Source organism: Crassostrea angulata, chromosome 10 (assembly GCF_025612915.1).
Source record: "Crassostrea angulata isolate pt1a10 chromosome 10, ASM2561291v2, whole genome shotgun sequence".
Lineage (NCBI taxonomy): Eukaryota > Metazoa > Mollusca > Bivalvia > Ostreida > Ostreidae > Magallana > Magallana angulata.
Genome location: NC_069120.1, coordinates 25,046,993 through 25,119,081, shown reverse-complemented (window position 1 = coordinate 25,119,081; position 72,089 = coordinate 25,046,993). Strand labels below are relative to the sequence as shown.

At 33.8% G+C, this 72,089-nt stretch overlaps 1 protein-coding gene, 1 long non-coding RNA gene and 1 pseudogene across 2 annotated transcripts; 1 reads left to right on the top strand and 2 right to left on the bottom strand.

Moving 5' to 3' along the window:
* Window positions 1-16,434: 16,434 nt before the first annotated feature.
* Window positions 16,435-47,066, bottom strand: LOC128165084 (CUB and sushi domain-containing protein 1-like). Its single transcript, XM_052829296.1, has 14 exons — window positions 46,985-47,066; window positions 45,991-46,212; window positions 45,386-45,615; window positions 44,137-44,347; window positions 41,235-41,398; window positions 40,118-40,358; window positions 39,514-39,695; window positions 38,918-39,095; window positions 36,399-36,614; window positions 36,056-36,226; window positions 35,546-35,719; window positions 35,131-35,301; window positions 20,623-20,817; window positions 16,435-16,655 (listed from the first exon to the last, which is right to left on the bottom strand). The coding sequence occupies exons 1-14, from the start codon at window positions 47,064-47,066 to the stop codon at window positions 16,435-16,437; spliced, it is 2,658 nt and encodes an 885-aa protein (XP_052685256.1).
* A 474-nt stretch (window positions 47,067-47,540) lies between these two features.
* On the bottom strand, window positions 47,541-54,599 carry LOC128164735 (uncharacterized). The gene is made up of 3 exons (XR_008240984.1): window positions 54,348-54,599; window positions 53,046-53,076; window positions 47,541-47,614 (listed from the first exon to the last, which is right to left on the bottom strand). It is a non-coding gene; the product is annotated as an uncharacterized LOC128164735 (long non-coding RNA).
* Window positions 54,600-59,098: 4,499 nt separating this feature from the next.
* Window positions 59,099-64,120, top strand: LOC128165081 (sphingomyelin synthase-related protein 1-like; annotated as a pseudogene).
* The last annotated feature ends 7,969 nt before the right edge of the window (window positions 64,121-72,089 follow it).

Below are 72,089 nucleotides of genomic sequence, written 5' to 3'. Positions count from 1 at the left end.
GTTTTCGCGCCCAGGCGAGCTCAAAGTAATGGCACAATTGGCGTAAAAGAACATAATAGTGCATAACTCCAAACTATAGTTAGGCTTTCCTGAAAATTTCGTATTCATATCGGATAGTTTCTGAGATCAGCTCTGCACAAAATAGGTCGTAAAAATAGAAAATCGACTCTTACTCGGTTCCGGAAGTGACGATGAGTCTCTCTCTCATTCCACGGAATATGGGCGATTCGGGTGATGAAATGAATATAGACGTAGATAAATTACCAAAAGACAGCACAGGAGAAACTTCTTCACTGGAAATTTCGGACATCGTCAAACTTCACGGGAGTAATACAGTCTCAATTCAAGACGTTCTCGGGACAATTGAAAGCGGAGCAGTCAGAATCTATTTCGAAGAAACTCAAAGAAAACTCTCTACATAAGATTAAGTCTGTAGGTAACCGAGTTCAGTTTGAGTTTAACGCCGATTTGTTAGAAGGTTTAGAGAAATTAGAGTCGAGAGCGTTCGACTTGAAGGATTCCGAGTCATTGAGCAGTATTTCCGAGTTAAGTAAAAAATTGAAAACTCGTCAGAAACACATACGCATAGCCGACTCGTCACCCGCCGGATGGAAAACCGTCAACGAATATCTTAGACACCAAAAACAGAATAAGAGATTTCAGCCATACGGGACACGCAAAACACATCCAGCGGCGGCAGCGGGATCCCCAGCTAAACTGGCTTTTCCTGGTGTTTCTAATTCTTTTCAGCCCTTTCCTGCGTTTTAACAGCAGCAACAACAGCCATTTCTCTACGGCCAGGGCAGAACCAAACAGTCAAGGAGGCAGCCTATGCCGTATGACGTCTGTTTCAACTGCTTCGCAACAGGGCACTGGAAGTCCAACTGTCCAAAGGGAAAGGCCACACAAAGTCAATGATAAGTATACAGGTTGTTTAAATTGTGTTGAGGGAAAAAGTAAAATGGAATGTAGTATAAAACATAGTTTAAAAAGACATTTAAAAAAATGGGAAGACATTGGGGCTTTTCAATATATATTGAAAGTAATTTATTCTGGTTATGAAATTCCTTTTGTCTCTATTCCATCGCCGATGCTGGTTCGAAACAATAAATCTGCAACAAACAACGCTGACTTCGTCACATCAGAAATATCTGAATTAAGTCAGACAGGTTGTGTTGTAGAAGTTACATATAGACCATATATTGTAAGTCCTCTCAGCGTAGCAGAGAACAGGTCGAAAAAGAGGTTGATACTAGACTTGAGTCGACTTAATAATTATGTGAAATATGAAAAAATTAAGTTTGAAGATTTGAAAACAGCTATGGATTATTTTGAAAAAGATTGTTATTGCCTAAAATTCGATCTCAAATCTGGCTATCATCATATAGATATTTCCGAAAGTTTTCAGAAGTACCTCGGGTTTTCATGGAATGATAAGTATTATTGTTATACTGTCCTGCCATTCGGCTTGTCATCTGCTCCATTCATTTTTACGAAATGTCTTAGACCTCTTGTCAAATTTTGGAGAAAGAGGGGTATAAAAATAGTACTTTACCTAGATGATGGTTTTGTATTTGCTCCATCAAAACAGGAATGTTTGTCAGTTTCTGAATTTATACAAAACAGCTTATCAGAATTCGGACTACTCATCAATTTTGACAAATCGATATTTTACCCAACACAGAATCTAGAATGGTTAGGAATTTTGTGGGATTCAAAGTCTTTTTCTATTTCAGTGCCCACAAGACGGATTGATGACACAGTTTGTTTATTACAGAAACTAGTAAAGAGTTTTCCTAGAGTGACGGCCAGAGAGTTAGCAAGAGCGGTGGGAAAAATTATCTCAATGTCACCGATTATGGGTAACATATGTAGCATAATGACAAGATTCTCTTCAATTGAGATAGCATCTAGAAAGTCATGGGATGATATTATTGTAATCACTCACAAAAATGAGGTTCTGAACGAATGTAATTTTTGGCTACAATGCATATATTCTGAAAAAAACACGGTATTTAAAAACACCGACTAAGAAAAGTGTCATAGTTTACTAAGATGCGAGTAGGTTAGCTTCAGGAGCTTACACTGTTGAAGTTGATTCAAAATGTTTTCATTTAATGTGGAAAGAGTCTGAAAAGAGTATGAGCTCTACTTGGAAAGAGCTGCGAGCCATCGAACTAGCGTTAGCTTCTTTTAAAGATAGTTTGGTGAACAAAGACGTAAAATGGTTCTGAAAAATCACTGATAACCAGAGTTGCGTAAAAATTGTACAGTCGGGTAGTATGAAACATCACTTACAATCTCTTGCCTATAATATTTTTAAGATGTGTGTAGAACAAAAAATTTCAATCGACATTCAGTGGATACCCAGACTAGAAAATGAGAAAGCCGATTTTCTGAGTAATATCATTGATCATGATGATTGGGGTGTTACCGTAAAATTTTTTGAATTTATTAACAACTTGTTCGGAAATTTTACTGTTGACAGATTTGCAAATAATAATTGTAAGTTGGGACGGTATAACTCAAAATTTTGGAACCTTGGCTCGGAAGCTATTGATTGTTTTACACAAAACTGGGAAAATGAAAATAATTGGCTAGTACCCCCTGTTAACCTAGTAGTTCGCGCCATTAGACATCTAATAGCATGTAAAGCTTTTGGTGTTTTGATTGTTCCAAACGGGCCCTCTGCTGTTTTTTGGCCATTTATTTTCGATAAAGAGATGATTTACAGGTGGTACATTAAAGATGTTTTATTATTCCATGAATGTACTGACATACTTATCCAGGGTAATAACAAAACATGTTTGTTTGGTACAAAAGATTTTACTTCTGGTATACTGGCAGTAAAGCTGGATGCAAGATCTTAAATAAAACGTTTGAGGTTTGTTGATAAACCCTTGATGAGTTCAGCACGTCAATGTAGACATTGTGGTGTATTGCAGATGAGCTCGGTCCTGGTATACTATGGTATATAGTTAATAAATGTTAGATGTATTGCAGATGATATAAGATCCTGATACATCTATGAATTCAGGGTGCATTGCAGTTGATGAAGGATCCTGATGCACCATGAGCCGAATTTTGTGTTTTTTTCAAAAAATTAATTGTCGTATTCCGTTGATTACATTTTTCAGATATATTCAAAACGGGAAGATGGTCTGATAGCGCACGGATTGAAGATCAGCGGTTACAACGATTAAGGGATATGTTACCAACTTTCTGTCTTAAATCAAGAGCAGAGAACACGTTAACTCAATACAGGTACGCATTCAACGCTTTCTGTCGATGGTGCGGCGCTTTTATACCTTCTATTTCAGCGTTACCCGCAGCAGACGAACAAGTGGCTCTATATATAATCTCGATCGCTAAAGATTACAAGTCATCAAGTAAAATTCAATTAGCAATCCATTCTATAAGTTGGGCTCATCAGTTAGCAGGATTAAAAGACCCATGTGAATCAGCTTTAGTGAAACTAACAAAAGAGGGCGCAATAGGAGAGACTTCCAAGCCTGTTGTTAAAAAGGAACCAATTACACCAGATCATTTGAAGTTACTGGTTCAGAGATACAAATCGAACAATTTGTATAATATGCGTACTTTATGTATGTGTCTATTGGGTTTTGCAGGTTTCCTCAGATTTTCGGAACTTGCAAATATTAGACTTATGGATGTTTCATTTAATGATGTTTGTATGAAAATTAATATTGTCAAAAGCAAGACAGATGTTTTTAAGGAAGGTCATGAATTGTGCATTGCTAGAACTCACGGTGACACTTGTCCTGTACATACGTTGGAAGAATATATATTATTGTTGGGTGTTGAAGTTAATTCTTCAGATTATCTTTTCAGATCTCTGACATTCTGTAAAAATGCTAATGTTTATAAAGTTAGAAGAGATAATCGCCCTTTGTCTTATACCAGGGCACGCAAAATTGTCTTACATGCTTTTGGAGAAATAGGGTTAGATAAAAGTAAATTTGGTCTTCATAGCCTAAGATCAGGCGGGGCCACTGCAGCTGCAGCGGTTGGTATTAACGACAGATTGTTTAAAAAGCACGGGCGGTGGAGGTCAGAGAAAGCTAAAGATGGTTACGTCAGAGAAAGCATTCAGGATAAATTATTTGTAACTCAAAACTTGGGTATTTAAATTTTCACATGCAAGTCATTTTATCACTCTTCTTTGTCTTTCGAAATAAGTAAACTGCACTTCAGAGCGCTTCACATCCTAATATACGTGTTTGTGTTTTATTTTATAAATTATTTATGTTCGTTTAAGTGGAACGAATAAGAATATAAATGTATTTATTAAAGGTTCAAATAACACGTGTTCGTGTTTATTTACACCTGTAATCTATTGGTTAGTTGTTGGTCACCTTGTCAGGTGACATTTAAATATTCATTGCACGGGTTTTAACTGACCGATGTTAGCGCGGAAAGTTATATAGCCATTCAAAGGCTCTTTTCAGTGCAGATAACTTAATTCCCACCCACCCGCCCTTGCTTTTGATGTTTATTGGAATATTATGTTAAAATATTGTTTTATTTTGTAGAAATGAAGATAAAGAAGAAAACTATGTATTTAGATTTGTGTAATTTCATGAATAAGTAAACTGCACTTCAGAGCGCTTCACATTCTAATATACGTGTTTGTGTTTTATTAAGGTCTTCCGTTTCCAACGGAAGACCTTTCTATTATTGTGCGGGAAAGATTATTTTTCTTTTTTTTTTTTTTCTTCCTAGACGCGAACTTTGAGGCTTCATATCTTGCTTATTATTGAACGGTTTTTGCTCAAATTTTCAGGGCTAATGTACTTTACAAAACACTATCTTAAGCAATTCATAAAATTTAGAATTCCCTTTCCGTTAAAGAGTTATTTCCCTTTTAAAAATTTTTAGGGCCTTTTGTTTCCAGACAAAGGCTCCGAGACTATGATAGCAGGGAATGGGAATATAACGAATTTGAATAACAGAGACATTGTAGTTGTGCACATCTGTTTTTGTTTTTCGATTACGTTTTTTATTTAGGAAAAGGTAGGGGGTCAAAAAACAGGATTCAAAAAAGTGCGAAAATTTAGACATATTTTCCTTTATATCTTTTAAACGAAAAATATTTTGTTAAGACATGTAGAATAAAAGTTGTGCAAAATATAGAGGGCTTTCATTTGACACCAATAAAAAAGGGCTGGCCCCTTAAATTAAGGGCCAATGGCCCCTAAAAAAGTTTGCTTAATAACTCAAAAACGGTTAGGATTTTGATATGGCTGTCGCTGGAAAAGTTGTTTGTTGGGATCTCATAAAGGTCGCTACAATGTTATTTTGTATGTGATTTGTGTAGTATGAGTGTAAAAAGCTTTACATGTTAACATGTACCTGTTTTCATTTGACAAGTTAACGAAAGTCTTTGCGCGTACAACTGGCATAAAGTCACCGCAGAAAGTATGCTGGTTTATACAAACGGCATTAATTCATAAGAATTGTTTTTTTTAGAATATACGTGCTTTTGTTTAGGAGTTTAAGTCATTGTTGTTAAGTTCTTATAATGCTCAACCCTTAAAAACGGGATTTGGAAAACAAATCATTGTTTTTCTTTTCTAGTAAACCACAAAATATGGAATTAAAAAAAATCTATGCATTACATTTTAGTTATTAACTCCATACATTTAAAATCTACCTTGAATCAGATCTGGTGTGTACCATTACGTAAGCTCTCCCTCGCCCGCGGCCGAGAAAATCGGTCACCATGGTCGCGGCTGGACTACCTAGCGGTCAGGGGTTATCTAATACACGAGAGTTGCGTCTCTCATATACGATTTTATTTATCCGCAAACCCAAGAATTGTTTTCGTTTTGATTACACATGTTTTTTTTATGGATTAAACGATTGGGTGTCAATTAAGAAATCGTTCAGTTAATTAATAAAAGCAATGTACATGTCATTCTCAATCTAAAGCAATAATAGATATAGATAAATTGTGGGTTTTAAGTTTAAAATAAATAACTTCTATTTGATAGAGTAAGGTCATTATACTGCAATTTTCAAGGCTTACTGGGTTCTGAGCTGTGTGGGTCTGTGCGTTGTACATTTACGTAATCTATCGTTCGCCCACGGCCGAGGATCTCAGCCACGGCTGCACTACATAGCGGTTATTTATACACAAGATTCGCACACCGAGACTCACACTTCCATGCATATGAACGTGTTTGAGTTAATATAGTCGTAAATACAAGAACTGTTTTAATTTTATGTTATAAAAGTTTGTCCATTTTGTATTTATTTAATTAAATTTGAGTGTAAATGAATATTAATGAACGATATTAACCCAAATCGGAAACATCGTCAGACATAAATTAATGGTTGGTTTGTTTATATAAAATATTTTATAAACTGTACAAATAATGTTTTAAATCAACAACAACAACCCCCCTAAATATTAAACATTTAAATGATGATCATCCATAGCCCATGGCTGAGGAGATCCGGCACGATTGGACAAGTGATCCGCGGTCGGTTCGTGATCTTGTACCTTATCACGCGTTCATGTTTCATATTTTGGCATTTTGCACGGACACAACTATGTTTTATTATGTTTTCAACTATTATTTTGGTTTAAGATGAAAAGATAAATTTATTTTACTTGTACAGTTGATTAAGCATTGGTGTATACGATAGCGTACAAGGTAGTTTAAAAATCAAATCAAATTATAATCAAAGTTCCATGTTACATGTTTGCGGTAGGTGCTAGCACGATAAAAGAATGTCCTGAGTTGAGGCATTCGATGATTATTTAAAAGAATATTCACATGAGTTTTAAACAACTTTAGATTAGATTCTGTCGGTCACATATTAATCACTTCTGTAGTTTTTCTACATGTTCGTTTCATTATGGAAGCGAACTCATTGCTGCCCCCCCCCCCCCTCCTCCCGCCCCGCTGACAGGAGCTCGCGCTGTATTTTTTTTGGGGGGGGGGGGCGAAACGATATCAAGATCTGTCGAAAATCATTTTTGGTGGCTTCTTCTTATGTGTAACATTTTGTTTCACTTTCCCAACTGTTTGTTATTTCGGTCAGTCTGTGTTAATTCAATCGCCACGTGCGACCGAGAATCTTGTGTCGCTTCAGCGCACACAGCTCAGAACATATATAGCCCCGGGTCTTCAATTGTTATGTAATTGAGTAACAGTTGGAATGGTGCTTTTACTACATAAAATATAAATAAAAAAATCATCCAGAAAAAATGTTACCGTAACTCAAAAGTCAATACCAAAAATAAAAATCCGTATGATTACAAACTGAAATCGGTTTTTCAGTATTCGGCGGGATTTTATTTTTTCTTCTAACATTAGTATTTTTATTGGTTTCAGAGAATACGATGTAAAAATACAAACAGGAAATAAATCTGATATTATTTACATTGATAATGTTGAAAATATTTAAAATTAAATTAGTCACATTCGTTAGAAAACAATGTTATACAAACATCCGATAATTTTTTTCCTATGTCGTATCATTCGCGTAAATAAATATGTTCTGTACATATCCATGTACCTCAGAAAAAATTCAAATGAATAAACAAAAAAGAAAGTTGTAATAACCATTTCGGATTTTTTTCAAAGTAATTTAACATTGTATTGAAAAGAACAAGAAATAAAAATGATTTAAATTTTTGACTCAATCTTCGTATATATTACCGGCGCTCCTTACATGTATAACGGCGTTCAGTGTATATAGATTATCATGATCTATTTGAATTAAGTTCCATTCGTAAAGATTCCCTTAATAATTTATTGCATGACTGTGTACATTGTAGGCAAATCCCTGTGCGTTAATTACGTCTTGTTTTCCGTTAACATTGGTTTAAGTAATTAAAATAATTACTTGTAAAAATATCTATAATCGGGATTCCAAAGAACTTACTTCCCGCAATTCATAGAAATGATCAGTTTGTTTTCTTTCTATGTTTACATTTAATTTTGTTCAAATAATTAATAAATTTTCTATCATTTAAATTGTGTGCTTCATCAGATACTGATTCCAATTACCTTGAAGTGATTAATTTTTCCATTGGCTATTGACAAAAAAAGAGACGCTTGACCATCCAATGAAAACAAATACACAGAGTTTGATTGACAGGTTCAGCCAGGTGCAGGTCTCACCCGATGTCCGAGGTAATGTGTGCCGCGAGTGGTCTCAATAAGAGTTATCGATGTAAATAAATTAAAAAAAGATACATGCTTATCAAAACATGCTCGTGTAAGTTAAAGTTGATTAAGGCTTGTTCCAACAGAAATCATGCTTTGCTAACTGTACTTAATATTTTTTATGTATAGCGAATTTTAATATTGTACAGTCATTTTACCGGTAACGAATCAGTATGCGGTTTCTCGTGCATGCAACTATTATTATCAAAATTCCAAATGTTTTTATTTTTTGTTTAAATCGCGTTTCTTTGTCCTTCTAAACTGTATCAAACTTCCGAAAATATAAAGGATGAATTACGGAGACAGTAATTTCAACACCCCCTCCAGTTTCCTAGTTTCGAATTCGTTTCCCAGTATCGAATTAAGCGCCCTTTATCACTTCTGACCGAATATTTTGAGGCGAATTAATTTCAAAAATATTCTAGAGGTACATGTTAATGGACTTATAAATGAACAAGGAAAAACGATTGTGGGAATATGTCATTTAAACAAATTATATGATCGTTATTTTTATCATACCGTTTTCCGGTCAAATTGAAACTGGACTTGAACAGTTTTCATTTCCGTTACTTTATAATATTGAATTTTCATAAAAACACTTTATAATAGTAATTGATGATAAGTAGTTGCCATTTTCCTTTGTTTTTCCCGTATATCTATCAATTTTTGCAGCCAAATAATACTGCTGTCGCAATGAACCGTAACTAGGAAAACTACACGTGGTTCTATTTGAAGTCGTAATTTCATTCAAAGCTCCATTATTTGATATGATGTATTATCTTTTTAAATGAATTATATTTACTAATTATTCACTAAATAGGGATCAATAACAAACTTATTTTCATAGTTAGGCTTAATTGTTTTCACACTTTCGTTTTTTCTGCTTTGAACATCCGGTAGCTCATATCTGGGGCACATTTTTAATTTGTAAACAATTCGGTAAATAATCGTGCAAATGGCAAACAACTTCACGTACTGATATAATATTTATTTCTGTGTTATAATCACCTAGCTAGAATTTTTTAAAACCTCAACTTTGTCTTCCACCAATAATTTTTCTAAAAATTATTCGATACTGGCAAATATTCGTTACCGGTAAAACTGTACCAGTACTGAAACATCGTATAAAAACGTTATATATATACATGTACTCTGTAACTAGTCGTCTTTTAATACATATACCTTTCTTTTGTTTGTTAAAAATAAATTCAATTTTGTTAAAAGATAAGTATATCATTTCTTCTAGATGTTTTTTTTTTCATGAAAATACCTACAAGAGAGTTTTGCCAATCACAAACAGTTTAAAGTACATGTAATGTAAAACACGGGCTCCATTTTGAAACAAATTGTCAGAGAGTTCCGAATGAAATCTGATTAACGTTTCACATGGTTTTCGCACGCTTTGCTCGAAATGATTTAAACGCATTGTCCGAAATTCTGCACGCTTTGTCCGAAACGCTAAACGGTTTACACGAAACGCTTCACGATTCACACGAAACGCTAAACGGTTATTACGAAACGTTTTTCGCACGTAAGTCGCACGCTTTTTTGTTGTTGTATAGTAGTACGTTTCAGGGTCTGTAAATTTTGTCAGCACGCAACAATTCTAAATTGCACATTGTCTTCAAAAATTTACAAATATTTAAATAAAGAAGTTATCTTAGAGAAAAGGTTACGTGTTTTGTAAATGGGTTCGGTTTAAAAAAAACAAAACACAATTCCTGACATGACACATGAGTACATACTGTTTATTACAATGCTTGCTACCCTCTGAAAATTTAACTCGCCATTAAATATCTCATTTTTAAAGCGCTAAGCATAGCTCAGCGCTTTATTGTCGTTAGACTTCTACTTCCGATGCAACGAATAACCGCCCCCTATGAGCAGACGTTTACATCATTTAAACTGATTAGGGAACCAGTTTCAGGAGCTTGTGCACATAACTGCACGGGCTAGTACGGGCTAATGTGAATTTATTGTACGGGGCTTACATACATCATTGCAGGGACTACCACGCAGTGATGAGGAAATATATTGCGTATACAGAAGCTGAAATGTTATATACATATATATTTTATACTTGTATACAAACAGAAGCTGTGTTAGCGCTTTTCAGTACTATCAGTACTTTGATTTAAATAATGTTTGTTACGATTACATAAACTGTGTGCGACAAATAGTTTTCCTAAAACATTTTCTTATTTTCTTTTTCAAAACACGTTTTATATGCAGACTTTCAATCACAACACGTTTTTATAACAAAAGCAGAACTGAAAGTTTAGTAATTATAATCGTTTGACACCATATCACATATGTTTTCAACTCGCAGCAACAACGGAAGACCTACTCGTGGCTTTGCCACGAGCTCTGCTCTAGTTTTATAAATTATTTATGTTCGTTTGAGTGGAACGAATAAGAACATAAACATCATTTGCATGTACATTTTAGCAAAAATGAGTGAAAAATAACTTCGGCACTCGGGACTAGAATCCGGGTCGCCTAGGCAAATGTCCACGATTCTAACGACTGAGCTATTCAGACTTTTGATTCAGAACTTTGATCCTTATAACATTTCGAGAATGCGTTGATTGATTTTAAAACAAATTACATATTCTAAATAAGTGAAAGGGTCACTATCAACTATACAAAAAAATATATATATATAAAAATAAAGTTGAAAAATTCGATTGACAACCGAAAGTAACGACGGGCGTTATTATGACCATGTTGCAACAAGACAACGGGATGTTTATCATCACTGAAAATTTCAGTCCTCTATCTTTACTCGTTTTTAAGATCTCTAGCCGACAAAATTGACTTTTATAGATCGTAAACGGGCAATTACTTCCGAACGGAAGTGACTATCGCAAATGGAAACAGCGGTACAAACTTCAAATGCCGACACATTAACCCTAAAAATTTGAAGAAAATCTAACAAGCCATCTCCGAGAAATCGCCGGCCAAAAATTTGTATCACAAAAAAAATTAAAATAACTAGATACGATCTCGTTACAAATAACGAGTTTATCTTCCTTTCAATTTTTTAAACGATACGATTAAAATATCAATGAAATTTCAGAATTCCACCTCAGCCCCTCCCTTTCAGATAATGTATACGATTGTCAATATCCTTTAAAATGCTTAACAAAGTGTTTTGCTTTTTTCACATACAGCACATTAAAGATTTAAAACCTGAAGACGGAAGACCCTAATAAGAAAATTGAATAAGAAACAATAGATAAATAGAAATAATAACAACTAGATCTCGTTAAGAGTAACGAGTAGGTCTTCTGTCCGATTTTGTTATATGTGATACAATGAAATATCGATACTCTCTGTCAAATCTGAGATCCTGGTGAAACTAGATTTTTTTATCTCGAGACCGGAAACGGACGAACGGAAGTGATTAATGAAAATAAGCTAGTAGTTCTTGTACATTTACCTATTGAACATCATTGTTTATCATGCTAGATGAAACACCTAAAAAAATCTGTTAAACTTGTTAAAAATAGGAATTGTTTGAACTTTTGAGCACCGGAAGTGACAGTTGACAAAATAAAACCCGTTAAACACATCTTCAATTAATTGTCTATCATTCATAAAAGTTTCATGTCTCAATCACTTACAGTGACTAAAATCTCGTGGGTATCAAATTTGTAAAAAGAATAGTTACCTAGGATATTTGATATAACTCACCGGAAGTAGAATATGTTTGCTAATTTAAAATTGTGTAGTTAACATATATAAGATGCATTGATATATTAATTGCATGTAAAATATACAAAATAAGGAAAAAATAAAATTTAAGTGCTTCCGGTGACGACCGGAAGGGACGACGAATCAAACAAAATAATGTAAACATAGATTCATACTTAAGGCTATTATCCAACAAAGTTTAGTTGTTCAAGTCGTCACCGTTTTTGAGATCTCGTGAAATCATTGTGTTTTGTCTCTTGGCAGGAAATGTACAAACGAAAATGCTCAGTGAAAATAAAAGTTAGTATTTCATGAACATTAACAACAACAACTGTACTTTATTGTTTATCAATTTTACTAAAATTTTCAAAGAAAAACTGTTAAACTTTCAAACAGCTTGCTTTGTTTAAACTGACGTTTAAACGAAGTGACGGTTGACATAATGAAAGTGGTTTAACACATTTTCTATCAAATGTCTATCATTTATCTAAGTTTCGTGTATTGATCGCTTGACTTTCTAAGATCTTGTAGGTAAAACATTTATATATAAATGGCTATCTGAGATATTTGAGAAATCTCACTGGAAATAGAATTTTTTGTTTTTATTTAACATCGGATACATGACATGTGTAGGGATTAATACTTATACTTCAATTCTATATGAAATAAATTTAATGCAAAAAAAGAATAATAATAGTTTTTGAAGTGCTACAGGTGACGAATGGAAGTTATTACGAAGAAAACAAATAGTTTAAAGACATCTACAACTAAAGATCTATAATCCTACAAAGTCTGAATGCTCTAGTACTTATCATTACTGAGATCTCAATTTTACAAGCTTTTTGTTGCGGGACAGGAAACGGACGACAGGAAATAAACTTTGGAAAAAAATGAACAAAATGGCTGATAAATCGGTACCGGAAGTGACGACAAAATTTTTATCAAAAATGTATTAAGTTCATATCAAGTCTAAACATCTGTGAAAAAACTGTGGAAATAGAACAGTTTTCGAGAAATTGCGTGCACAAAAGTTGTGGAAAAAATAATAAGAAAAAGAAGACACAGTACGAAAACTATCAGGTCTTCCGTTGGAAACGGAAGACCTTAATAAGAATAGTGAAAAAGAAACAATAGATTAATAGAAGGGTCTTCCGCGGAAGACCCTAACTCAATGCTTGTTGCGAGCAACAAAAGATCTCCCGTTTAAGTGCACCATAAAGTAAACTATAGGGTGATTTATTCTCTTCAATCAGTTTTTAACACGTCATCAAATTCTATTTAACCTCTATCTATACTACTATATCAAAATAATAGACTCGAAGTTTTGGGCTTTAATACCGATAAATCGGAAGAGTGCTGTCTTTTGTTTTATATAATTCAAACATCATTGGTAATTGAAGATTACCAATTCGTTTTTATTCTTTTTCAATCAGGCTTCGTTAATTAATAATCAACGAAATTAACTCAAAAAATTCCGGTAATTGTCTGAATTTTTGGGATTTTACAATCTAGCGGATGTGCATTACATTCACGCTAAATCACGAGGAGCTCTTTATTTTATGATTCCAAAATATCACATTTGCATGGATATACTTGGAAACGATAAAACAAATGCGTGTTATTTTTTATTGGAATTTTTTTTTCTGTTTATCAAAGAAAATACGGGAGATAACTCTAACACAGTGCATTAATTATAAAAAAAATCCCGAGAGTTTCCGAATGTCAACCTGGTGTGTAAAAAACCTTGTTAAAATATGTTCAATTCTGCAATTCTAGATTTAAAGTAAATCCACCCTCCTGTGACGTCATACATTTTACATAAACCATGAATTCATTAAAATTCTTGCAAGTAGATTTGTAATTTCTATGTTATCATAGGTGCACATCAAAAACTCAAATCATTGTTTACTTGGAGATATTTAATAAGCGTTTTTCATCCTTATATTCGACATAGTTCAATAATGACAAAGGGAAATAACTCTTTTCTACTTTTCTCTAAGTGATATATCTAAATGCTATAATTTCTCTAATGTAAACAATTTTTTCTTTTTTTTTAAATTAATTTTAGTTTTCTGGCATAGTAAGCAAAAAAATTTAAATAGACAAACAAGTATTCATCCACTTATATTTAATTTTTGAACAAAAAAAGTGAGATTTTCAGATGATAATTTCAGCCTTTGGTTTTTATTACCTTACATCTTAAATAGTATGGATACATATATATTTTATTTATATTTTGACGAAATTCAAGTCCAATAAGTTAAAAAAAAGTTAAGTTTTTAACTTTGAACCCATGATTTTATAGGTACGGAGTTACCTTAAAATTTTCGAGAAAGGTATTTACAGCTTCAAAATGGTTTGTTATTCACAATTTGACTGTTATTTTTAATGCAGCTTTATTACTTTTCTCCAAAAACGTTTTGGAGTGATTCTGCAATTTTCTGCTTCATAACAGCTTTATGGGAGACATTTTAACTGTGGTGAAGGCCTTTCCCGAGACACAGATTACTGTGGAATCATTAGAATTCGAGGTGGCTCAATTTTCGTGGTATTGGTGGGTAGCCCTCACCCACGAATTTACATCCTCCACGAAAACTAATTATTAAAGATTTAGTTTACCTACTGAAACCGAAAACCGACGCATCCACGAAATTACATCCCCATGAATAAGCAAAAATCCCGCAATCCACGAAAATTGGCCCCCACGAAATTAAATGATTCCACAGTATTCCAACTCAACAGAGTGTAGTGAAATTAATAGCATTACTTTAGGCTTGAAATTTGGTTATGCAAATGTCAACAATATACGGTGGTTCGTTGTATCTATTTTGCAAATGTCCGACATCATATATAATGTCAACCCGTGCGTGCACAATTAAAGAAAAAATATTCGGCACTCGGGGACTATAACCGGGTCGCCTGGACCAAGTCCACCACTCTAATAACTGAGCTACGCAGACTCTCGCTTCATGTCTTTGGAGCTCAAAATCTCGTGAAAGCGTGGAACGATTTCAAAACGAATTTCATTAGTTTTGAAGTTTTTAGAGCGTCTCTATCTAATAAAAACATAAAGAAATTCAAGCAAAGAAAATTGAAAAATTAAGGTTTTTCATTTCCTTCCGGTTACAACCAAAAGTGACGGCCGATGTTCGAATACGCAAGAGAAACTGCGGCTAAAGACTCTCTACAATCCCTGAAAATTTGAAATTTTTCTATCTTTAACACTTTTGGAGAAAAATCGTGAAAAAGCAAAAACATAAAATCAAAAATATCTCAGGCAGGAAGACACGACCAAAAAATAGACCAATAAATTTCATACAAATTGTGTGCTTAATAAGATCTGAAAGTTTCATTTAAATCGGCTAAAGCATCTTTGAGAAAACGTTAAAGATAAAAAATAATCATAATAGGGGAGAAGAAACAATGCAGTAACAATAAGGGCTTCCGTTGGAAACGAAAGACCTAAATAATACCGAAAAAGAAAAAGAGCAGTAACAATAAGCTCTTAAGTTGGAAACGGAAGACCTTAAAAGATTAAAAAGAAACAATAGAATAATAGAAGGGTCTTCCACTGAAGACGAAGGACCCTAATAAGAAACAGTACGAAAACAATAAGGTCTTCCGTTTCCAACTGAAGGCCTTAATTAACAATCTGATGGAAGATGAAATAACAAAGTTTGTGCTTTTAACCTACATGTAGAATATGAAAGATTCTTAGGAAAACATGGAAAGGAAGAGATTAAAGAAAACGGTCTGGTTTTTGTGTATTTTTTGTGTGCAGAAACCAACCTAGTCACACGAGGTACAATCTTCCCTGGCATAAGAATATTTATAAAACCACCTGGGTATCTCCTGACCATCGTACGCTGAACCTATTAAAGCACGTATGTATGAGTGGAAAACTTAAAAGATCACTGTAACATATGTAAAAACAATGCAGGAAGCCGATGCTGCACTTGAGCGCAGCCCTCGAGCAAAACGATACATGATTTAAAAAATATTCTTAAAAAGAGAAAAGACTTAAACATAATTACATTTTGCTCGAGGCCTGTGCTGATAGTTAATTTTTTTTGTTTCATGACGAGTTTTAGTGTTTTTGGGTTGTAGCGGATAGTGCAATAATTCTCGCAATGTAATACATGTAATTCATCGAACATGAAATTCCCTAAGAAAAATTTATCTTGACGTACTTTATAAAAAATTTCAATTCACTTTTATCATTATAATGAATATATATGTGATAATTTTATTTTCAATTTAGGTCCACCGTAAACTCTTTTTAGTCCACCGTATACTGCTGATTTATTTTTTCATTACTTTTTTTTCGAACTTGTATGTTTTATATAAAGGATTTACATTCAGACTACATAGTTTTTGCTTTTGGAAACGATTTTTTAAATATTTGGTTCTAGGTGATATTAACAACATCATACTGTTGTTTTGATTTCGTTCATAGTATTGGCCCTCAGATGGTATCGGCCCGCCCCAATCATTCGAGCTAATACCAAGGACGAGATGAAAGGAACAGTGTGATATTCTATATAAATGTTACCTTGAATGATAATGTTGTGGAGCTGAAACTCCTAATGGCAAACATTCCTGGGCGTATATCCCTACATTTGTCATCTATTGCTTTTGCTATCGTTGTATTATGTGTAACCAGCATATTTTCAAAACCACCTTTACAATTAGATGCCAGATGGTCTTCAGTCACATATTGAACTTCAAGCTTTGCCTTGTAGGATGGAACCTCGTACACTGAAAAAAATCCAGCAAACTGTTGTCTTTAGATTAAAATTCTTTTCTGCAAGATCCTTGGAATAATCTTCCAGTAACAAAAAACATGAGTGTCTACAATGTGTAAACTATGAAGCATTAAACAATTTCTTTCTCGAAACACTGTATTTTGTACAAGAAAAAAACTCGATAGTTATCTTCTAATTTTTGGCAAGAGCATAGAAAAAATATCGATAATATGGCATTTAAATACATGTTTTTTTTAAAAACACAGTTATGTCTTAACTTTGCAGAATTACATTTCAATAGTGTTCTCCCCAAAAAAATATGATGGCCGTCAAGTTCTAGAATGGGGGAAATTTTTCTTAAACGAGCCTAAAGTTGGAGAATATTTAAATTTCTAAAGTTATTGCGTTCCATATATAAATAGTTGATTTTTAAGTATTTAGTCTACACTTTGAAATGCAATAATTTTGATATTGTCTCGTAAAATAATTGAATTCAAGTAGCAATTATTAAGGTCTTCCATCTTCAGCGGAAGACCTTACCGTTATTCTAAGTTTGTTTACCTTTCTTCTATTATTTTTTTTGGTAGTCATCCCTCAGCTATTTCTCAACCGAGTTTGGTAAATTTTCCGAGAAAGATGTATTTTGTTAATGGAACTTTGCATCCGATTTCACATCCAAAAAATTCACTTCCGTTTGTAAGTTATTCTCTTTTTCATGCATTTTCGAACATTTATGTACATTGATTTGTCCGCGCATTTTCTCAAAAAGTGTCGGATACTTTAAATTTGTATGAAATATAGAGTCATATTAAGCTTACCTAAACCGAAGGATCAAATGAGCTTTTCTGAACACCTGTTATCCGTCTGTTTGTCTGTAAACTTTCACATTTTTGACTTTCTCTAGAACCACTGGGCCAAATTTTACCAAACTTATTACAAATTATCCTTATGGGAAAGAGATTCTCTATTGTTAAAATAAAGTGAGAAACGCTTTTGAAAAGAAAAAATAATTACAAAACAGTGAAAATAGGGTGTGTGTCTTAAAAAATCTTCGTCTCCCAAATCACTGGATCAGAAATGCTATTATTTATACCAAAGCTGGTATGTATAGTGAGGATTCTAAATTGTGAAAATTGTAACCCCCGGACTACTACTGCGGCCCGTAGAGGGGTTCAAAATTTAACATAGAAATACGAAGGGAAAATGTTTAAAAAAATTTAAACTATAGTGCTACAATTTTTTATTTTACTATGCAAGCATTCTTAGATAGAGTAGATTCTAAATAGTTAAAACAGTGACCCCAGAACCAAATCGAGAACCCGAAGGAGTTTGAAGTTTAACATAGAATAATATATGGAAAATGTTTGAAAACCGTTCCAATCTTTTCATAGGTACATGTAACAAACAATCAAAGTTTTGTCATTTACAGCTACACAAAACAAATAAATAATTTCTCTTCCGTAATGTGTAACAAAATATTAATTAATTAATGATATGGATTAAGGAGTCCTGCCCTTTTGGGCTCCTAATTTGAAGGGCAGACCGTTTCCTTTCATATCAGATGAAACCTCTTAAGCTTGTAATTTTAAACACATTTCCTTTAAAAAATGATTTTCAAATCTTTATGGCTTTGTTGTTGTTGAGATATCTGGAAAATAACGTTTTAGGGGTGACCCTCAATTTCCTTAAAGGGATCGTTTAAGCTAATTTTAATAGAGCATACTGTTCACAACATTATTCTGTACATATTCTCTTCGATATTGCTTTTCAAAATAGTTTTGCTTTTTGAGATATAAAACATTAAAGATTTGGTCTTTTTTGTTCTGATTCAAAGATATCTGATGAATATTACAAAATATTCTCTCAAATATTCCAAGGTTTGACAATACATGAAACAATACATATTTTTGGACATCATATCCTAAGATTTAAGATGCAACAACTGACTAATATTATCCTAGGCTTCAACTGATTAAAGTTAACAAAATTCTAAAATATACAACAAATAATTTTAAAAAGTTTTAACAAGTTCAACAACTGACTAATCTTATTATCCTAGGCTTCAACTGATTAAAGTTAACACAATTCTAAAATATACAACAAATAATTTTAAAAAGTGAAAGGTCACTGTCACCTTCATATGAGAATACTAAATATTCAAGGACTTATAAGAAATTGAATAGCAAAGTAACTAAGCATATCAGTGTATTTCTTAAAAAGAAGAGTTTTAAACATTTTCCCCATATCGTTCTATGATGGTAAAAATAAACTTTGTATTTTTTGAAAAAAAAAATAATCGGGATCGGAGTTTCTTCTAGGCATTTGATAATATAGAATAAATATATATTAATCAACTAAGATCATGCGAAAAATAATCCCCAGATGCTTATGCGTTGACGTAAAATCTAAAGTACAATCTTGAAATGCTCAATATGGAAAATGTAATTTTTTTTCGTTGTACCAAATAGGACAGCTTTTATTTTTTAAAGGTTTTAACTTCGAAAACCATTGTTTAGACTTAGTTTCAAACTCTGTTTTGGACAAATCACGAACAAACGACCATGCATCATTATATACCATGGCTTGATGGCTTTGACTATAAAGTCGAAATACTCAATATTAAGTTGATACACAGTGGAATGGTGAAGTAAAAACAACTTAAGAAACAGATCATTTAAATGAAAATAATTGTAAACATATGTAAGTACCACATGCTCTATTATTTTACCTACACAACTCAATAATGATACAGATATATAATTTGATAGTAAGTATGGATCCCTTTTTTTTTTATAAAGGAAGTACATTCACTATCTTCCAGGGTTTAGGAAATTCTTTCAAAGAGCGATTAAACAATAAATACACACATAGGAGTTGAGATGGGAAAAAGTAGCCTTTATTTTATCGCTGATATCATCTGGTTCTAATGTGTTATTTATAGGATGAGTAGAATAAATATCAATAACATCTTGTTTTGTGATTTTAATTCAATCAAAAACATAATGGGAAAGGGGAAAATTCTGGCGATGTTGGTTTCTTGTCTAATGAAGATGATACAGATGAAAAATTTGTTAAAATATCTTAGGATTAATCCATACTGAATTAAGTGCATCTCATTTATATCAACATTACACGATGAAGCTTCGAATTCGGTAACTGAAAGCAAGTAACCAAAATGTGACTTAATTACAAAGCTTACACATTCAGTCATCTTTCCAGACCTAACTGTTAACATCATTCAGATGACTCCATGACAAATGTTAATCTAAAGCAAATGCCTGTACACCGTATTGAAAACATACGTACAATGATTTATATTATAGGATCTAAAAATTGAAGTCATTGTACATGTGTTTATGATATTGCCTAAGAAGCAGTGCATTATGTATTTGATTGCATATCTAAAAGGATTCTTCAACTTTATGTATATTTTGAATATTGGATTTGTATGTACCCAATGTAGGAGTATACATATGTACCGTTCTTTGAGTTTTAAATTTAACTATTAACAGCTAAGATGCATCAACTGACTACTTTTTTATCCAATACTTGCTTATACAAGCTTTGTTCAAATTTGTATTTCTGGTGCAGAGGTTCTTGAATAGATGATTATTAAGACACACACCCTATTTTCACTATTTATGATTTTCTCCCTTTCAAAAACAGTTGAGCCCTCATAACCCGAAATATGCTTTTACAAGTTTGACTTTATTTGGCTCAGTACTGTATTTACGGGGCATCATTATGAAGCAACACAAGATATTTAAAATCAATTCGACATACCATATCGAAAACGAGTCTGGGAAAGGAAGAGGGACAGAATGACTGAAAAATAGCGATAAAGACAATACCCCCATAGTTAACGACACATTATTCCCTCTACAAAGAGTTGCACAAGGGTATTAAAAAAGTGGTTCACTAGAATATCTTAGACTCGGCAAAAGTGACAATCATTATAACATCTTACTGAAAATACTTACAGAGACAATATTCTGGATTGGCTGTAGGGTACCATTTATTGGCTACTGAGCAATTGTATTGTTTGGAGGTAGTTCCATCAAAATACACATGCCCACTCTTACAAACATAGGTGCATGTTACATCACCACCTACCCTATCACAACTTCTCACAGCATTGGATGTAGGGCGCAAGGTTTCTTTGAAACAACCTTCAGCTGAAATGGTAAATGAACAAAAAAAATTTGATTGCAAACGAACTCAAAATAATGTGTAAACAAAATAACACTAGACATTATTATACAAAAATATTGCAAGGCTTCAAGGGCGACATATCAAAATATTTGCCTCGAGAAGGTAACAGAAAAACCCTGGAGTGTTATGTCGCTCGATGCTGAAGGAAGATGGCAACATAACACTCCGTGGCTTTTCTGTCGACAATGGGAAAATATAAAAATATTCTAAAACACCAACGACACGAACAACAAGAGGCCCATGGGGCCACATCGCTCACTGAGCAACAATGGCTTTATATGGGTGTTCAAGGGATACGGTGCCATATGGGCACTCGGTAGAAAAACAAAAAAGGAATACCATAAAATAAACTGTATCCAAATTTTACACTTATTTTTTAAATTTCTAGCAGCAAAAACGATCTCCGTTTAGACTGAAAATGCACAGCGACTTAACAAAGCACGTTGCAGTATAATCAACCATTAGGTAGAGATCGTACCCCATTACCAATAGAATGTACGTATAGTATTTATTATATAATATTTTGCTTATTTTGCGCAGGTAAACAATTAACTGTCTGATTTACTAAAGTCTATATTTGATTCGATACGTAAAAATTCAAAAATAAAGGCGATATTTCCTCTCAAGTTAAAAAGCATCAACGAAATTCAAAACAACGTAAAAACACGGTCACGAGTGAAAATGTCAACGCATTGAAAGATTTAACCTCAATTCATTTCACGAAATCGGCACAAATATGTTAAGCATGTATCAGGTACCCCTTCGCACGAAACTGTTGCACAACAAGCAAATACATCTTTGTCAGTCAAACAAAGAACTTTCGTTTTCGATATAGAATACCGAACCCGAAGTTATAAACTGATTAGCCGCGATTATCTCTATTTTTATTTTCGTAAATTACTCAAATTTGAAACAGAATTTGACTCAGTAGTTCTTTAGAAGAAGATTTTATAATTGCAACCCCCCTCTTTCTACAGTTTCGAGGTTTTCTCCGTTTTAAATAAAGATCAGTCTTTCATTTCTGCAATTTATAATCACTTTTCTATAGGGATGCTTTGTGCCAAATTTGGTTGAAATTGGCCCAGTGGTTTTAGAGAAGAAGTTCAAAATGTGAAAAGTTTACAGACGGAGAGACAGACAGACGGACGACGGACAAAATGTGATCAGAATAGCTCACTTGAGCTTTCAGCTCAGGTGAGCTCATAAAGTAAAATATATTCAATTTTTTCAGACGATCCGTCCCTTCTTCAGGACAACAAATTAAAACGAAATATGGAAGTAGAAAAAAAAAATTCTTGGTAACGAGGATAAATAAACACAAAAATAAGTCCAATGCCAAAACAATTTTATCTAAAGCTCTATCGCCCTACCGGGCTCTTCAGTAGATTCATACAAAGTATATATATATATATATATATATATATATATATATATATATATATATATATATATATATATATATATATATATATATATCACAGAATAAAATCAACAACACTAGGCATCTTAAAAGTGTCGGATCTAATATATAGATACAAAGCCAGTAAACTGAATATATAAAGCACTAAATGGCTAACGACACGAACAATTTATATTGTCAAATTATCAGGACAACCAGTCTTTTTTTTTGGGACAAAAGAAATATATTACATGGGTAAAAAAAGAAAATCTAGCACTACAAATAAAACTACTAAAGAAACTATATACAGAACAACAACTTCAATTTATACAGTTTTGATCACAGTCTTAGAACAGGTGTCGGCAGATCGCTCTAAAACATTCATCGACTGTTAACTTCACGCCTGATTGAGGTAATTAGCTAATTAAAATTGACGTCCGAGTTAATACAGAACAATTTAAACCCCTGTTGTAACTCGTACGGCGCTAATGATTTAGATTTGAATTATTTAATTTAATTTGTATTGGAAAAGAGTGAGGTTAAAAAAGAGAACAAAAATAATAAATTAAAGATAAACAATTATGAAAAAAAAATCTTTAAAAATTGATTGATGCTTTTTGATTAATAAAAAAGATAGTTTTTCTCATAAATTAAACAACTTAAAGTATCTCTGAATTGAATATATTGTCCTGACATATTGATTTCAAGAAACTGTTCACCGGTTCTCAGTGAATAGCTCTTTCCGTTTAGAACCCGACGTAATTGATATGCTGGATAATTGCAGGCGAGAGTGAAATAACAGTTATGGGAGGGCAATATGATTATTTTTTTTTGGAATATAACTGCTACCGGTAGGGCAATATAATGAATTCAACAAGCTTGAATCTACAATACCTGGGGATGCTTCCACACAAAATTCAGCTTTTCTGGTCGAATGTTTTTGAAAACAAGATTTTATAAAATCCATCAATTTTTTAATAATTCTAAATCATCTTTCAAAGCCATTTATTTTTACAAACAATTATCTTCACTTAAGGATGGTTTGTGCCAAGGTTAATCGTAATTAGCCCAGTGGCTCTAGAGAAATAGTGAAAAGTTTACGACATTGACGACTACATCGGATGACAACAACAAGAGGCCCTGGTGATAGGTATTAAGACGCTGGTGATGGGTATACTGGCCCAGGTTATGAGTGTTCAGACTCTGGTGATGGGCACAAAAATTCTGGTGATACCTACTCTAACCCTGGTGATAGGTATGGAGATCCTGGTGATGGGTATACTGACCCTTGTTATGAGTGTTAAGACCCTGATGATGGGCACACAAACTCTAGTGATAGGTATAATGACCCTGATGATAGGTATTGACACTCTGGTAATGGGCACTCAGACACTAATGATTGGTACTCTGACCCTGGTGATAGATTTAGAGACCCTGGTGATACGTATACTGACCCTGGTTATGAGTTTACAGACCCTGGTGATGGGCACATAAACTCAAGTGATGGGTATAATGACCCTGGTGATAAGTATTGAGACCCTGGTGTTGTATACTGACTTTGGTAATGGGTGTACAGACCCTGGTTATGAGCACACAGACTCTGGTGATCCGAACTCTGACCCTGGTGATAGGTATGGAGACCCTGGTGATGGGTATACTGACCCTGGTTATGGGTGTACAGACCCTGGTGATGGGTACACAAACTCTATTGATGAGCATAAAGACCCTGGTGATAGGTATTGAAACCCTGGTGATAAGTATACTGACTTTGGTGATGTGATGATCACACAGACTCTGGTGGTACCTACTCCGACCCTGGTGATAGGTAAGGAGACCCTGGTGATGGTTATACTGACCCTGGTTATGTGTATACTGACATTGGTGTTGAGCACACACACTCTAGGGATGGGTATAATGACCTTGGTGAAAAGTATGGAGACCCCGTTGATGGTTACACTGATATGGTCATGTGTATACAGACACTGGTGATGGGCACACAGAGTCTGGTTATACGTACTCTGACCCTGATGATTGGTATGGAGATCCTGGTGATGGGTATACTGGCCCTGATGATGGGTATACTGGACCTGGTTATGTGTATACTGACATTGGTGATGGGCACACAAATTCGTGATACGTACTCTGACCCTGAGGTATGGAGACCCTGGTGATGGGTATACTGACCCTGGTTATGGGTGTACAGACTCTGGTGATGGGCACACAGACTCTGGTGATACGTACTCTGACCCTGGTGATAGGTATGGAGACCCTGGTGATGGGTATACTGACCCTTGTTATGGGTGCACAGACTCTGGTGACTGGCACACAGACTCTGGTGATACGTACTCTGACCCTGGAGACCCTGGTGATGGGTAAACAGACCCTGGTGAGAGGTCATGGCTAGATCTACATGGGGTCAGTGACCTGTTCACCCTAATACCCCAGCCAACAAAATAGCTCCTGAGTAAAAGAAAAGCAAAATAGATTTTTCCCCTCCTAGTCTTGGATTTTTTTTATTTATTTTGGACTAAGGTGTTTGTAGAACCTGGTGAATGCCACAATGCAGAAGATAATATTGGTTAACATAAAGTCGTTATACTAGTATACATGTATGTAATGAAACCATGATATTTTGTTCAGGCACGTAGCATCGTAGCAAAGTGGGTTGAGGGCAGACTCATCCAATCTTGACTTGCAAAAAAAAAAAAACAACTCAAAAATGCTTTTTAAATAATAAAAAATCATAATCCTCGGGGGTAGTGGTCTAAGTGTACATTTAACTTCAAATTACAGTTTATTTCCTCCCTTTCATTTTAATTTTTAAAAAGGATCCCAAAACATTAGGGGGGGGGGGGGGCAACTCTGTGTTAATTTACTTTTTTATAAGTCAATTCAAGAAAAATGTTTGCTGCAAGAAAACGTGTGCTTGGGGGGGGGGGGGCGTCCCGTCCCCCTGTCCCTGCCCCACTCCAACCCCCCCCCCCCCCTCCGATGCGAAGTGCCTGTTGTTTTCCTGTAACATTGATTTTTATTGTTCTCTTAATTATTTATTTAAGTTTTTGGTGTAAAATCTAATGTAAATAACATTTTTATAACTTCTGGTGAACTTTTCATATAAAAAATGCAATTCTAAATTGCACTTATATCAGTTCGAAGTTCCTCCTAATAGCTTTCGAATTTCCTCCCAATCATTTACCGATCCCGATGGAAAGTTGGTTCACGCATGCGCACATCCTGGTTATAGTACCTGGTTATAGAATATAAAAAGTAGCCTATTCTATACCTCGTCTGTAACATATTCTGATTTCAATGACACTGGAAATCTCGATCTGCCTCGGCTTTTATTTTCTCCCGGTCCGGGTTTTCCTATCCATTTTACCCATTCTCTTACCAGAGGTCGTGCTACACAAGCTTCGCTTACACATCTGTCAACGCCCGATGTACAAGATTCTTTAACACACTTAAACGATGGGCAAAATGTAATTAAAATCTGATTATTCCTTTTTTCTATGAATATGATTATGAATAATTAAAATCAAATCTTTAACGCCAGTAATTATTTTTATTTCAACGTTACTGGAAGAACTATTTTGCGGAGGTAAACATTAAAATATGATCACATGATCTAGTTTGACAGAAGTTTGAAAAATCAGTTTCTGTACGCTACCGATTCATCGATGATTTTACATAAATCAGCAGCAATGCCATCTCCTTTGATGTTTTTAAACGTGTCCTCAAAGTCATCGCCCGTCGATGACTTCCCTTCACGCTGATTGTACAGAAGAAGCGAATCAACAATATCATGTGCTCGCCATGCTTGTTTTGATCATGTGACAGACTATTTTTTCGGCGTTGACAGAGGTGTAAGCGAAGTTGTGTAGCATAACCTCTGGTGAGAGAATACCATTTTACCAAGACTCCAAGATTCCAAGATGGAACATCGAACCCGAAGCTATAACTGATTGTAACACGCCTTTCCTTTATTATTATTTTCGTAATAACTAAGATGTGAAACAGAATTAGCCAATAATTTTTGCAATTTATATTTTCCTTTCCATAGAGATTATTTATGCTAAATTACGTTGAATTTGACTCAGTAGTTCTTGAGAAGAAGATTTTGAAAAATGCACTTTTTTTTTTACAGTTTCGAGGTTTTCTTCGCTTTGAATAGCGATCGGTCTTTCATTTCTGCAATTTATATTTGCCTCCCAATAATGATGCTTTGTGCTTATTTTGGTTGGAATTGGCCAAGCAGTTTTAGAGAAGAAGTTCAAAAAGTTTTTAAAAAATTACAGACAGACAGACAGACGGACGACGGACTAAATGTGATCAGAATAGCTCACTTGAGCTTTCAGCTCATGTGAGCTAAAAATATTACGTAAAAACAAATTGTATACATTTAACTATTCAATATCAAGCTCTGGGTGTATTAATACTGTATCAACCCGCTCAATCAATGACTCAGTATATATAGTTTATCAAACATTGTTATAGATTAAACAATGAGTTAGACTGTGTCTTCCATATGGAGAAGTGGTGTACATTTTACTTATTTGCATAGCATTACCACAATGGCGATTTTCAGTACAATAGTCTAAATAGAATATATAGAAAGAAATGAGAAAAATCAAAAATCATAAAAAAGTATTTCGGAAATACTTTTCTCCTCAGTTGGTTTTGTCATTTACTAAATCCGGGATCGGAATGTGCTTGTTTTGTTTACATTAGATATTAAGATGGCGGTTCCTTTTGAATCTGAAAAAATCGAAGCGGGGCGTTGTAGGAATAAAGTGTATTTTAGTGATGAAAGACGTCATAAAAGGATTTTGGAATTATTTTTAAAATACTTGCCATTCATAGGCAAAGTTGTTCCTCATACATGTATATATACATGTATATATACAAAGTTTACATTGCAAACAATATTGTGTCAGAAATCTTGACTCAAATTTTAAAAAATGCTCTTGTCGGTTCCTTTCAACTGAGCATTTTTCTAGATTTTTTAGTAAGCTATCAGACTTGCAACTAGGCATTTAGGCTTTAATATATTGAACCATTATGCCTGTTGTACGAAAGCCGAGAAGGATCATTCGAGATTCGAGATTCAAAATACGAGATTCGAAATACGAGATTCACGATTCGAAATTCGAGATTCAATATCTAAATTAACCAATCAAATCAAGGATCTGAAAATATGTATCCTAGCGACATCAAACAGTTCTAAATAAAAATCATCCGTGCATGCTCTTATATACAAATAAATGCTATGTTCACTTCTCCCTACCTAACTATATAATTATTTGTATTTACTTTTACACAGAATATCTAAGTAGACTAGTAATAATGCAGTGTGCTTCGCGGATCTAAGTGATTTTGTTTGCCCTGGTGCATTTCCACCTGATGCGTTTGAACCCTGGGGTATTTCACCACCAGTAATAGTTTAAAATCCGGGTTTATTCACCCATTTTGTGTAAAAATGCGGTTATAGTAGAGAACTTCATAAGCGTAGCTAACTTTTTACTGTAGGGGGGGGGGGGGTCCTAGGCTAATTTTAAATAATTTTATTATGTAAATTTAATAAGCTCCAATTTTCCCGAGGAGGGGTCCAGATCCCTTGACCCCCTCCTTTCTAGATCTGCGCATGAAGATTAGCACATGTATCTAAATAATCTAATTATGAATAATCAGTCCGGTTTCACCAATAAATATAAGCATTACTTATCGTTTTTATGTATACATACAGTCATACACTAGTACTATGATGTTAAACAAATCATTGAGATATTATCACATCATACGGAATTATTAATTAATACATTTTTTTTCCTTTTCCTCAGTAAACAACTTACTATGAGTCTTACTTTATGAATTGTTTTCAATATAGAAGGATACCTACTCTCTACCATTAAAGGTAGGGATGATAGGGTGCCAATTTGTTTACATTACCGATTTCTTGTGCATAGAACAGTAAAACTTTTAAAAAATTTGATTGTGCATGAATATTTCAAAATTAATTGTTGTACATGTATTTTGTTATAATTAATTCATTGATATATCAACAAGAAAGAATAAAAGGTACAGACAGGCATATGTATCACAGCCAGTTTCTCTGTAGTTTCCTACCCCCCCCCCCCCCCCCGCACCAAAATTAACAATAAGTAGTAAGTAAATCTCTAAAGATGTAAATAAGCACTGCAAACAAAGATGTTTGTATTTAATATACTACTACATTACACTTAGCCAGATAAAATGTAATCAGGGTGAAGCTACAAGGGGCGAGTGGTGCAAATTTACTAATTTGTCGCCATACACACAGAACACCAAATAAAGAAACTGTGAGTGGTGTGTTGAATGCATAACAGATGGCGGAAAATTATCTCAAATAATCAGTGCAAAAACCAACAAATAGGCTGTTATTTGTTACATATCCTGCAAAAACATTGATAAAAAATGTTATCGTCACATAACATAGCCGATTAAGTCAATGTGTACATATGGTCAACGTACATGTAATTCTAATATACAAGAAGGCGGACGTATCAGGCGGGGATCCAGAAAATTAAATTTCAAAAATGATCGGTTGAATTACATTAAATGCTTTGAAAATTGTATTAAACTATCGCACGGGTCAAAATGCATGATAGAAGCTATGTACAGAGTAATTGGAAACTTTCATTTTATATCAATATGTAGTATTACCTATTATAACAAATGAGAGTATAGCACAACTGTCACAAGCAATACATGTCCGGCACCACCTCCCTCCCAATAAAAAAATGAAACAATTGTGACAGTCGTTTTATTTGCTAAAATGTGTGTGGTTTAAGAGTAGATTTGAAAAAAGAGTCGTACGTTTATAACTAATTTTGTCAAAATTTTTAGATTCATTTGGTTATATTTTAGTCCATTTGGTTAAATAGATGCACCAGCGCAGCTCTAATTTATATATAATCAGGCCATAAATTCAAAATATTTTCAAAAATAAATAGCTTTAAATCCAGTGGATAAAAATAAGGAAAGCAAGTCGAACTCGATGAGTGCTAATACCTGTGTTGAATGAATGGTACAGTAGGATATGTGCAAAAAAGTCCTGTCTACTCTTTCCTATCCTATATTTATTGGAATATTAAATCCGATTATAAGACTCAAATCAAATATCAATTACAGATATGTACCTGTTTATCGAAAGTAAAACTACTCATAATTTATATACAGTGCATCGTTATGGAGCTACACAGAAAGTTTTATATTAATTTGCCGAGCCAAAAAAAAAACACCCTGGAAAACGAAGAGAAAACAAAGTGGGGACAGAATGGTGTCTTCCCACTTAGCCAACATTTTGAAAAAATACAGGTAAAATACAGGTAAATTTGTGTTGGCTAAGTGGGAATGGCGTGCAGGTGGAGAACAAAAGAATTTAATTACAGGTAAGTTATAGTCTGTTTTCAGATAAAAGTCGGAGAAATAAAATATTTGTTAGCCTACAGAGGAATAAATATGAATTGAGCTTCTGTCCTAGTACTTTATATAATTAATTCAGATGAAAATATAATTTTAAAAAATTAACTGTTACATATTCCCTTATAATTTATGCCCTTGATTAAGGTACAAATATCATGGTTTGTCTATTTTCATCATTTATTGAGATAATTATATAAGCTGCCTTTTAAACTTGGCCTTGAAAAATATTGTAATTATAAGAGTCACGTTTGATTTGAACATATTTTATTGCATTATATATTGCAATGGGATTGGGCACAAGTTATAAAAACTTAATTCGTCCTCTTAATTTCTTTGGTTTCTATGATTATATTGAATATTTCCAATCTAGATAATATGAAATTAACAAAATACAAAAAAACGCTTGAGTAAATTAAGTCCTTAATTATATTCCTAACGATGATACCTCACATTTTATAAGATTCATTGTATGATGAATCTATACATTATTAGTTAAGAAGATAAAATCATCCTTTGTCGTTTTTTTTTAAAAGTTGACCTGCACCTGAATATCGGGCATTTTTACTTTTTATATCTTTCAACTAACAATCCATAAAACAATTATAAGAAGTCATAATTTTCAGGCTTTTGATTCTGTAAATTAATCTCTCAAATCATTAAAATACACATGTACATGAGGTACAAAACTGTGTTGTTTGCGTTAAATTGTAATGTCAAAAGTTTAATTAAATATAATATTATATTAGAACATAGTGATACATGTTTCTAGTCTATTCTTTAAAAACTGCTGATCTATCTTATTAATGTATATATACATGTACATCCAATTTATAAACAGTTTGTTAATTTACATAAATGTTTTAATCATGCAAGTACTTGCATTGGTTAATACATATAAAATGTGTTACGTAATAATCTCGCATAAAATTGATGATTTATTTTTGGAAAAAAATATACTTTGGTTATTTTTATTTAATTATTTATTTTAAATATCATATGCATGTTATAGCTAAAATTGAATGCTATTTTGTTATTTGCGTTTTTTTAATAAACTATTCTCAGGTAATTGATAACAAATACACTTACATGTGAAAACAGACTATAGCCTCCTGATCACTCAGGTGTAAAAATCAAAATGTTGGCCAAGTGGGAATTGAGAATTTCAGAATGTTGGCTAAGTGGGAATAAACCGACAGAATAACTGACAAATTATTTAGGACTATATAGCCCCCCGCCCCTCTTGAAATGTATTTACTGAAAACAGATTATTGACTACAACATCCGCACACAATTTAAAGAAAATTTCATGGTTTTTTTTTTTATCATTTTCGCTAGCTAATGTAAGACATCACATATACCCCAAACCGGGCCCTCACGGAAAAGGAAATGCATGCTAGGTGATGAGAGAGAGAGAGAGAGAGAGAGAGAGAGTAAATCACAGGTGCGCTAACACCGTTAAAATTAAAGCTTGCTAGTTGGTCTGTCCTACCCTAGCTACCTCCTCTCTTTTCTCCTTTTAGAGGCTTAATTATTGTCTATATATAATTGTATCAAATGATTTAATCAAATCAATTTTCAATTCTAAATCAAAATTGAATTTGACACTACAAAACTCTCTCTCTCTCTCTCTCTCTCTCTCTCTCTCTCTCTCTCTCTCTCTCTCTCTCTCTCTCTCTCTCTCCCCAACGGCATTGCCATACCCTACAATATTCTATTCTTATCTGGATTGTTGTCGTTGAGGTCGTAAATCATTATATCTTCTATCTATACTACTATATTAAAATAATAGACTCGAATTTTTTGTCTTTAATACCGAGAAATCGGAAGAATACTGTCTTTTGTTTTATATATTTTAAACATCATTGGTACTTGAAGATTACCAATTCGTTTTTATTTTTTCTCACTTAAGCTCCGCTAATTAAAAATCAACGAAAGTTCCTCAAAAAATCCCGGAAATCACCTGGATTTTTTGGATTTTACAATCTTGCGCTTGCGCAAAACATTCACGCTAACGGGATCTTTAGTTTATGTTTCCACAATATCACATCTGCATGAATAAACTCAGAAATACGGGTAAATTTTCATTGGACTTTTGCTATATATTCTGTTCATATATAATAATGATTTCTTATGAGAGAACGTATAAAATAACAAATATAGATGTACATTTCAACTAAGTACTTACTTTTGTCTTGGTGATGACAAAAAATATTTGATTACATGCAAAAAAGTTACATTATATTTGTTAGGAGAGTGAAGAAGATAGAATATGTTTTATCATTAAAAATAATGCCCTATGGACCCAGTTTTACAAAGAAAATACGTGTACATTGGTAAAAAAGTGTTGAATTCTTCCATTCTATGGATTAAAATTTGTAGTTGAAAGGTATTTGCAGTCTCAAAAAGGTTTGTTGTGATGAATTTGACTGTTATTTTCAAGTCAACTTCATTAACTTTCTCCAAAAGCGCCCCGGAGCGATCCTGCAATTTTCTGCTACACTACGGGCATTCTATCTGTGATGAGGGCCTTTCCCGAGACACAGATTATTAAAAAAAAAAGGAAAGTGTAGTGAAATTAATAGCATTAGTGTAGGCATATAGCTTCGTTATGTAAATGTCAATAATAACGTGTGTCGATGTACCTATTTCGGAAATGTCCGATATGCAATGTCAACCCGTGCACGCACGGGTCAAAGTCTAGTGGTTTAAAATTTTATCATAACCTATATTTTGACATGTCGATTATTTCATTGTGTTTCGTTTCATAGCTAAAACCACACTCAGTTTTAATTATTTAGATTAAACAGATCTTTCTTCGCGAGCCGATTTTTACACAGTTGGGGCGAATACACTTCGGGTTAAAATTGCTCGGGGGGAAATACACACAGGGCAAACAAAACCACTAATATTCGCAAAGCCAACAGTGTTATCACTAATTTAATTGTTTATACTGTGTGGGGTTAATTCATCAATGTTAATTTAACCATTTTATAACCACTATATAAGATCTATTATGACATTTATTTGTAGGAAAGAGCATGTACGAATGATCTTTATTTAGAACAGTTTGATGTTGCTAGGATACAGGTTTCAGATCCATGATTTGATTGGTTAATTTAGATATTGAATCTCGAATTTCGAATCTTGAATCTCGTATATCGAATCTCGTATTTCGAATCTCGAATCTCGAATGATCCTTCTCGGCTTTCGTACTGTTGCATATTTCTATTCAAGAATTATTTTTATAAATTGAATGAGATTTTTTTCAATATTGTTTCAAGCTGATTTTTTTAACTGTTTATTTATTTATTTACTCATTTTAGCCGGTATAACGTTAGTCCTATTTTTTGATAACCTAATGGTTGAATAGAGAGGCATTCAAAGTGAATCACTGATTGTGGTGACAAAAACATTGTACACAGATAATCTATGCATTTCCCTTACACGTGTTCTTATTTAAAAAATGAAACAACTCTGGAACGAAACTTAGTAATTCTTCCTAGACCAGTCAAGGAGATAAAGTTAATTTTCAACACTCCTCATTCATTCTTCCCACTTGGGAGGAGTGTGGGAAAGGATGACAAGAGTGATACGGCGTGTCTTAGATGTTCTACTAATAGGACCAAAGAAAAAGAATCTCACTTGTAAGGTTTAGTACACTGATGGCCAAAGTGACAGCGATCATCAACTGATACCGATTACTACTACATGTACATCAAGTAATCCAGATATGCCTCTTTTATTGAGCCCTGCAATACTATTGAATCAGAAAATATCAGGACAAATCTCTACCTGAGTGAATGTTGACATTCCTAATCTGTATAGAATATTGGAGACAAGTACAATACTTAAGTGAATTGGTCAGTTTCTTCATATACTCTACAGTCTCGCCGTAAGTGAACTAATGGAGCACCAAACCTTATAGTTGGTGGAGGTATGGTTGTCAGAGATAAAGATGTAGCGCGATGTCTGTGGCAAGTTGGACTTGTTGAAGAAGCTATCTCAAGTGCTGATGGACTAGTGCAAAAAGTCCGCGCACGTCCTAATGTGAATGTGAAACTGTGCCGTGTATCTATATGAGACGTACGTATGTCTCATTAAATACATATTTATCTTTTAAAATTTACTTTCTTATTCTTAATGAACAACTGAAATGGGCCGGGCATGAAAGGAAGATAAATATTATGATGTTCATTTTATTTTCACGTGTACATTCAAAGGTGATGGTATTCTGGTCACTGCACCATTGAATGTTAGCTGACAATTAAACACATGTTTTTTTGGTAAATTTATTTTTTGTGGGGTGGTGGGTGGTAGGAATGAGAGTGTGAAAATTTTCGTAAAGGGTAATATTGTTAAATTATTACACGTGGAGTGTTCTCGAATCATTCCGAAATTGTTTATTGAGTTCAGATATAATCTGGATTCATTTGTTTCGCATCGGGTTCAAAGATTATAATGCAACTAACACCATGGCGCCAAGCACGAATTTGTAAAACCACGTTCCTTTATTTTTTCGTGATAGTGAGACCCAAACTTTGTATGTATTTTGGTAATTTTACTTGTTTACCCTTGGACTGCAATGTCACACTTTCATTGGTTTAATCATGGCACGTGACCGCCGGATATATCTCTAAATGTATCTCTATCCGTCTGGTGAGAATTAATATTCGGCAATATGGCCGACGCTTTGCCTACTCATCTCGAAATTTCATAATATTCAGTACAGAAACCTATTTCCATACATTCTCAGAATATTTGGAGTAGTTGCACTTTGAAATTACTTTTAAATTAGAGAAGTTGCCCTTAATTGAATTGACATCACATTGTTGTGTCTGGAAAAAATGGCAAATTCAAGATTTATTCAAACCTTTGCGAGGGAAAGGGAGAAAACGGTTAATATTAAATAGCAACAAAACATTGTAAGTGAACAAGGGTGCAGCAGATGTTTTTAAAGACAATTTGAAAGGTGAGAATGATAATCTTGAGTGTTCGCATGTGTTAAATTGGATGAGATTTAAGTCCACGTTTACATGAAATTTTTTAGAGCATCGCTTCTTGAGATATAAATGTTTCATTTGATAGTCCTCGGAAAAACAAAACAGTTATTAGGTTGTTACTGACCGACTACGGAAAAAATCGGTTCGCCTCGCATATATATTTCCGTAGTCAGTCAGTAACAAACCTAATAAATGATAATAACATATAGAGTTATGAACAATGTATTTCCTTCTTATGCACTTTGACTTATATGCAATTCCATTAAGGTATATTTTACTTTTTGAATTGACTCTCTCGTGTTCTTCATGCAGTAAACAAACACTGTGTTCATATCTACGATGTGTATTAAAGCTTGATTTACATTGACTAGCTGTCTGTATCTGACTAGTTTCTGAGCATGGGACAGCATACTTACCAATACAATTTGGCACAGCATCAAAACTTCTGTCTTCCCTACATGTAATGGTGGCAGATCCATTCATCCTGTATCCTACATCACAAGTTACTGTCAGAGTTTCTTGGAACTTAGGTAAGGTGGAAGAGGACACTCTGCCATTTTTTATTCCAGGAATAGGGCATGTGACTTCTACAAAATGAAAATAAAAATGTTAGTGATTCAAAAAAGAGTTTAGTTTGATCCAAAAATGCAGTCAAATTTCAATTAATTTTAAAAAAGAATACATTCTGATCATGGAGCTACTGTATGTTTATGTTATTTACTATTTTGTAAATGTATATCAGAATATATATGAAGAAAATGACAATGTAAAAAAATATTACCCAACAGTTCTACCACTTCAACATATAACAAATCTTGCCATGATACGTACTTATACACTCGGGAGCTGAGGCTGTCCATTGGCCTGTGGGCTGACAAAACAAGATTGGTGCTCCTATCAACTGGTACCCGGAATTACAGGTGTAGTTAACAATGGCAGCATACTGGTTGCTGCTGCTGGAGAGCTGGCCATTGCTGATAGTAGGCGGGGCTGGACAGTTAGGAGCTGTACACAGATAGAAGACAACTTTTAAACTAGAGTTTCTTTAATATCGCCCATCATTTATTCATAATGCTTACTGAGTTTGCGAAAAAAAATACAGATAGTATTTTCAAATTAAAGTTTACTGTGAGAATTACAGTTTAAAATTCGTATGAGTTATAATATCAGTTTGCAACTGCCAAAAACAACTTTGTTTTCCTTCATGGACTTTTGCTACTGTAATTTATATGTAATAATTTCAGCATACTTTTTAATTCTACTTTCATCATTTAAACAAAAAAATGAAAAAATCACAAAGATATGTTTACTTTAATTAAAAAAAGAAGGATTAAAACTTACAAACACATTGTGGCCTACTGGTCCACTGAGTGGACTGACACGTGATGTTGGCAGAACCCAGCAAAGTGAACCCTGGGAAACAGGTAAAGGTCACAAACGATCCAAACACAACACCACTGGATTGTGAAATGTAACCATTTTCAACAGCCACTGGTTCTCCACAGTAATTGGCTGTTAATAAAATCCAACGAAACTAATTGCAATAATAACACAGGTAAATGCAATATAATTTGATAAGTGTTCATTAAAGGGTTTTTTTCTAACAAACTTAATCTTTTAAGAAACAAACTTAATGCCATATATGTTTTTTCTAGTTTAATGTTGTATTCCATTACAAACTCACGTTTACACTGAGGAATTGTACGAGTTCTCTGCTCAACCAACCATTTCCCTCCATACATGCACTTCATTCTTGCAGTGCGCAGATTCAACTCATCAGAATGGAAGCCGTATCCATTTTTACAGCTGACAGTGAACTCGTTGTCAAACTGACGTAATTGTACAGCTGTCTGTGAGGGGTTCACCTCAGAGGCTTCTGTCAAACCAGGGTCTGGGCAGTCTGCAAGAAAAGACACTTAAACACTCAAAAGCATTATGTGAACATCATTGAAGGACTTGACAGTCTCTGCAAGAAATATAACAAAGAGATTCTCTGGAACCCCATAACTTCTCATCATATCTACTTAAAATTTTTAGAAATGATTTATTAGCAATAAACTATTATTTTGTAAGAAAATTTCAATACATCTACGCTTTAAATAATGAATATTTTTCTAAATATATATACAAAGCATTCTTCTCATAAAGGTCAGTACAGTCTGAAAATGGCCATGACAGTACACGGCAAGCGGTAAATATAGAACTCCCGTCACCCAGCTGTCCATGATTTAGGTTTTTTGTTAAGATCTTTTTTATGGAAGCACAGAATTTCTTCTTTTCAAGCATGTTTTCTAAGATGAAATCGATTCCCATAATGTCCAAAAATATCAATAAAACCTCGAATATTATTTTGAATAAGAAAGTCACTTGCTTAAAAGTGCTAAATATAATACACTGCAATAAAATCAGGTTGCTATGATAGTTCATGTAGTTTACATCAATTGTTTTTAATTTTTGTGAATTAAGGCTAACCTGAATGACGTGCCTGAAGAATTTGAAAAAAAAATCTGTTCATCGACGATATAAATATCAACGAACAATAGGCCCATGGCCACATCGCTTACCTGAGAAACACTACACTTAATAAAATTAGCTAGATTATGAGGTCATATCCAAAATATTGGGATAAAGAATGGCAAAATTGATCCTGTTTTAAAAGATTTTCAAAATTATTTACAAATATTTTTATGTTGAGCACCTTTTGTAACTACATAAAGATGATTTCATAGCTATATCACATGTTGACCATTGCCATTCTCAAAAAGATCTTAAAAAACTGTTCATATAAATATAAACCTACATCAAATTTTGAACACCTTGTGTGGCCCAAGAATTATCTAGGTCCACAGTCTAAACAACTGAGAATCAACAAATGTCAATATGATGATTTCATTTCCTTTGTAAATATTAAAAATTCAACCACTACCCCCCCCCCCCCCACCTCATTATAGTCTCCTCCTTTTTATTGGATTTTTAAAGACTTCTCTCTGTATACATTTAACTACCAGAATTAACAGCTTTTCTGCTTGATTAATTTTCAAAAAGAAGATATTTCTCTTAACATTCCTATGTAAAAATACGTCCCCCTCATGATAGGCCAATCCTATCCCCAGGGATCATGACTTGAAAAAACTAGAAAAAAAACCTGAGGGTGCTTCCACACAAGTTACAGCTTTTCTGGCCAATTGGTTCTAAACAAGAAGATGTTTAAATCTTTTTTTTCCATATACATGTATTCCTATATAAAATCACCCATCCCCCCTCATTGTTGCACCACTGTACCCCTGGCGATCATGATTTAAAACAATAGTCTACACTACCTTAGATGCTTCTGAACAAGTTACAGCTTTTCTGGCCAATTGGTTCTTGAGAAGAAGATTTTAAGGAATCTTCTCTATGTAGTCCTATGAAAAATTCGCCCCCAATTGTGGCCCAACCCTACTCCTGGGGATCATGATTTCTACAAACTGGAATCTACACTACCTGAGGATGCTTCCACACAAGTTACAACTTTTCTGACTGATTGGTTCTTGAGAAGAGGATGGGTTTTTTTCAATATATTCTTATGTGAAAATTCACCCCCCCCCCCCCCCCCCCCAATTGTGGCCACACCGCACCCCTGGGGATCATGATTTGAACAAACTTGAATTTACACTACCTGAGGATGCTTCCACACATGTTACAGCTTTTCTGCATTTCTAGCCAATTGGTTCTTGAGAAGGAGATTTTTAAAGAATTGTCTCTAGATATTCCTATGTACAAATGTGGCCCCACTGTAACCCCGGGGATCATGGTTTGAACAAACTTGAATCTACACTACTTGAGGATGCTTCCATAAAAACACAGCTTTTCTGACCAATTGGTTTTTGGGAAGAAGATTTTTTAAAGATACATGTACCAACAAATTTTCAATAATTCTTAATTTTCTCCCTTGAAAGAGAGCATGGCCTTACATTTTAACAAACTTGAATTCCTTTCACCTAGGGATTAAGGCTGCTTTGTGCCAAATTTGGTTGAAATTGGCCTTGTGGTTCTTGAGAAGAAGTCGAAAATGTAAAAGGTTTACAGATGGACAGACAGACAGACGGATGCTGGACAAAAAGTGATCAGAAAAGCTCACTTGAGCTTTCAGCTCAGGTGAGCTAAAAACTAGAGTACTAGATTCCTGCCGTTCATGCTCCATCCAGCTCTTTTAATTTTTACCAATAGAGTAGATTAGTCGAAATCCTTTCTTGTTGGTGATAGCAGAAGATTTGAATCTGATGAACATTTTCCCATTGGGACTGTGAAAGGGTTGATCATTGGATAGAGAGATGGTCGTGAACCCAGCTCCTGATCCATGGGCAGCATTCCCGGAATCATCTGTGCTATTGGTGTAAATCTAAAAAGTAGATTTAGTAATAACTAATATATTAATAAAAAATAAAGTCCCATGTAAAGCACCCACCCGTGTAATATGCATCCCCCAAAGTTGGGTGTAAATTAAATGCTGAAAAAACGCTTTTCCTGTGCGCGGTATAATACATACCCAAAGAATGAAGAAATTTCATTCAAGATTGGTAACACTAAAACTCTATTGTGATTCGATCTAAACAAATATCTTGTAGCTTTCTCTAATAATTCTGATTTTGAAACTAATAAGATGAATTTTTTTATAAAAATTGAAACATATATATAGGAAAAATATATATTTACATTCTCAGCTATTTGTTGCCTAGTACATGATATTTCTTAACCTGGCAAACAGCTGATTTAATGTACCTGTAATTGCAAAAATTTGGGAAAAATTACATATTTACCTGAATGAAGTCCTCATTATCAGCAATTTCAAAGCCCTTAGATCTATCCAACATAACCTTGACACCTTTGCCACTAGGTATATCTATTGTCCAAGTACAGGTCTGGAAATTGGCGTAATTAACATTGGGATATCCTGGACTGATTATCTCCCCTGCACCCGCAGTGTATCTAGCAACACATCCTGAAAACAGAATGAGGTTTAAAGTACATCATCAGGGATGCTGATTGCTGTGGTTTTATAATTACAACATAATTACCTGAAAAAACTTTTTATAATTTGATTGTTCAAATCATATTTCTGCTCCATGAGAAAATTATATCTCTATCATTAAAAACAAATTATTTCAATAGAAAAAGAACATGTTATTGGAAGTTCTTTCTTCGACACATCCAAAATAAGAAGTATCTCATGATCATATATTTCCTGATAAGATTTGCTCATTCCAAACTCTAATTTATACATGTTTCTTGTTTTTGGTCCAAATGACCGTTAAAGATCATACAACTATTTAAAAATATCATTCAAAATAAAAATAATGATAAACTCATTACGTATCAAACTAAACATTCATTTACAAGTACGTTAAGAAGGAAATCAAATACCTTGTTTATACTGGAAGGAAAACCCAGTGCCTGACGTAGAGTCACTGGTCCTCATGATGACGTACATCACATTGCTTGTGGAGAACACGATCCTCTTCCCCATCACCGGCTCTGACTGAGAGAGAGGGAGGTCCACATTGTCATTGTTACTAGCCGTATACTTCTCCAGGAGAGGGGCGCTGCCAGAGTCTCCATCACGAATCTCTATCACGTCATCTCCTGTCAGGTCAATTTTCATTCTCTGAAATGTGTAAAAACCTTTCCGTCATTAATAAAAAATATTTTAAAAAAACCCAATACCCATATAGTTGGTAGCCAATTCAAAAGATCCCATTTAGGTTTATAACATAAGGATGAAAAGCATTTTTGAGGACTTTACTACGACCTCAATCTCTGACTGAAATTTTACTTCTTGGAAGTCTGTAATTCAAGGTCTCTGCAAATACCTTACCTATAAACATCTATTGCTTAAACCTGTACAAGCTTGGGCAAAGGGGGGGGGGGGGGGAATTATGGTCTAATATTGGCTTTAAAGAGGTTAATATTTGATCTAGAAACTCTGCTCAAATATCACCTCAAACCTCTTTGACTTGATGGACACTGTGGATAAATATTATCATTTGTCAGATTGGGCGAAGGGGAGAGTGCATATGGTTAAAATTTAACGAAGTTTGATATAACCTTGATCTTTGACCTTGATAATCTCCATCACCGTCACTGCACAAAATTTGACCTATGGCACATGAGATATGAACCAAATTGGGCCGAGAGAAAAGAAAATATGATTCAAAAAAGAATTTTACACATAATTCTGCTAAAACCTTAAACCAAGACCTAGAAAGTTTCTTCAGGGTTATTTTACATGTTTTACCCATAGGCATTCTGTGGCCATGGGTGAAGTATGAATCAAAATGAACTAAGAGAGGAAAATTATGCTCCAAATAAGTGATGTTAGGAAGACAGATGGACGGTCAGACAACAGTACTGACACTGATCGTTTAATTTAGGGTGCACCAAAAGTTCGGCCCTAATTATTCAAAATTCAAAATTTAATTATCATTGAAAGTTCTAAAAGCTACTGAGGCTATTATATTTTGTGTAACAGAGTATTGCTTACCTCTAGGGTAACTATTGTCCAGCGTTCCTCAGCTCTAATAATCCACACATAATCTCGGTTTCCAAGGTACGCATTACTTCCCTGAGAGCTGAACAATAAAGGTTCCAAGGTACTGACTGTGGATCTAGCGGTCATGTACAACTCTTTCGGATAACTATGTTGTGCTATAAAATTCAATGATTTTTTTTTATATTTCTAACACGTAGATACAAATATGTGCACTTTAAAAAATACATTCTCTGAATTGTCATTCATGTGATATTCCAACAGTTACTTTACTCTCTGTTAGCTCCAAGGCTTAGAACAACATTATTTGTTGATTTCCTAATAAATAAATAAACCTATACATGAAGTACACTTAAAAATAGACAATGCAGAATACATTTTACTGCAATGGTCGCTACATTCATTTCCCGCATGAATCATCAAAGAAAGTGTTTCATTGTTTATATTTATACATCGTTCCTTTAACAAATTATTGAATTGATCGTTCAGAGTAAGTAAAAGTAACTAATTTATTGTAATGTACATCAGTATGTAAAGTAAAAGTCTTATATGGAAACTTGAGTCTGACAGCATCATAATTATTTTGTGCAGTCAATGATTTTTCTAAGGTTGCTGAAGGGTTTAGATCGATCGATAAACTGGATAGAACTGGGTCGTTTAGATTTCGGCCCTTGTCGGTATCTAAAACGCTGCAGTGAATTACAATTGATTTTCTTAAGTAGGTGTAAATATAATTGAATTAAGTAAATTTAGGCTAGAAAAATATTAATATACTATAAATACTGATATATGATGCATAATTTTTAGACTACTGATGAACAAAAATGTTTCTTTTTAAGCAAAGGAACAAACCTCTTAGAAGACTGTTTTAAAATACGATGTAATTTGCCGAAGTTTAGATAACTTTTTCGAAATGAAGCTCGTTTTGCTGCATTTCCTTTTATTCACATCATTTTATCTAAAATATTCATAAATGAGGTATCCAGAACAAGCTGATCATTAACTGTAAAAACAATCTTGTTAATTAACTAATACTAATTGGACATAATAAAATGTGTCCTCATTTTCAAAATAGAATCTGTTTATGCAGGTAAAATGTCATGATTATGATAAGCATGTGCCTGTTGGATTAAACATTTGTAAATAAAAAGACCAAGGTTTAAACCGAGTAAATAATCTATTTAAACTCTTATCAGCTAAATGTACATATAAAAGAGAAAATTAAAGACAGAGGGGCATGCAAAATGCATGTAATCAAAACAATGCTATTTTCATACATAACTATTTCATTAATGGTTGCAGACTTTGTAGTAACATCTAATGAAACAATATCCTGTAATGATATACAGTTGAATTTGTGCCATTAATGATATAGTTGTATCATTTGCATACTTACATAGCCGTTCAATATTACAGTTTCTAAATTATATCAATAATGGTCCAAATTCACATCCACTTCTGGTTTAAAATAAACAGACAAAATAAGTACATCTTTGACCATTAATGATACAATCTAATTTTTAATTGCATTAATGAATCGACTTTAACTATTAATAATACAGTTACATTTATATGTGAAATAGTACTGTTTTGAACAAGTTTTTGACAAGTCATACATTTTTGCATGTCTCTCTGTCTATTTCTCTGTTGGCTAAGAAGAGTGTATTTGATAAATTATTACACTGTAAAAAAGGACAATTTAGAGTAAGTACATCGTTGTCTAACAAGGGTATATATGTATGTATCTTACTATTGCATTAAGCCTAGTGAACGGTCTTGCCTAAATAATGGTAAAGTCATGCATGTGTATGTTAATTCTTTCTCTCTCTCTCTCTCTCTCTCTCTCTCTCTCTCTCTCTCTCTCTCTCTCTCTCTCTCTGTTAGCTTAGAAGAAAAAAAGAAACATCATTTTAAGAAAATTACAATAAAAAATAACATTCTGTTGACCAATAATGGCACATTTTTATATTGCATAAGGTCTAGTGGATTGTCTTTCCTAATGGATGGACATCAATAATTATTTATTTCAGAATGAAGTTGTGCATGCCAAAATGCAATATCTAAAACAGTACTATTTCATATATTATATCATTAATGGTTGAATTTCAGCCACTAATGCAATAAAAATTATATCATTAATGGTCAACGATGTCCTTTTTTGCGTTTTTCTCCTATATAATAAGTGGATATGAATTTCGACCCTTAATGATTTTGAAAATCTATCATTAATGGACTGTTAGGTAGTACGTTAGTAACGCAACTTTATATCATAAGAAGATACTGTATCATCAGAGGTTTCTACAAAACGGTATATACATGCAATTGACACAACAATTGAAATAAAATTAAAATATACTTATATCAAACAGCTTAATATGTAATTTGTTTGCCATGTCAAAATATTCTATGCTGTCGTAAGCGCAGTTATAGAATTTTACCAGATTAATGCCATAAAATCATTAAATTTTCCCTGATAAGTGTTAATCATAATGTTCATTCTTAATTTGAGCTGCGCAAAGTAATGCACACTCAAATTGTATTGGGCCTCACCAAAAAAAAATATATGAATTTACACTTCGACATTTTGCTCCTGCCCTGGAATCAACATAACTTAAATTCAGTTCTTCTTTCAGTTAGGGATAAATAGAGAAGGTTTTTGAAAAAAATTGTCAAATGTTGGGAAATTGTGCCTTTCCCTAGAGACCCTGTAGAGCAAGAGTTGTGAAATTTACAATTTATGTTCCTCCTAACCTAAAGTTTTCACGATATCGATGCTTTAAACGTTCAATTGATTCCACACGACGCACGTACATGTAGCACGACGACGTATCAATTGCAACTGGTTTACGGAGTGACTGAGGTGACCTTAAATATTTCAAGTTAACGAAAATCTTACAACTAATGTAGGTGGCAGTGAAGCCCACTTTCTCTGTCTGGGAATCTGTGGAGAATCGGATGATCATGTAGTTGTTGTAGCTTCTGTATCTGGCGGTTGAGAGACTAGGCTGTCCTGACAAGCGGGCCACAGAGCGGGCGGTGGACTCCGTACGGCCCCCAATAAGGACCTCCACAATGTCTGTGTCTTTCTCCGTGTTAAAGGATAAAAACTATGAGAGAGAATTAAAAACATATACGAGAACTGTTGTAACTATTTAGTTTTACAAGCAGATTAACCTTGGGCTGTATTGTAAAGGAATGAAAAAATTATGGCAGTGTTCATGCTGATGTATGAAGGATCGCTATGATATGTAATTTTTACTCAACGAGTTGTGTCCTTTCTATCCCCGAGTCTTGGCGAGTTGGATAAAAATCATATACCGTTGCAAATCATTACAGATTCCTTTCATCACATTTTTTCATTAAATTTCGATCTAATCTAGTAGTTGTGAACCACAAAACACATTTATTTCAACAATATTAAGCATAAAGAATAAACCTTCAAGGCAAACACACAAACATCATTATCACGCATGTGAAAGAATGTTTAAAAAGACAGTTAAATATTTCACATTTATAACTCTAGATTCTTCTAACTATATCACTAAGTTTTGGATTCACCATGTCACTCATTGTCGTGCTTAAGTGGCTGCAACTGTTTTATTAAGCGTTTTGAAACGAAGTGCTGATTTCACTGAACTGAAAGTGGCGGATAACTCAACCAGGGGAACGTTAGGATACAACATTAAATTCAAGACAATTGTAGAAATGTTCCTAAATAAGTTGTTGTAGTTGTTTATTTGTCTGAAAATTTTTGCGTTTAATCTGCATAACTTTGTTGGTAGGCGTGTGGATCTTTACAACTGTTACTGTATTGTAAGAGAATTCTGCTTCGACATGTGCGTTATAGGAAACGTCATGCAATATACGTAGTGCTCAGTTATGATGTCACACGGCGTAAGAATACACATTGTAACAAAAATTAATCACATGGGTGATATCCAAAGCATATCAAGCTAAACATGTGACAAATAAAGATTTTATTCCATACTTTATTTCCTCCATCATTTTATGCACGTTGTCAGCAAGCAAAAGCAAAGTAGTTCCTTCTTAAAATCACAATTATTATTTTTCCAAAAACGTTTGTCTTAGGGTAATTTTTGGAATAACTGGACAAAAATAACCCTTAACAAAGTTTACCATCTCACCTCTAAATAAATATTGGATCCTTCAGGTCCAACTATTGTCCATGTGCACACTCTGGAAGGTTGATAGTTTGAGGGGTGGTTTGGAGATTGGATTCTTCCAGAGTTGGCAGTGAGCAAGTACCTACATCTTCCTGCACAATCCACTTCATCCGAAAAATCTTCACAGTCATTCACGTCATCACAGCGCCAGTTGGAGTTAACACAGCGACCATTGTCACAGTGGAAACTTTCTGTATGGCCAAATCAAAAATATCTGAACAATTACGAGACTTTGTACAGTTTTACCATATTTTGCACAAAATGAAAAATGGGGAACCGGTCAAACAACAGACTGAGACATAAAGTACCCCAATCTCTCTACTTAAAACTCTGCAAATATCTTTTTTTTACATATTCCAACTGCATGGTACAGAAAAACGGTGAAGACATTAAATACACAATGTAGTGAAAGCAATTATAGTTATAAAAGCTCACTATGGCAATATGATCTTTACCAGCAAATGAAACTTTTTACCGTAAGCATAAATAACACACGGCATTTGTAAATACTATATATAGATCTGATCATCAATGTATGATGAGTCTTGACTAAATGAATTACGTACGAGGTAGACAGGAAGTTCTTTGGCATACGAACGCCATCTTCATCAGACAGCTGCCTACAGTCCAAACGTAGTCACCGTCTTTCTTCTCTATGTAGACACAATTTCCGTAAGTTGTGTCTGGGTTCCTCACCGACCATCGACCTTGATATATGGACGCTTCTGCGTTCATGTTCCAAGTCATGGCTATCTCATTCTTAGTTGTAACACCCTTTTCACTCATCCCTATAAAGTTATAAATTATGGTTACAAAGAATGTATCATGCATTACTGATGTTAAACATTAGGGGTTTTTTGTAATAAATCACATAATATAGTGCCTCTCCTTTTTACAGACATTTTTTTCGCTTAAGTTAACCCAATACATTGTGTTTTTAAATGCTTAATCACTCCTAATTCCTTTCAACAAACCCAACAACATCTTTGCTAGTTAAGGGTTTTCGATCCACTCCGCCCCGGATGGGAGTGAATTGTACACCCTAGGTTAGCGAATTTAGATGGCTGGGTGATAACCCACACTGTCAAGAACCAACAGTTGCACTTCTGAGACCGTGGAAAAATATCCCTCGTTGCCATGTACAAATTGCTGGATAAAACTGTTCGTATATAAATATATAAATTGTATGTATACAAGTTTACTACGGTACTCTGTTTTCCGATACAGACAGTAAAAAACTGCACGTACACAGAGACCTTTCGAAGTACTTTAAGATGTCAATTTGTCTCTACTACAATGGCTTTTTTAATGATAAGTTTTCACAAATGACAGCCTCCATTTTCTTCATAAGAATTTTCTGTAACACTAAAAAAATTGGCCCCTTCCCCTCCCAATTTTGGACACCTAACTTGCCTGAAACTTTCACAGATTATCGTGCAACCATAGTAATTTTACAAGTTCTCTCCCCCTTTTTCTTTATGTTTGTATTTCTTTGAATAAGAAATCTAATTTAATGTTTTTTAATTGAGTTCAGTCAAGTACCCAGTCTGTTTAACATACCCGTCCAAAACATGTTGGCATTCCGCGTTGCTGCAAAATCACCGACATTCTGATTGGTGAAATAGTCGTCAACGGTTACCATCTCTGCACCATTGCTATACAAAGAAAATTAACAAAATGCACAGATAAACTGTAATTCCTGTGTCTGTGGCAATTCTAAAATTGCAATATTTACTCACTTCCAATTGCATAGAATATTTTGTGTGTGTGTTGTACAATTTTCCCTTCGTATTTTGAAAACATTTATTTGTTTTCTGTAATTTTCATTTTTATTGTATAATTTTCTTTTCTTTTTTTTTTCTTTTTTTTTTTTTGGGGGGGGGGGGTGTTTTTTTGTTTGGTTTTGGGGGGGAGGGGGTTAGTTTTGGTTTTTTTGTTTTGTTTTGGGGTTTTTTTTTGGCTTGTTTTTGGGGGGTTTTTTTGTTTTTGTTTCGTTTTAGTACAATTTAAAAAATCAACAATTTCTCACGGAAATGTCTTGCATATCAATTGACAATTTGAATACAGGAGGAAAAAATTTGATATGGTTGACTTACCCCTTGCACACCCGATACGCATTGTCCCACGTAGAGCTGGTTATGGTATCTTGGCCATACAGTCTGTAGCACTTAGTCCCTACCAAAATCCATCCTAATCACGCAAAAAAATATTCTTGATATAAAATTTTAACGTTTACAACAAATGAATATAAGTATAAAAGAGTGAAAGTCTTACTTCCCCCTTCCACAGAATAATTTTTATACATCTGGTTCTAACGTGTATTAATTACTGAACACACAATATACTGATGGCTAAGTGCGCGTTTTGTTGAGTCAACCAATATGCGTGGGTATACATGCGGTCGCGTGATTTACCACTCTGATGTTATACACACGGGTATATCACGCGGTTGCTTACCGCGTGAAACTAGAATAAATTACCCCTACGCGTGAATAATCACTTCTACAATAGGCTTGCAACTTTATGTGTTTCAGAAGTGACTCGTAGAGTTTTAAAGTACCCTACTTCAAATGATTATATCAGTTTTACAATTTTTTAACATTCTTAAATTAGATTACCAGAAACCATGCAAAAATATTTACCCTATAATATTTTACCACATCCAGTCGACATGAAACATACCAAAATGTTACAATGAGGATGCAGATTTTTATTTTTTTGGCTTTTTTTTTTTGGGGGGGGGTGGGGGGTAAACAATCTAATTTGTGTATAACATAACATTTGCGTCGGAACAAATTGAAAGTTGCATGGGGAATAGACTTATCAAAAAACTCGACAAGCAAAAAATAAAAAAAAAAGAAATCCCCCCGTTCCGACGCCTAATCATAAGATCTCTATTAGAGCATGTTTCAGAATCCAGACAAGTTTCCATCCTGCAACTATTTTTCATAGTTTAATAAATGATACCATAAAATGTATTGGAAGGAAACACAGACTGTGGAAACGTTATATGGAAACTAGAGACAGTAAACACTACAGAGATTACTGTAAAGCGAGGAACAAAGTGAAAACAGTAAATAGAAAGGAACGAAAAATGAGAGAAAGAGAAATCGCTGAAACTAACTCTAGAGTCTAACTCTAAAAACTTTTGAAAAGATATGAACTCGAAACGCAAATCTGTATCTGGCATAACAGAGCTTAACACCGAACTTGACGGAACTCCTTGTTTTGCTACAACAGACTCTGAGAAAGCAAAAGTACTTGCAGTTTTCTTTAGCAGTGTATTCACTTCAGAAACAGAAAACCCAGTTGATTCTGGAAAGAGTTACTGTATTGAAACATCATCTGATGCGCCCATCACCAGTTGGTTGATAAAGAAGACATAAATAAGATTTTGAAGGAACTAAACACGACCAAATCACCTGGTCCGAACCAAGTACATCCGAAACTGTTGTTCGAATTGGCAGATGTTATTGATGCTCCGCTTTGCCTGATTTTCAACGAAAGTTCAAATAGCGGAATTGTGCCACATCAAAGGAAAATTAGTCAGATATTAGCATTATTCAAAAAAGGCATAGCTTCCTGCGTGAAGGGAAACAGCGTGTACACATTCATCGAAATTACTCGAAATGGCAGAAAGTCACTCGCGGGATTCCCTAGGGCTCCGTCCAAGGTCCAATTTTGCTCGTCATTTTTATCAATGACTTACCTGAATGTGTAAAACCAGAAGTATTTCTTATGGTGGCATTTCTCCGCCCCTTATGTGCAAGTTATTTTTCCATCAAATATGTCGACATGCAAGATAGATATGTTGACATACAAGATGGTTATGTCAACATGCAACATATCTATGTTGACATGCAAGAAAATTGCTCAAATAAAAATTATATAATATCTCAAAAAATCTAAAATCTCGTCCACATGTGACATCCAAAATGTTAGACGTTACTTATATATGTCGACATGCAACTTATTTATGTTAACATGAGAGATAAATATGTTGCCATGCAACTTATTTATGTTAACATGGAATTTCTTTATGTCGACATGCAACTTATTTATGTAGACATGTAACTTAATTATGTTAACATGCAAGATAAATATGTTGACGTGCAACATATTTATGTTGACATGCAACTTAGTTATGTTGACACTTAAATATAAAGATATCCTAAGAACGGTTAACATTTCGTGAACACTTGTTGAACAAAATATGTTTATATTTGCAAAACTTTTAATTGATATCAAGAAAAAGGGTCTTAAATCTTCTTACAAAAACTCTTTACTGAACAATAATTTGTTATTAATTATAGAAGCAAAAATGTTCATTGTACAGCTGTTTATCTATACAGTATCATACTTAAGTCATTCATTACGTAATTAGGGGTTTCAAGGGGCCAGAATTCAAAATTTTGATTATTAGTATCTGAAAAAGGAGAAATATTTTTAGAAGTAATGTAGAACAAAAGTTGTTCAAAATAATGTTCTGAACAATATGATACCATAAATTTTGTTGTTAGTGGCCCCGGTAAAGAGTTGAAGGGTCGGCCCCTAAAATACAGTTGTTTAGATATCTCGATAACAGTTAACCATTCGTGAACATTTGTAGAACAAAATATGTTTAAATTTGCGAGACCTTTTATTTGATATCAAGAAAAAGGGGCTGATCCCTCAAATTAGGGGCCAGGAGGGCTATTAAGACTTTTTAAACTAACTCTTTTCTGACCAATGAGTTGATATAAATCATGAAGCAACAAAGGAACTTTTATTAAGCTTAATTTAAAACTGAAATCCGTTTTAAAATCGGACGATGCATTACAAAAATATTGGGATTTAAAAATTTAGTTTTCCGGAATTTTGGATTCCACGTTCTTAGTTAAGAAAATAGTGTTATGTTCAAACTTAATTAACTCGTACCTAAAATAATTCGGAAATTGTTAATTCGTACTTGAAGACATTCGGGACTTTTTTCATTTAGTCGTTCTAAAAATTGTAGAGGTTTTTGTTAATTCATTCTTGAAATCAATTAGATATTGTTAAGTCGTACTAAAATTATTCGATTTTTTAAAAATATTCTTTTTTATTTTCTTTGGTTTCTTTGGTTTATAGGAACTTCTATCTTTACTCTCGACACCACCGGAAGACCCACTCGTTGCAACGAGCTTTGCTCTAGTTATTATTATTTTTCTTCCTTTATTTGTGCACGCAATTTCTCAGAAACAGCTCGGCCGATCTTAATCAAATTTTAGGATATAATAGATAGTGGTCTGAACTTGATTGAACTTGATTGGAAATTTTTTGTATTGATGACATCATATCCATTTTTGAGATATTGAGATTTTTCTAATTTTTATATGGGTATTTTGTCTTCTGTTGTTCTCCTAAACTATAAGAGATATTAAGTTCAAATTTCTACGGTTGGTAAACGAAAGATTGAAGTTTTGCATGATTGATGTTTTGTATGTTTAGCACTACTGGCGCCAAAGCTCGCTATGGCTCGAAAATTGACATTAAAAAAGCGTCGTGAATTTTTGTGCTTTTCTCTCTTTATCTCTTTTCTAGATAATATTTTGTTAAAACGTAAATTTATAAAAAAGTTTATCTTTACAAGACCTTTCTGCTGATATCAAGAAAAAGGGCTGGCCCCTCAAATTAGGGACCTAGAGGGCTCTAAAGTCTTTTACCCATAACTCTTTACCGAGGGATATTTTGTAATAAATTATAGAAGCAAATATGTTTATCTTACAGTTATGAAGCCAAGCAGTATAACGATTTTCTCATATGTTACGTAATTAGGGATTTTTAGGGGTCAAAAGTCCAAAACTTTGCTCACCTATATCTCAAAAAGGAAAACTATTTTGAAATGCAGTATAAAAAAAGATGCTCAAAATGATGTACTTAACAACATGCAACCTAAAAAAAATTTGGTTCAGTGGCCCCAGTTAGGAGATAAGGGACCGACCCTTTAAACGTTTTTCACAGATATCTCAAGAACGGTGACGAATTTCTAAACACTTGTTGAACAAAGCTCTTACACCTGAAACAAAATAGTATCTGGCCCTTAAAATGTAGACCCTCTTTTCCTGTTTTAAATCATGTATAGCTGTTAAATAACAAAATCAAGATCGAACATAAATCTCAATTTCTAAAATCTGACGGAAGACCTCCTCGTTGCTCGCAACGAGATCGTGTCTAGTTATTTTTATTATTTGTTTAAAAGCACGGTTATGCTTATTTAAAAAATGTCAATTTCAAGTTAGATACCTACGAGGGTACACAATTGCATAGATTAGGCGTATCCTTTGATACTTAAAATTCAAATACTGCTTAATATGTCCTATAAGAAATAGAATAATTTGTATCAGCGGGCTTTGTCAATGCATTATGCAATGCGCAACGTCAAAAATATCCACCCTTTACGTTGTTGTTAAACCCTTAATATTGGTAACGATACCTTAAACGTTCTGTTTTTGAAAATGTCATAAAAACAACATGTTTCTTGAATATGTACCCGACTTGCAAACTCACTATGTATTTCTAGTTTTTAGAACAAATACAGTATATTCTAAGAACAAATGATCTTCCGACGCTAAACATGCCATGTTTTATATTCGTTGTCTATCGCACGTCTTTCCGTGACACGCTGTTCAGCATGTTTCGTCAACTTCTAGTGCAGTGGTCAAGGTTTCTTTTATCACTTGATGTCATCATACTCGTCTGATTTATTTTCTTTGTTGCTTGACTATTAAATCATAAAAGCAATTCTAGCTGATTTTGTTATTATTACATGCTAAAAAATCCAAGATATTTACAACATTTTATTTGTTGTCAGTACGCCGCCTCGGACGCTGGCGTCGCTTTTTTATAAAATATTAAACATGAAAATTCACAAAATTAAGAAGATATTGAAAAGAACAATAAACACACTCAAATGCATATTTTTTCCTATTCTCTATGTTTGACGTGTGTTTTTTTGCTGCATGTCGAAATTATTATCCAATATGTTTTCATTTTACCAATATAATCTCCAACAATATTCGATATCGATGCATAATTAAACTGCAAACATGAACCTTTCATCAAGTTTATGGTACAAATTTCATTTTTCTGTGTCCTCTATCAACTTAATAAAACGCCACTCGTCTACGCTATTTCGGGACACCCCTTGTATAAAAATACATTTCCTATAACTACATGTACAGTTTCAATCCAATGTTTTCTCAGACGTCCGTGTCAATTTGTTCCCGCCCATTTCAAATGTTTTGACTGTAACAAGTGAAACTGACGTAAGCTGTATATTTCCAATCTTGCCAGTTAATATTCTGCGGTCTTAATAAATACATGTATTAATCTATTTTTCTAATTATTATGCACAATTGATAAAATGATTCATAGATATAAATATGTAGAAATTAACAGTAGCAATCATTGAATAAATTGTATATAAAAGCTCAACAACGCAAATAATGTATTATAAAAAATGTCATTTTTTTTTCAAACGTCTTACAATTTTTTTTGCGATCAAGGTGTAGATGAACTGGAAAATCAAATGCGACAACGGTGCTCTCGCGAACCTCGCGAAGATTCTCGAATAAAAGTTGTTAACTTATATGTTACCTACCTTCAGGACAGGTTAGTCTCAAAAAAGTTGCCTGCCAAAAAAAAAAATATAAGGTCGATTAAATGAATTTAAATCAACTCCCAAAAAGGGGGACAATTCCTATCAAAATATCTCCCTTGCAAGGTAAGAAAGTAGTCGTGAAAATTATATATGTTGTAGTGGGCATCATAATGTAAATGTGTTTAAAAAAAAAGAAGAAAACTCACTGACAAAATTTTTTTACACTGCAACGTCCTGTTCCCCCTTAAGGTCCGAACAATATTTATTTAGGAGAGAAAAAATTGACATTCAGAGGGTAAATTTAGGTCCATGTTATTTTCTTTTTATGCAGTGCTCCTCCCCTCGGTGTCATCCTTTAATATCTAAGTTTATAGCCCATGTGTCGGGCATTCAAAAGTTATGATTTTGACCATTTTTTTTTAAAAATGACCTCGAGATGGTAAATTGGGTCAAATTTTCTATGCATTGCAGATGTCTTTGATATCCTATTTCTATGTTCAAATTTCATATTCTGATCTCAGAGGCAGTTTCACTTGTCGAATTTGGAATAGACGTAAAAGAAGATCTACAAAGACCATATGGCTCCCTTAAGAAGGGGAGACAAAAAAGTGCAATTGATACCAATATAAAGAAATAATAAAATATTTCTTTATTGGCATGTCTTGCCCTTTTCAGTGTTCCAGAGAAAATTAACAAGAACTGAAATAAATTTCTTTTAGATATTTATAATGCAGTTTGAAACTGAAGTTTATATTATGCCTCTTTAACGGTCTGAAAAGCCTTACAAGACAAATATATTCGATTGTAATGAAAGAAGAAGTAAATGATTATAGAATTAAAAAAAAAAATCAGCAAGATCTTAAAAATATCAAAATCTTGAAAACACTTCTTGCATAAAACGCATGTACAAAGTAGTGGAATGCATTCGATCTACAAAAGACATCTGGCAATCTTAAAGTACAAAAGTGTTTATTATAATTTGGGGGCTTTAATAATGCATGCGCGAAAACTCTCAATTCCCGTCCGTCATTTTTCCGTAAATACCTTTGGCATGCCCCAGTGAATTAACAAAATATTTCGGTACTTTCAATTCTTTGATTCAACATAGAAAACTTCCGGTTGTTTACTTTTTACTCTATAAAGCGTTTAATTCAAGGAAAAAATATATTTAGAATAAGTTTTCGCAAATTCCAACCGATATAGAATATCCAAGTATATCAAAAGTGTTTGTACAAAGTAGGTTAGAAATGCAACCAGGAAGGAAAAATGATTTGTGAATTAGTCAGTTCTAATTATACTAACCTTGGATAGTGTCACAATACATAAAACCAAAAGAAAGTTTAACTTTCCATTGAGGGTTAATTCCACAAATTTCAAAGTCATTTTCACAGAACCATATTCACCAAGTTAAGGGATCGCTACTTTTAAAATGTTACAAACGTGCAAGGAGCGTGAAGGACATATCTATAGCACCTATCGTCCCAGCCACCAGATCATTCCTGTACCGGAATTTTTTCTGCAATTTTAATTTGGTCTAATCATTATATATTCATATGTCTCCAACTACTATATCACAAACACCAGTAGCTCAATACCGAAATTCCATGGTCCTTTAATTTTACTATGTACCTTGGATTGCAACCTGTATTGGATTACATTGTTAGGTAAGCCCGGAAGAATAAACCAAAGTAATTACGCAGTTTAAGTATATCTATTTGTAAAGCTTCCGCTCTCAGGACGGTACACTTAATTTCTTTAAAATTGAATTTTTATATAGACGATTCAAATAAATTTACAACAAAAAGCAGTCCTATACTTTCCATCGTATTGCCATTGGTATTGAATTCTCTCTCTCTCTCTCTCTCTCTCTCTCTCTCTCTCTCTCTCTCTCTCTCTCTCTCTCTCTCTCTCTCTCTCTCTCTATAGTAATAAGTTATGAATCTTCAATAATAAAACAACTGAGTAAACAATAAATAGAAATAAACAAAAGGCCAATGGGCCACAGCGCTCACCTGATCAACAGTTCTGTTATCGTTTCAAATTTCAAAAATGAAACTCTTCTGAAATATTGTACAGTTTAACTCACAAAACTTTTATGGATAGACGATAGACAACATATCAGAAACGCTCACTTGTTCTAAATATACAATATATGCTTTTTCTTATAATCGTTTTTTTTATTCTAAGTAAACGTTATCCTCACCGCCATAACGAACGCCGTGAATTGCAACTTTTTATTACGTATGGACTTATAACTCCTAGGTCATTCGTCCGAATTTTTCAGACCAGGCAAATTTACCTCAAATTGTTTGGCTGTCTGTAATTTTGAAAATTATGAAATTTCTCGACTAACTAAATGGAATGACAATAAATTGAGTCTAAATGTTTATCAGAAAAAATTACATCAATCACAATTTAATACACTATTTATAAAACAAAAAGATAGAATCATTGTTGTTTTCAATGTCTCTGAAATAAAATCTCCTGAAATTATTCGATGAGGATCATTATCCAGTGATTAAATGTTCGATAGTGAGACACCACTTTTCAGAGCTGCAGAGGCGAATGCTCCACGAATTGAATTTGGCTTAAAAGTACGTATGTCTACTCCTGCACTTTCCATCACACATTTAATTCATCTAGCTCCAAAATACATGTACTTGTGTAAATTTTATCAAAAGTCTTAAACGAGACAAGAAGTTGGTCACACTTGCGATTTTTACTCATTCGTTTGATTTATTTCTTTTAAGTACGCAAAACGAAATCAACTTTATCTTGTACCTATCAAGAGTGATAAAATGACTTTACTGGTCTAAATGCCTTAAAAGTTCCATCTGAACTTAAACTCATGTTCTTAATATTCAAGTTTACAATAGTTTGTGCTCTAGCTGCTGTTGATAAAGCTAAAAAAGTACATAACTTCCAGGCAAGATGCTTCATGTCTAAAGAATTCAAAGGAAAGGGCTATTTTGAATATATACGAACTTTAGTCTCGTCTCATTTAAATTTATACATGTACATGTATCTTGGCAAGTTTGGTCTTAAATTAAACAAGCCTTACATAAATTTTGTAATCAATGGGGAAATTTTATTTCATTTTTGATCGTATAATGATAGAGTCTGAGTAACAGCTTCCTCATGAGTATTTGCCAATGGTCAAGACTTTCCATCTTTAAAAAACAAAAAACAAGTATGACATCAAATCCTTTTCAGATGTTTCATATACACTTTTGTTTCGATCTGTAATAAACACCCCTGCGAATGTGTTCGGAATGTTTTCTTTATCGTTTTCTTTATGTTAAGTATGTAATAAATCCAGAGGTGCTCACGAGACTTCACCGAGAGTTATTCAGTTCCTGTGAAATTTCGAGCGGAAATTTAAGTGTTCGGATAATAATCTCAAAATACGTAAGTAATAGTCATTTTTCATATTATATCCTACTTTGATTTATGTTACAACATGAAAATTTATTAAGATATAAGTCTTGTTTCATCATCTAGAGTTTATTCAAACTAAACGATGATATTCAGAACAGATTTATCGTTCGTGTTCAACCACTCTACACGTGGTTGAAAGTATAAACATTGGGTTGCTTGATAAAATCATAGCCATGTCTGGGGCTTTTGGCGTGCATAACCATGCTTTAAAAAAAGAATGGATGTCTGTTATATATAAAAACTTAGTATATCGAGCTATTTGCAAGGAACATTCTGCATAAAATATTATAGTCTGTTTCACTATTGATGCTACATGTATTGTCTTTCCACAAATTTATTTAAAAATTAAATTTGTTGTTATGACTACGATATATTTAAGAAATGAATATTATACAACTAATTATTTTTTTTTCAACATAAATTTTTACTAAATGTGCAAAGATATAATTTTGTTAAGTAGTTAAATTATTTACTGTCTTTTTCCAATTTATCTTTGAGTTTTCTTTGAATATATAATTCAAATGTCAAATGTTAAACAAATGACAGAAATTCTGCAAGACTTGGTGAAGAGAAAAGACGGGTATGACATGAATATATTGTCAACTTTAACTTTTTGACTGACGATAAATTCCACACTTAGACCTCCACGACAGATAAGTCACTGATCTACGTCAGTAGAGCTGAAAGAGCAGACATATTCACACCAAACGAGTGTCATTCAAGAACTATTTTCCCCATTATAAGTGTAGCACACGTTGATCAAATTGAAGTAAAAAACAGACGTGTCACTAGTTTCTGAGGCCTTCCAATTGTGCATGCACAACTCTTGGCCACTGACTATTATATTCACCAGACTGGGGAGACCCTGCGACTACTCAGTAGCTAGAAAAGCAAGATATGGATAGCTCCCGAGCCCTTCCTATTGGGCAAGCAGTTCGGAAGACTTTGGAAACCAGGTACACGTGGTCAGTGAACACTACTCGATCACCACGCTGGGGACACAGCGATCGGTGAACACTTCTCACTGGGCTAGGGACGCCTGTTCTAGCATAGCTCCCGAGGCCTTCCGATTGGGCAAGCACTTCGGAATGCTTCGATAACAAGGGTACGCATGGTCGGTGAACACTACTAAGTAGGCTAGGGACACCTCGATCAGTGAACACTACTCACTGGGCTAGGGAGCCTCTACCATAGCTCCCAAGGCCTTCCGATTGAGCAAGCTCTTCGGAAGGCTTCGGGGACCAGAGTGTACTTGGTCGGTGAACACTACTCACTAGGCTAGGGACACCTCGATCGGTGAACATTCCTCACTGGGCTACGACAGCTCGCGAGGCCTTCCGAGTAGGCAAGCTCTTCGGAAGGTTTCGGGGACCAGGGTATACTTGGTCGGTGAACACTACTCACTAGGCTGGGACACCATGATTGGTGAACACTACTCACTGGGCTATGGAGCCTGATCTACGATAGCTCCCGAGGCCTTCCGATTGAGCAAGCTCTTCGGAAGGTTTCGGGGACCAGGGTGTACTTGGTCGGTGAACACTACTCATTAGGCTAGGGACACCTCGATCGGTGAACACTACTCACTGGGCTACGACAGCTAGCGAGGCCTTCCGAGTAGGCAAGCATTTCGGAAAGCTTCGGGAACCAGGGTACACTTGGTTAGTGAACACTTCACACTAGGCTGGCGACACCTCAGCGGTGAACACAACTCACTGGTAACGCCTGATCAAGCATAGCTCTCGAGGCCTTCCGATATGCAAGCACTTTGGTAGGCTTTAGGAACCAGGGCACGCTTTCTTCTTCGTGAACACTTCTCACTAGGCTGGAGACACCCCAATCAGTGATCACTTATTACTTGGTCATACTCAAGCTCAGTGATTGGTCGGACACTGTTCATTAGTTGAATTCCTAACAAGACAATTTATAACACTCGAAATGGTATAAACAAGGGTTATTCGATATGTATTATCGTTTTACTAACAGCGTGCCAGTTTGCCTGTCGGACCGTGCTAAAATTGTGTACGCTGATTATCATACTACTCATCGATTGGTGTTCGATTTCATTGAAGTTAATACTAATTTGCATATCAAGCACAGAACCCAGAAACGCACTGACCAATGACATTACATGATTTTTGGGTAGTGAATATCAACACGTGGACAGTCCAAATTTTGTTGTTTGTTAAATGTATTAAATATATGCCTAGAAATAAGTGATTTATAGTAGTATGCCTACTCCATTTTACTCGGACCTCCTTGACGGGGTCTTCTGCATATGGTACTAACAGTTACATACTGTTTCATCAATTCTTATATCGGTAACAAAACGCTAGAAAGGGGTAGATGGACAATGTATTCAAATTAAATAAACGTCCCCCACCGTTTCTACTTGTTTAACGAACGTTGCGTTAATCGAATACTCCCCGGTAAATCTATTTATACTGGAGCGGAAGCGCTCTTGCATGAAATAACCAATCTTGAAGTAAACCAAATATTACGGAAAATATCGGATATTAACGAAGTTAAAAACGTAAAGAAATAAACAATTTAACAAACAACAGGCTTATGGACTGTTCACGTGTTAATATTCACTACCAAAACGTTAACATCATGCAATGGCATTGGTCAGTGCGTTTCTGGGTTCTGTGTTTGATATGCAAATTAGCATCCACATCAACCAATCGGTGAGGAATATATAGTCGGCATACAAAATTTTAGCACGGCCCGACAAGCAAACTGGCACGCTGTTAGTAAAACGATAATAGCACGGCCCGATAACGCTTTGCACAATTTCGTAAAAATGCTGCAAAATCTGGCCGACTTGTGACTGTAACGTGCAAGGCAAATGTCTTCAAATTCAGGGTGCATTTCATTTTGAAAGTACGAAAGATTTCTGTCCGATGAATGCCGCATATATTGAGTGACAGATTATCAAAAACGGATACGGGTACAAGCCGCTAAGCAGGGGTCCGTAACATAAAGCATGCTACGATTTTGACTTAAGTAGGGTCATAAGTAGGACTTAGGCGCAATCTTTTGACCTACATAAGTCCTACTTAAGTATGTCTTATACCGTAACATAAAGCAAACTTAAGAGTGTCTTAGCTAAGTCATCCTTATGTTAAAAGTTAAAAACATAATTTGCATTTCTTTTGTCGAATTTTGAATGTATTGGTAATAAAATCATATTTTTATAAACACACATGCACGACATCTTTGATATCAGATGGGGGTAGATGTAAATGTACAGACACAAAATTCAAGGTGGCATCAGTATATAAACACATGTACCTAATTTTTTAAAAGACTCAGAGCGATGGATCTTGGGCAATATATTAAGTCTATTGTTGTTTCTTCTTTGTTTTGACATTCACTTTCTTAGTCAATCTCGAAGACTGTCTGTGGCGTAATATCGCGATGCCGTTAGAACTTGATATAACTATATAGTGTGATTTCTTTTTATCTTTTGTTCTACATCTTACCTCACCAATAAGGCAATTCACATATTCGGAGTATAATTTCTTCATCAAGTCGATATACTGAAAATGATGCAATCGTCGTCTTTAAAATCGCTGAGGTTTTTTCTGTCTTCAAACATCCTTAATTTTTTTTAATTTCAGCTAAAGTTTATATATGCTGTTACTTCTTGATTGTAAACCGACCATTACGTGTTTACAACCTCATTCAGCAGCCCACTTGCATACTTCTGGTTTATGAAAATGTTACAGATCTATTACGACCACTGTTAATATTTATATGCATGTAAATCAAATCAAAATGTTTATATATTGGTGAATATTAATATATTGATTCTGTGTAAATATCATAATGTGTTTAATACTTTGTAATCATATGCTGAATTGAAAAAATTAACAATAAAACTTCTAAATATGTGAAAACAATACTTAAGACATACTTAATTAAGTCACCTCTACTGGCCGCCTAAGTTTTGGGTAAATTGTCTTAGCTATAAGCACTCTTCTAGAAGTAGTTACGGACTTAAGTCTAAGAATGTACATAAGTCCTACTTAAGCACTGTCTTAGACTCAAGTACTCTTTATGTTAAGAGCCCCAGGTACTAAAATATTTCCCAAATTCAATAAAAGACAATTTGAGAAATGTCTCTGACTTTTAGTTTGAACCAGTCACGTTAATATTAATTAGCTCACATATAAACAACTTTTGTTTTATTTGAATTGAAAGAAAATTATAGTTTGCATGCATAAATAGCTAAAACATGCTGTATGTCCTTATATTTACATTTTCCTGTGTCTTTGCCTGTGATAACACTACATATCGATTTTGTACTATATAACTCATGAAGCCAAATTGAGGCGCCAGCGGGGTTTGCTTATTTATATTTAAATATTTAATCGTAAGATGGTTTGAAATTATATAAATATAAGTAATAAGGAATCATTCTTTGAATATAATGAGGTAATAATTTCGGTCGGGGCGTGATCAAATCTATCATAAAGCTCTTCCGGCTTTATTGGATTTGATCACGCCCCGACCAAAATTATCACCTCATAATACTCAAAGAATGATTCCGTATATAAATCTAAATTGTCATGTAATGCTGTAGAGCTAATCAAAATTATGCAAGACCTTAAAAATTACAATATTGGTTAGGATGGTACTTAGTATAATTAATTTTTATAATTACAGTTTATTTGAAAGTTAATGTTAAAGCAGTTAGAGCAATGTCCTTCTATCAATTGAGTTACTTTGTTATGTAATGTAATTGTTATTCATAATTATATCAATGTACAATGTAATGTATGTGTACATATATGTACTGAAAATATAAAAGCTAATGCATGCACAACTGCTGTTAAATATGACCAGTAACATATTATTTCTAAAAAGAATATAAAGCCAAATTACCGTAATAAGCAACAAGTAAAGTTTTTGGAGTTGTTTTGTACATTTATTTAGATATATAATTTAATGTTTTAGAGGTCCAAAATGAGAACAGCAAGTGTGGAGAATTGGAATTGCCAGAAGGTCAAAGAATGGATAAAAAATAAAGGATTTCCACAGTATGCAGAAACTTTCTGTGATACTTAGAAATAGACGGGCAGGTTCTATTGTACTTGACAGAGAAAGATCTGAAACAACCCCCACTGCAACTGTCTGGTCTAGGGGACATCAACAAGTTAATGTTTCATATTACAGCCCTACGCAGTGAAGTTTTGGGTTCTGAGAGTAACGAACTGGGCAGCACTGAAAACTCATCTGAGGATGAGCTATTTACTGGAACACAGGACTTAATCACCCGTAAAGTGAAAATAAACCATTCTCATCATCTAGACCCCGAGATCTGGAAAACTGTTCTGTGTTTTATATATGTGTTTACTGTCTTTCTGATCACTGCCTTCATTATGGTCATTGTCCACGAGCGTGTGCCCGATGTAGAGAAGTACCGGTACCCACACTGCCCGACATTTTCCTGGACAATGTGCCATTCATACCCTGGGCCTTTCATGCTGCCGAGTTGATTAGAATGGGTATGGGTGCAGTATGGATAACTACCCTTTTCTTCCATAAGCATATATAAACATATCAAATATCACATAATTCCTGTGTTATAACATCATGTTTGATTTTGAATGTAAATCATTGTGAATTTAAAACTTACATTTGCTTATCATCTTATTTTTAACCTTTAAAAGTCTTTTAAAAAAAAAAGAAGTGGTTTAATGGCTCCCACAATTTATCAGATTTCTATTGTAATTAAACCCATTGAATTCAAGTATTAAATGATTTCTTATCTTAGATTCATCTTGATGAGGAGAATGTTTTCGTTGCTGGGAACCCTTTTTCTTCTGCGCAGTGTGTGCATGCTGATCACCTCTCTCTCAGTGCCAAGTGAACATCTAGCTTGTGAGAAGAAGGTTTGTACTTAATTATTCCATATCAAATTTGCAAACGTACATATATAGTTATATCAACAACAATGAAAAACACAATTGAAATGGATTGTAACAATGATGGTCAACTTTGAAATTAGTTGAACACTGTAAAAGTAGAAATATTTTTCGTTGGTTAATTAAATTAAAGTACTTCATTTTCTTAATCTATCAAAAAGATTGCTGTTTATTTTTATGTTTATTGTGCATTTTTGAAACAATGAAATTAGAAATCCCCACAGATTTGTTGGTTTTACAAATCAAGGAAAATATATTCCCATTATAATTTCTGTTTCTATAGTTACTGTATATTACTAAATTTGTTCCAGTCATATGGAGACATTTGGGCCAAGCTAAAGCGAGCCTTTGAGATCTGGTCGGGTCTGGGAATGACCACGACTGGGGTGAGGACCTGTGGGGACTACATGTTTAGTGGGCACACCGTCATCCTCACCATGCTCAACTTCTTTATTACTGAGTGTAAGTCAAACATGACACATGATATATTTATAAGTACACGTACCAGGCAATAGTCTGTATTATAAACTGTTTTGCCTGTGGCTAGGCATCGCTGTGATAAATGCCAATTTACAACAGTAGCAGTATTACATATTTGGTCACCTTTTGGATTATTGGTAAGTTTAGAATATTGTTTTACAGCAATGATATCTTATTGTTGATCTTTTAAAACCAGTGCTAGCAGCATTTAAAAAAGTTTTTAAATGTTTGTTGCCTTGGTTAATCATAACATGGTTACCATGTCTTACTATAGTAAAATTCTCCATTCTTCAATCTTGTTAATATCTTTAATATATGCATTCTCTTAAAAATGTTACAGTCTTCTGTTTTAGGGATATGAGAAAAGTAATGAATATTGATACATTGTACTTTGTATGGTATTACCAGTACAAAAAATTGCATTTTAAAAAAATTATGAAAAAAGAGAGAGAGTGAAATTAGTTAAAAAGATAATTTTTGATATTAAATTGCCAAATTCGTTTTGTTTGACAGACACTCCACGCAAACTGTACTACCTTCACACCTGTAGCTGGATGGCTAACATGTTTGGGGTGTTTCTAATCCTAGCCGCACACGAACATTACTCCATCGATGTTTTCGTTGCTTTTTACCTCACCTCACGACTGTTCTTGTATTATCACACGCTGGCCAACAATCGATCATTGATGGATCGTGACAAAGGGCGCAGGCGCTTCTGGTTCCCCATGTTCTCTTTCTTTGAATCTAAATGTGATGGGGTGGTCCCAAATGAGTTTGAATGGCCAGTGCCAAGAATGATTGAGGGCATTAAGAACTCATTTGGGTATGCTACGCCTCTTAAGCCTAAAACAAATTGAGCTCAGGGATTTGTGTTCCTTGTTTTCGTATACATGCTTTTTTTTAAATGGGGAATATACAATCATATAATCTTTTGAATCAATTTATTTTAACAGAGGTTAAAATTCTATATTACTTGTAATAATATCATTGTAAATGTTTTGATGTATGTATATTTTGGTTTGATTTAGGGCAATATGAGCTGCAATTTTCATATTGAAGATTCCAAATATAAGAAATATAATTTACCATACTACTGAAGCCAAATTACACTTTGTCATTAGATCTAAATCTACAAAACTTGGTTTGCTATTTATTCCATGGGTCAGAAATTTCCCCTTTCTGGTTAAAAAATTTGATTTATCACTTCTGAAGGAATTACTGGCAAGCTAAAAAATTTTCACTTTAGACAATATGTGAAACCTAGCTAGATTTATATTTATTACAGTTTGATATTATGTACCAGTATATGTTTGCAAACCTGAACATAAAATTAGTCCTCATACATGTATGTGATAATTTTCTAGCCATAAACCTGCTTTTTATTAAAAAAAAAAAAAGAGAGAGAGAGGTGGTATTAAATAAGTGTTTATTGAATATAATGCAAGTAATTTTTTTAAAGGTAGTGCTAAATGCAACTAAATTTGCATTTGAATATTGTAGATGTAATTGAGAATTACATGTGTACATTTTAATTAACTTGTTAGGAACAGCTTTTCTTTTATAAAATAGGAGAGGAGTGCATTGTCCATTGTTTTCATGGATTATTAGTTTTTCAAAAAGTTTGTTTGGTTGTTATTTCAGGCATTTGCCTGTAATTATAAAAATGAATACTGTGAGTTATATAATTTATGAGAATCTTAATTCATGGATTAGGGGTACCTACAAAGTCCATGAAAATTGAGCCCCCGCATTTCATAAATGATTCCAAAAAAATTACTATTTGTGACAAACGAGAAATCAGGTTCTCAAATTAAAAAATATGAAATGCTGATTAAAAAATCCTTAGCACACAGAAGTGATACTGAATTATCAATTTCCCTATGATGACAACCTTTGAATTACCTGGTACTAACATACAGGAACAATCACTCAATAAAGTTGATGGCAAGTTCCTTTGTAAGGGAACATCCTAAATATTAATGTTTATTTTAGGATATCATTATTTGTATTCTTATTTTATTTTTTGCTGTTGTAGAAAATTATGAAATACATATAATGTACCTTGACATGAACATGTAATGTACCGTACTGGATGTAGAATTAGCAAACTAACGGTTGCAGTATTGACTTAACTATGCCATGCTTTAAACAAATGATAATGGAAGATGGTTTATTTATTTTTTGCACATATTGTTTACTTTACATTTGCTGAACATATTTTACAATGCGAGTGCCATGTATGTTTTATACTTATTTGAAGAGCATGTACAAATAAACAAGTTTGTATTTAGAAATATGTTGCTTGGTATTAAATTTTTCAGCAACTAGATTGACCAAATCCTGTTATTATAGTTCGATACCAAAATAAGTTTTCTAGTTTTTATGTGATTGTAAGGAAATTTAAAAATGTGATAGAGTCCTTTATCACCTCCGTTTTTGAAGGATAGCTCAATTTCAAGATGGCATCGAATTTTTACCATATATGGAAAGTCGCTTTGCATTGTGGGTAAAATTATCCTCCAATTTTGGAGAATAGCATGGGTATACTGGTATTTCAAAGGCTTTGTGCAAATCTTTAATGAAAAAATGCAAGCACCAGACCATAAGGAAATTAAAGTTAAGGAAATCAACTAATGATTGCATGTAGCGATTTGAAATTATATGTATAGTATTTTCACAGTATGCTTTGAAAGTGTGTTCTTCCTGTGTTAAGTTTTACAAATGACCTAAACTATTTACAACTGTTTCATTTAACAAAAATCACAAAATGGTGAGGTTTACTCCTCATTCAAACATAATTGAGTTCATTCACTTTCACCCCTGCGAATGTTATTGTCATTTAAATGTTAGACCACATGGTTTTATTTGACCCTTTCAGTTTCGCAGTAAAAATCGTGCCTCGTGTTTATAGTCTAGTTCATAGAATCTATAGGTACTATAATAGTCAAATATTAAATCTAGAGGTTTATTGATTTTAAACTTTATCTTCATTAATTGGTGAATAAAATGTGTTCTAGAAATAATGTGACAATACAAAAAATAGTTTTTGTCAGCTGTTGCAACAATTAACATGCTAAGTAGAGATACCCCCTGAGGATTTATGTTCGATCCGCGCATGACCTAGTAATAGCATCAATAGTGAAACAGACAATACAATTTTATGCAGAATGTTCCTTGAAAATGACTCGATATACTAAGTTTTTATGCAAAACAGACATCCATTATTTTTTTTAAAAACATGGTATTGCACACCACAAGCATCAAACATGGATATGATTTTATTAAGCCACGCAATATTTATATTTCCAACCACTCAACACGTGGTTGAACACGAACGATAACCCTGTTCTGAATATTATCGTATAATATAAAAAAAACGCTAAATGGTGAAATAAGACGAACTTATTAAAAGAATTTCATGTTTTAACATAAAACAAAGTAGGAATCCGATACGATATGAAAAACGACCAGTACTTACGTATTTTGAGAATATTATCCGAACACTTATACTTCCGCTCGAAATTTCACAGGAACTGAATAAATCTCGGTGAAGTCTCGTGAAATTTCATTCGAGCACCTCTGGATTTATTACATACTTAGCAAGGATAAAGAAAACATTCCGAACACATTCGCAGGGGTGACTTTTAGAGACACATAATGGATATCTTGATCTGCTATATTGTACATGTACCAAGTAAATGTTTGCATAACTTAGGAGCTTTGTAACTCTTAATACACAGGCTATTTAGTATCATGTAAAATTAATCCCCTTTATACAAAAAGACATTGTCAGATTTTATTAATCAAAATGATACCATTTGTAAATATCAATTACTTATTTATTAAATAATATCAATAAATATAACTATTGGCAGCTAAATAAGATGATATTTTAATTGTCAAATAGTTATTTTTTATGTCATGTACTCCTTTTGTAAAAACAGAGTTATTTGCCCTTCGTCTGAAAAGATCCACCAGGGGGCGCAACCATCTATCCTCCAATTATGGAAAAATGGAGGTTGCCTAGACCTGTTTGTGGTCTTTCTCAATAAGCAGTAGTTTTCTATTGAGATTCAGCAGAAGTAGAGAAGAAAATTAAAAAACTTTATATGCATTAACACTATTTGACAATTTTGGCCCCGCCCTAGACATGCTAGAGTCAAATCCCTACCATAGGGGGCATATGAAAGGAGAAGAGCGTACGATGCCTGCCGAATCCCCCGCACATACAATATTTAAACGACTTATGTAAATCAACCTACATCAAACTTTGAACCCCTTGTGAGGCCCAGTAATCGTCCAGGAGCCAAAGTGTAAACAATTTTAGAGAATCAGCAATACGTAATAATGCTTGCATATAATGCCATATATTAATAAGCATATATAAATTATTTCAGTTTTTGTGAATATTTAAAATGTTTTCTTTTGTACAACTGGATCCCCTATGTGGCCCCATCCTACTCCTAAAGATTTTGATTTAAACAAAATTGAATCTACACTAACTAAAGTTGCTTTCACTAAAGCTACAGCATTTGTGGGCAAATGTTTTATTTTAGAAAAAAAGATTTAAAGATATTTCTCTACATATTCATATGTAAAAAATTCTACCCCCCCCCCCCTCGTGTAACCCCATCCTATCCACCACGCCAGTAAAATTTATGGTTTTCACATTAACTTTATTTTAATTGTCAAACTAAAAAAGTTAATCATGGCGAATATAGTTCTTCATGTCCGTAGCAAATACTGCCACCAATCTGCGTCACTAGCAAACAGTGCACACATCCTTAATATGTTGCAGGTGTTGCTTAACCATTCCGTCATTAGAAAAAAGAAAAAAACCCACTCAAACACAATAAATAATTAATGAGATTATGTGATAACTAACGAACAATAATCATGAAAGTTATATAATTATTGTTATAATATAAGCAATATTCGTTAGTGAAAAATTTGTCAATCGAAGAATGACCTATATTTTCGTGAAAACGACTGAGGAGGCAGATAGCGTAGGAATATGAATACTTCACATTTATATTTCATTGAAAAGGGTGATCTTTAAAAATTACTTTACGTTAATTTTGTTTTCTTTCACGTATAAAATATACAATGATATCCTAAACTTTTTTTATAATGTTTTATCTGCTGATGATGAATGGAGCTCTTTTTTTCAGCGCAATTGTGTAGGGTACCTGACTTTAGTAATATATCTTGAATAGATAGTAAGCACTGATCGAATAAATTATAAAGAATGAAGGCTTATCCTTTTAAAACAAGTACATTTATGATGGAGTCTAGACCCATTAATGCCAAAATATTGCAATTTACATTTATCACAGTAAACGGTCAAAATTTAGGCACAAAACATCGTGTGGCTTAATTTGGAAACCAATACCTCTTGTGTTTATAGAATGAAAACACGTTATTGACATGCATCGTGAAATTTATAGCATGCTATAAAAATGTATAAAGGCCAAGAAAGCATATTTATCATTAAAAACAAAAACAGTTTTTGAACTTCTAAACAAAGAGACTTGTTAATAGTAAAGTAATACTAGTACTCAGTAATAGGCTAACCAAAATCACTGATAAGCAGTACATGTAAAATGATTTTGGTATAAATGTCAGCATAAAGGTTGAATATTCAAAATCTGGAATATGAGAAGTGAGAAACACACTAGCTTTTAACCTCCTCAACAAGTTTGTGTATGGGCAAATAAAGACAACATGGTGAAACAGAGATTGAATATTCAAAAGCTGAAGCATGATAAGTGAGATATAAAGGTAGATTGGTATTTGTTCTCCTTTTAATGCTCTGGGGGAGTTTCTCTTTAGCCCCTGGGGGTTAAAGAAAAGAGGTTGTATTAAATAAAACATGTATGTTAGCCACCTTGTTTAAGTATGTGAAAACATATACACATAAAACCTATTTTGAAAGTTAACAGATACCGGTACTTCCTATCAGAATATTGCACTCTATTGCGATCTTTTTCACCAAAATCATAGGTTCCATAGTCCATTTTGAAATTAGCGAGGTGGCCGTCATTATAATAATTTTATTTGTTTTTACTCCAGAATGACACTTACTGCATCTTTGAGATTCCTCAACAGGTCTGTGTATGAGCTGTGGTACTCGGGTGAATGTTAAAGCTAGGGGCATGGTCACAAATTAGGTCAAAAATTATTTTTTCGATTTGAATGTTAACAATGCTTTAGTAAAGCATTTTTAATAGGCAACTACAATTTGAGTTGCATTTGTTGAGTTATAAGCGAGTTACAGAGCTAACAGTTCTTCGCTATGAAAACAAAGCGTTTGTTTACATTCCGAATGTTGAAGTGAAAATTCCAGTTTTAGACCTAAAATAAATGTGTTAATCGTTAGGAACTGTTTAGGTATGCGTTAAATGAATAATAAGATAGACAAACCAGCTTTAAAAAGAATTTTTACTGGTATATTGAACGTATGTAAACAAAAACAGGGCAAGAGCCTTGTTTACATGACGAAGAATTGTGAGCCCTGTATCTTGCTTAAAACTCAACGAATGGCACCCAAATTTCATTTGATCACTAGAAATGCATTCTTAAGCATTGCAAATAATAAAACCAGAAAAATAAAATTTGACCAAAATCGTGACCATGCCCCTTTAACGAACTTAAATTACCTCATTACCTTTTGCCTTTTGTTTGATCCGTTAAGGCTGTTGTTCTAGTGAATGATGTGGCCCCTGGGCCTCTCATTTTAGGATGTGAAATTATTAGAGCATGGTTGTTGCCAGACATGGTTAATATTTTCTTTTTGAGTTAACACTTAGTCACTTTAATACTAGTATTGGGCAAACATTTGGTACCGTACCTGATCTGCTTTTATTACATTTGACGAATTAAAATGCAATAACTTTAACCTGCTGTTGGGGGTATATGTGAATCGACATTTTCTCTCCTCCAGTCATCGTGGTTTTAAACAACAAATGTAAGAATTAACTTAAATTGGTGGACGTGTTTGCACACCAGACTGTAATATTTTCTTGATTCTTTAATGTTTTTGCAACATACCAGTATTTTCCTCTATCAATATATTTTGCTTTGCCATATGAGTATTCTAACTTCAACGGTGTGGCCTTTATTAATATTAATATTTATAATACAATATCATAGTATCATATGATACAATATAGTATCACATGATACAATATCAAATCACATCATACATCACAATATTGTAACGTGATATCACATTGTATAATATAGTACGATATTGTAATGTATGATATTGTATTACATATGAAACATAATCCAATTATGTATCATATGATACAATATGATATCGTATCATATGATATAATATGATGTAGTATCATATCATACAATATCATATGATACAGTAATATAGTATATAAAACAATATCATATTATACAACATCGTTCATATAATACAATATAATATACAACAATATAATATATTTAATATATATATATATATATATATATATATATATAATAAAAAACTTTTAACCATTTCTGTGCCACAGGGCCTATTTGGGCCTATTTGAAAATCTACGTTAAGTGCCACAGGGCCTATTTGGGCCTATGGCAATTTGAAATAATATTCATTAAAATAAAAAAAATTAATAAATATATTCAGGTTCTGTTTTTCATTATTGATTTTTTAAAATTTGTATCAATATACATCGTATGATCTATGTGTTTCGTGAAATACTGCTGATAACGTCACAACGTAAAAATGACATCATAATAATAACGTCACTACGTCAAACAGCGCCAACACGTTGTCTGCGTTTTACCATGGCTGGCGTATGGTTTTTGGGAGTTGATTTTAATCAACTCTCCTATGCAGTCACACAGACAAACCGAAAGTGAAACAGTGTTTGGACCTCAGCACAAATCATTGCTGCTGACAAGACTTAGTTCTTGAAAATAATTGATAAACTCGATGTCATGTATGCTAAAGCATTGTTTTTCAAAGAAACTTATTTATAAGTACCTTCAAAATAGTCAGATTTTAAATAGTACGAACAATTTGAATATTTTTGTAGTCGTATGTATTCCTACGCTAGAGTTCAATATAGTCTCGTTCAACTCGACGCTTGGCTGTCTCCGCAAATTCTTGTCGGAGATTTACGGTGTCAGCCGAGCATTTGGTTGAACGAGACTAGAGTTCAATATTGCTTGGATCCATACAATTTTCGAGAAATATTTCTATCACTGATACATAGTTTGATTGAATTAATTTTATCTTTAAATATTATTTAACATTATTCATATGGGGGTTTCTCGACATTCTTGTCGAAAAAGTCCAAAACTCCATATTATAAAAATGTGCGTAATTCAAATTAGAAACTATTGTACCTGTCATACAGACTGTATTCACATTGTGACGTCATAGTATATGTTCTACGTTGTGTTGCTATAGACAATAAACACCAACTGATGAAGACCGGTAACACGGTCGAAATATTTTGAAACAGTCTTTTAAAAGTTTTTTATTATTCATTGAAAAAGAGACTTTGGATATATATATAAATATATATAAAATACGATTAATTTCACGTAATATGTGACCTGCTCAAAAAAAGTAAACCTCATCCAGCATTTGAAACCTCTGATTCATCACTAAGCCTGTCGGGAGCATCAGTATTATAAGATGCACCATCCATGCAAGTTAGGACCAGCAATAACTAAGATAATCATCTGAGGGCACCTGCTTCAAAAACTTTTACCAGCCCTAAAACATTAACCTCCTCCAGCATCCGAATTCTATGGCTCAGATTTAGCATTCCAGCCTCTTAGACGCATCAGTATAATAAGAAGTACAATCCATGCATGATGAATTATACCAGTAGTAACTTAGAAATGGCTATCAAAGGGCTATCAAAGGGCACCTGCTCAAAAACCTTAACCTCCTCCAGGATCTAAAATTCACGGCCCACATTCAGCATCCAGGTCTTTCAAGTTCATAACTAGGTCCAGATGCATCATCCATCTTCCAGTTTGGTGAAGCAAGGACAAGTAATAACTTAGATAAAGGACCTGCAACAAAAACTTAAACGAGGTCCGGACGCCAAAGCCAGGGGGTATAGCATAAGCTTCCCTGGCTTCGGTTGATGAGCTAAAACATAGGTAATCACAGATTACAAAGCTCACCGAGACGAGACATCACCCTTATGAGACTTCACCTTTA

Excerpts from the sequence above, each read along its gene's own strand:
- LOC128165084 (XM_052829296.1), bottom strand. The coding sequence starts at position 47,066 with ATGGTAACCGTTGACGACTATTTCACCAATCAGAATGTCGGTGATTTT. Across the intron at positions 36,615-38,917 it reads TCGACTAATCTACTCTATTG|ACTGCCCAGACCCTGGTTTG; the intron begins GTAAAAATTAAA and ends CTTTTCTTGCAG. Across the intron at positions 20,818-35,130 it reads TGCTGTGCCAAATTGTATTG|CTGAAGGTTGTTTCAAAGAA; the intron begins GTAAGTATGCTG and ends TTACCATTTCAG.